Source organism: Nicotiana sylvestris, chromosome 10 (genome assembly GCF_000393655.2).
Source record: "Nicotiana sylvestris chromosome 10, ASM39365v2, whole genome shotgun sequence".
NCBI lineage: Eukaryota > Viridiplantae > Streptophyta > Magnoliopsida > Solanales > Solanaceae > Nicotiana > Nicotiana sylvestris.
In genome coordinates, this window is record NC_091066.1 from 56,971,676 (window position 1) to 57,043,764 (window position 72,089).

The following is a 72,089-nucleotide window of genomic DNA, read 5'->3' on the forward strand; positions in this document are numbered from 1 at the left end:
GATTTCATATGGGACCACATCATATGTCGGTTCGGGATACCTGCCGAAATAATATGTGACAATGGAAAACGGTTCATCGGCAGCAAAGTGACAAAATTCCTCGAGGACCATAAAATCAAAAGGATCCTATCAGCACCTTATCACCCAAGTGCAAATGGGCAGGTCGAGTCCACCAACAAAAAGATTATTCGAAACATGAAGAAATGGCTAGATGATGCCAAGGGGAAATGGAGAGAGGTGTTGCTCGAGGTATTATGGGCTATCGGACAACATCAAAGTCAAGCACGGGGGAGACCCCATTTTCTTTTGTATATGGATCCAACGCTTTGATCCAGTCGAGGTCGGGAAGCCTAGCACAAGGTTTCAACATTCCACTGAAGGCTCAAAACTCACGAAGCGATGAACACTTCTCTCGAGCTACTAGATGAAAAACATAAGGTCGCATTAATACGAACGACCGCGCAATAACAAAGAATCGAAAGGTATTACAACAGAAGGACAAACCTCCAATATTTCAAAGTCGGGGAATTAGTACTGAGGAAAGTCACTCTTAACACTCGAGACCCAAACGAAGGGAAGCTAGGTCCCAATTGGGAAGGACCATATGGTGTCCTCGGAGTCATAGGGAAAGGATCCTACAAACTCAGCACAATTGGAGGTGAACAACTTCCAAATAACTGGAATATATCAATGCTCAAGCGATAATACTGCTGAGCTCGAAGACCTTGGGTTTGAAAGCATGTGTTGCACTCTTTTTCCCTTAGAACGAGTTTTATCCCAAATGGATTTTACCGGCAAGGTTTTTAATTAGGCAACACCTATATGCTGCCTAAGGGTCACTCAACAAGTATTCAAGGCTTCTCTTCAATCAACCTCGAATACTGGGGGGCATCACCCTCGGAGGTTACATTTTTGGTAAAGATATCTCACGCCTAAGAGGGCCTCGGCAGGAGAACTTTGTAATGGGCCAAAGGGTCAAATGAACCGTCTCTATATAGAATAATCGATCCTCGATGGAAAAACATGTACACATGTATTAACTATTTGAAGAAGCATTCTGGTTATATCAAAAAACACTTTGTATCTCATACGAGCTCTAGACTTACAATCCTACGGGAAGCGGCTCAAGGGCCAAAGCACCCTGAAATACCCAGGGACTACCACTGACAGTCAATATAAAATCTCAAAGAGGCACCCTGAAATACTCGAGGACTGTCACTGATAGTCAATATAAGACCTCAAAGAGGCACCCCCTCAAAACGAAGGCCAAGGCCAACTTACTCGGGGACTAACTTTTCGAACAAGTTCGAAAAGTTATCGGGAAACCAGTCCAAGTGACAAACCCGAAGGCTACGGCCATACTAAAAACTATGGTTATATTAGGCTACGGCCAAAAAAGTGCGGCTCGAAGATGTCCAATTTTTGCTATAAAACTAAAGTCCTTCAAACATTGGAAAACCGGTTAAATCAGGCTACCCCCAACAAAAGAAAAACATAAGGGGCATCGATAAATTCGGCACCGAAAAATCTAAGGGCTTCGATAAATTAGCCCTCGAACAATCCAAGGGCTTTGATAACACCATCCTTCGAAAAACTCTTAAGAGGCATTTGATTATGTCCACGCAAACAGAATGACTAATAAGGTTCTGATACATCGAGCCTTCGAAAAACCCAACGGGTACAAAAATACATGCTTAGGCATAACTAAAATTTCATTAAGTCTTTAGCCGAAGTGAGGGAAAACTATATAGCCATTTTAGAGGCCAAAACGACTCAATTTAAAGAACCTAAGGGCCAATCTAATATAGCCTAAGGGCCAATCTAAAAAGAGCGTAAGGGCAGATATACAAGAGCCCAAGGGCTAGCTTAAAAAAGAAATATAGGGTCAAAGGCCTATGGGAGTCTAAGACCCCATTCTCATTTAACTCAGACCAAAGGCCCCTAGCTCTCTTTAATTTGACTTTAAGTTTGGCTCGGGGATCATCTAAAACCCTAAGGGGTACGATTTTGGGCAATAAAAGCCTAAGGGCTTATTGCAAGTCTAAACCAATACTCGAACTTAACATGTGAATCATCAAAAAAATTCATGAATGGAGACAAAATAAAAAGTCAGCACAAATCAGGAACAAAGCAAAAAGCTACTTTATATTCATCCAGGAAATTTACAAAGCATATTACAACAAGGGGCTCTTATACAAAAATAGAAACTTAATCTATTTTCGGGGCCACGTATCCGGGAGTGCTGTCTTCATCTCTGGTGGCTTTACCTTCTGAATCTTTTTCCCCTTTAGAAGAATCTTCTTCACTTTCCTCATCCTCAGAGCCACTCACATGTCCTTATCATTAGAGGAGACAAGAAAGCTAGCATCGGTATCCCGTACCTGTGCTTCGGCTATCTCTTCGGCAAGGTCAAACCCTCGAGCACAGACTTCCTCGAGAGTTGCCCTCCGGGCTTGACACTTAGCCAATTCATTACTCTGTTTTGCCCAGTTGGAGGCCTCCCTCAACTCAAGTTGAATGGTGGCAGCTTCTATCTTGTATATAGCAATGGATTTATTGTCCGCAGCCTTCGTCTTCTCAGCTTTGGCCTTGGCTTATGCAGCTTCAGCCTTAGCATATGCAGCTTCAGTCCAGGCTTTAGCCAGTTCGGGCCCCAACCCCTCGATTTCCCTGGCCTGAGCCAAGCCTTTTGCTTCCGCACCATGGATCTGAGCTTCAGCCGAGGTCATTTGAGCCTTAACAACTTCTTTTTCGGTAGCAAGTCGATCCATGTTCTCTTTCCACTGGTGGCAATCAGCCTGAACTTGATTCACCTCACCCGGAGCTGCCCAATCATGTTAATCTTTTGATGCACCTGAGACATCGAAGTATTAGCCTCCGAAGCAAGTCCAAGAATGTCGAACTTTGTTAAAATCAAAGTGACCTTCTCGTCCATCTCGGACTCGCTTTTTTGAGCTTTGGCCAAAGCAGCTCGGATATCCTTAAGCTCCTCTTCCTTCTGGATATAAAGGAGCCTCAAGGCATTCTCTTCGCCCGAGACTCTCTTGAGCTCAACCTCACATTGTTCCAGCTCGGCCTTGAACTTTGCAAAAGCCTATACACGAAATAAAGACGCATCAGTAGAAGAGGAAAACAAAGGGAGAAAAGCTTGCAATATAAAGGACAGATCCTTACCCGGATAACGAGACGTTGGGCCTCTTCGAAAAGGGAGGATGCATCATCAAAGTCATTGGCATCCTCGATCCTATCATAGCATCCCTGAAAAGGATCATCTCCAATGACCTTATTTGGATCGGTCTTGGGCTTAGCGTTGACTTCTTCTATGGCCCCCTCAAAATAAGTTGCCAACGAAAGGGAATGACATGTTTTCGCGGCCCCGAGCACTTCACTCGGGGCATTCTCAGTAACATTAGGGGACTCAACATTTACCTCCTCTGGTATAGCAGCTGAAGACGGAAGGACAATCTCGACCTCCGGGGATATAGGGGCCTTGCCCGTCTCTTCTATCCGGGCATCCTCACTACGAGGTGGATTTTCTAGTTCGGAAGGCTTGGTGGCCTCGACCGGCTTTCTGGTTCGGGTCACCAATGCTGATTCTTCATCATCATTCTCCTCGCCATCCGGGGAGTCGTGGGCTAAGTCTGTGCCCATTTGAGCAAACTTTTTCCACAACCTTCGAGTGGAGGTTTTCTTATCTTGAGGGCCTTCGGGTTTCGAGACCCTCTTTCTTTTGTTGTCCTTTCGAGCTTTGGATTTGAAGACTTGGTTTTTTCTCCAGGTGGGGTCGGCCTCATCTCCGACGCATCTCCAAGATAGTGGTTCTTGGCCTCCTATTGGCCCTTCGCCAATTCACGCCACTTACGCTTATCATAAAAGAAGGTGGCAGCTAGTTTCCTGACCCAATCCTCGAGGTCGGGCACCGCTAGGGGTGCCCAAGCGTCGGCTGCCAAAAGAAATATGAATAATTTGTGAAGAATGAAAGAGCATGAATAGATACAAAGGAAAATACGAACTCTACTTACGGTTAAAGTTCTACCTCTCGGGGAACGACATTGTTTCCTCGGGGATGATGTCCGAAGTCCTGACTCTAACAAATCGGCTCATCCAGCCTCGATCCTTGGTTTCATCGGTACTGGCGAAGGATTTCGTGGTTCGACGCTACAGCTTGATAAGCACGGAACAACTATGGCCGATACAACCGAACTAGGTGGTTGAGTCTAACCCTCGGCCTTCTCAGAGAAATATCGCAACATGATCACGATATGCCAGAACGAAGGGTGGATTTGGTCGAGGGTGACTTCGTGTATCTTACAGAAGTCGATCACCATTGGATCGAGGGGGCCCAGTGTGAAGGGGTAAGTGTAAACACTCAGAAATCCCTCCTTGTGGGTAGTTATGCTTTCATTAGGCTTCGGGATCTGAATCTTGACCTCGTCCCCCCATCGACAATCCTCCCTTACCTCCTTGATTAATTGCTTGGTTATCATGCTAATATATCGTGATACGTGCTCGCATCGACCCTCGACATCTGGAGGATTCTTGATACCGACGTCCTTCTTGATATGCAATCACCAGGGGTGATCTCTTCAAGTGTCGGCGGCACCACCGGTTTGGCCGGCCGAGAGGCGGAGAAAGATGATGCTTTATCTTTCTTGGGGACCATCTTGGAAGTTTTGGCCATGGTTGTAAGGTAAGGAATGCGGGTGAACATGGGTGTAGAGTTTCCGGCTAGAGCTTGGTATTTTACGGCATTTAAAGAGGCGAAGGGAATAGGTGATTAAAGGAAGAGATGAGGATTGGAAGAGATTGAAGAAAAGTAAAGTTATTTACTAAAGGAAGACGCCCCATATTTATAGACGGGCAACGACGGTTCGAAGGAGTTATTGGCCGACCAACACTGGTGTGCATTTAATATTTTTAGGGGAGTGGGCTGATGGGACGTTTCGATCACTTTGAACGTTGGCTTCACAAGGATGACGTCATCACCAGCAGTTCGAGAAATCAAGGTTTGAATCGTTTCATATCATTTCATTCTAAGAAATGCGGGGACTATCTGTATACGGTCAAAATCGAGGAGTATGATTTTGAAGTATTAAATCGAGCTATATGCCCGAGTCTGGGAGACTCGAAGTGGGTGTCATATCTAGCTAAGGGACATCTACCTCGAGGAAGCTAATCGAATGCCTGGCATGGACTGCGTCGAGGGAAACATTATCTCGAAGTCAATCAAGAAAGAGTGGGAGTTTCTCAAGGACACGTGGACCTGGGCATTAATTATAAGATAAGGGTTGTACGAAATGGTACAGGTCTGTACTAGGCCGTTATACACCTGTATCACTAGAATTCTTTACCTTTATGAGCAAGGTACTATATTGGGGTTTTCTTTTCCTATATAAATGGGACCCCAATCATTTTTTAAAAGCATTAGATCATTCATTGCAATAGAACATTCTTATTCTTCTCTTGTTTAACGTGCTCAACAATTATTTTTCAATTTTATTGTCTTTACTTTATTGTTCATACTTTATTGTTATTAGCTGACCTCGAGGTCCCTGGATAGACAAGCTCCAGGCCCTACTGTTTCAACAATATCAATTTGGTTCATTATTTCTTCTTACTTAAGCTCAATATTACTCATATAATCACTAGTATTAGAATATATCATGTATATTTAAAACCATAAATTATCTTTAATTGTTACTCACATTTTTCGAGGTAAACAAATATAATTGAACTCAGGACCTTTTCTACTTAAGACTCAACAAACCAATAGACTAAGACTATTTCTTGTATGGAAGTATGATAATTAATGTTATTATCCCGATTCTTTTATAAATTTCGATACCACTTACAAAAATTCTTGCATATGCCTATGAGCACCAGGCTGCAAGTCAATCCAAATGTTTCAAAGTCAAAAAATGTTTTGATTGGCGATTTTCAGTGCAGCGATAAATGGATGATGCTTTTAGCTGTCGCAGTAAGTCCTGAATTTGACACAAATTTTTCCCACGTGGTTTTTCCTAGTAAGGTTTTAATGAGGCACATTATCTTTTAATGAACATCCAAGGGGGAGTGTTATAAATATATTATATTATGGATGTTCATTTAGTACTCCGTTGTAAATAAGCTTCCTGAAGAAGCTTATCCATATGGGACTCCACCGTAAATATGTTTATCTATTTAGTACTCTATTGGAAATAAGCTTCCTGAAGAAGCTTATCACTTCGGTACCCGGTTATGGATAAACATTACCCTAGGTAGAAGATTATCCATATCTGGTATAGTAGCAGCTTACACAGCAGCTTGTAGTAGCAGCTTACACAACAACTTGCAGTAGCAGCTTACACAGCAGCTTGTAGTAGCAGCTTACACAGCAACTTATAGTAGCAGCTTACATAACAGCTTGCGTAGCAGCTTACACAGCAGCTTCCTTTCTTCTATAAATAGAAGAGATTTCAGTTCATTATGTACATCAGTTTGAATTCGAATAATATATCAGTTTCTATCTATACTTGTCTTTACTTTATAGTCTTTATTTCATAACACGTTATCAGCACGAGACTCTGCCATATCGAGCAAATATTTTGAAAGTATCTGAGGTAAGAACTTTCTTTTCCAAAATAATGTCAAATCTTTCTAAACTTGAATTTGTAGCCCTGGATATATCGGGCAAAAGCTACATGTCTTGGGTGATTGATGCTAAAATTCATCTTGATGCGATGGGTCTGGCAGACACCATCAAAGACAAAAATCAGGCATCAAACCAAGACCGTGCCAAAGCAATGATATTCCTACGCCATCACCTTGATGAGGGCCTGAAAATGGAATATCTTACTGTTAAAGATCCAGTCATACTGTGGAATAATTTGAAAGATAGATATGACCACCTGAAGATGGTCGTTCTTCCACAGGCACGATATGATTGGACTCATCTAAGGCTACAAGATTTTAAATCTATCAGTGAGTATAATTCTGCTATGTTCAGAATTATTTCCCAATTGAAGTTATGTGGTGATAATATTACTGATCATGATATGTTGGAGAAAACTTTCACCACTTTTCATGCCTCGAATATGCTCCTGCAGCAGCAATATCGAGAGATGGGATTTAAAAAGTATTCTGAACTTATCTCACATCTTCTTATAGCCGAGCAACATAATGGGCTATTAATGAAAAATCATGAAAGCCGACCTACTGGTTCTTGTCCATTCCCTGAAGTGAATGAGACGAACTTCCACCAAGCTAAACGTGGAAAAGGTCGTGGCCCCAGTCGTGATCATGGTCGTGGTCGCGAAAGAAACTCTAATCATGGTAATAATAAAGCACCAAAGAATACTCCTCACCACCAGCAGTGGAAAAGGAAGGAACAAAAGCATGAAGTGGTGCAAGCACCAAATGCAGAAAATGCATGCTATAGATGTGGAGAAAAGGGCACTGGTCACGTACCTGTCGTATGCCAAAGCACCTGGTTGAGCTTTATCAAGCCTCCCTAAAGAAGACAGAGAAAAATGCTGAAGCAAATTTTATTTCTGAAGATAATTTAGACTTCATGCATTTGGATGTAACTGATTACCTTGCACTCCCAGAAGGAGAAACAAGTCATGTAATCGGTGGTGAATCTGTAGAAATGTAAATATTTTAATTTTTGTTATTTGTAATAGATAGTATGGTTATGTAATTGTTGTACATAAAGAAAAATTATGATTTGATAATGATGTTTACTATAATATATCTTGTTTATGTCATTTTGAAGAATATGGATAACATTATTAGATCAACTTAAACTCTAACAGAGTTTGCAAGAAATATACAACCACAAGAAGTGGTTATATTTCGTATATCTCATTGTAATTATATTTTGTTAACTACCAGAAGTGGTATATGTCTATGATCACCAGAAGTAATAATTTAGGCTTTCTATGGTTACAATTGAAGATAAGCTACATAAATATTCTCTATATTAAATGCACGCCTCGATTTGCTCCTGAAGTAGTAAATATTTTAAAAGAGGTTGAGGCATCACAATTTGATGTGATTAATGCGCATTCAGATAATTATGTTCGATTTCCTGAAGGATGAGAACTTTTGATAATATTAATCCATTCCCTGAAGTGAATGTGACAATACTAATAAGTCGGGTAAATATGAACGCGCTCTTGATGTGAATACATTACAATTCACCTCCAGAAGAGTTAATATAATTGAGAGAATATATACTCAATATTTCGTATTTTAAATTTGCTCCTGAAGAAGTAACACAATTGAAATTGCCTCCTGAAGTGGAAAAATATTATGAAGAGGAGTTTTCGTGTGCTTAAACAATTGTTTTACATTGTTTATTTGATTGTGATTTTCTCTCATGACACCAGCAGTGTCTGAGCAATATTTGATAGTACAAAATGTATCAACAACTCCTGAAGAGCTAAATGTTTGCCTAAAGAATACATGACACCAGTAGTGCCAGATAAATATTAGATTGTGGATAATAAATGAAGGCTCTCGAAGAGCTTATATACAAATATGTCATTCATATTATATGATTATGGTCAAAACATATGTTGTAGTAAACCTGAAGTTTACTAATACAAATGGCTATCATATTGAGACTACAAATGATTGGAAGATTGATAATCTTCATGTTTCCACAATCATAGAGGGTAAAATAATTTGTATGTGAGAAGTTACCCGCCTTATTCTTTAATTTGTACTATATCATGTATCACAGTAAACCAGAAGTTTACTAAAGCAAAAGTTTATGCCATAGTAAACCAGAAGTTTACTAAGAGATAGCACATGACATGATAAACTTGAAGTTTTCATTTGCCATTTTTAAATGAGCTATTTGAGAATTCAGATAAGCATATACTAAAGAACTAGAAGATTCTTCAGGAATTCTCATGTGTTGCTTGTTCTCATAATGAATTGATTATACCAGCTAAAGTTGGGACTAAGACCCCTGATTCTGAAATATATAAAAGGTGAATATGGGCCCGTTCACCTATCATGTGAACCACTTATAGGTGCATATATGAGATGGTTACATGTGTAATTATTGTCAACCTGCAGTTTGGCATTTGGAATTGCTTTTCTGGATTAAGAGCATAATTTTCAGATTATGAAATCAAGACAGTTCATCTTGATAATGCTGGTTTATATCCAAGCTGGTTTAGCATTGAATACCTCCTATTAATGGCTAAACCATTGCTTATGAGAACAAAGCTTCATGTGTTGGTCTAAGATTTTCTAAATTGCATATAGCAGCACTTGTATGCATCAGATCAACAATATATGATAAGTCCTCCCTTCACAATTGGTTTAGGATCAGAAACCAAATATTTTTACTATCTTTTGTTGCGTGGTATATGATTAATTTCTCTACCATAATACACAAAGATATGTTTCCCAAAGATGATTGGGGATATATGTTAGTTTTTCTAACATTTGGGGGATGGAATAAACAGTTGAAAAATATGCTATATGAATCGAATTATCATGATCCTCACTTAGAAGATAATTCAAGTCGAATGCCAGAAGCATTTGCTTGATCCAAAATTAAATATCATATTTCAGCTGCAAATGCTCCTATTAAAATTAAAGTCCCTGAAGGATAGAGTTTACTGTACGCATGAAGCGTGGTAGACCAATCGGTTCCAAAGGTAACAATCCTTGAAAAATAGTAGGAGCTAATGATCAAAATGAGGAGGAAATAAGCTCTAGAAGAGCCCACGACATAACATTTCATGAAACTCCCGAAAAAGTTCAGGTACCTGAAAATAAAGAAAGTGATGAGATCTCCACAAGTTATGTCGCTTCGGAACTGACACAAAATGATCGTCGACGATATATTTAATACAATATAGTGCACAATATTGTAAACGATTGTGAGGATCGGACTAGCAGTCCAGACACTTGAAGATGTCATACCATTTAGATACAAGTCTTAACCTATATGACTTATTTGGCTAAATCTATATGAAGATCCTTGAAGGATTGAAAATGCCCGAAGCATATAATTCAAAGTCTTGAGAAATGTACTCGATCAAATTATAAAGATCTTTGTACGGTTTAAAGCAATCTGTGCGCGTGTGGTATAATCGCCTCAGTAAATATTTGCTGAAAGAAAGTTACATAAATTATGTTATTTGTCCATGTATTTTTATAAAGAAAATGTCATCAAAATTTGTTACACTTGCTATTTATGTTGGTGACATAAATCTTATTGGAACTCCGGAAGAGCTCCAAGAGGGTCTTAAAAATACTTTTACATGGACAAAGTGTACCCATTAAGTACACCAATGAATATTCAATCACTTGAAGTAAATAAGGATCCGTTCCAACCTCTAGAAGAGGATGAAGAGCTCCTTGGTCCTGAAATACTCTATCTCTTGATATGGGTTTGTTTTATGCTAACAAAGATAGTGCAGACCTTGTTGGTTATGCAGATGCAGGTTATTTATCTGATCCCCATAAAGCTCGATCTCAAACCGGCTACGTATTTACATATGGAGGTACTATCATATCATGGCGCTCCACAAAGCAATCTATTGTTGCTACTTCTTCAAATCACGCTGAGATAATAGCTATTCATGAAGCAAGTAGGGAATGCGTATGGTTGAGATCAATAATTCATTTTATTCGAGAAAAATGTGGTTTGAAATGTGAGAAAAGACCCACAATTTTATACGAAGACAATGCTGCATGCATAACCCAATTGAAGGGAGGATTTATAAAAGGAGATAGAACGAAGCACATTTCACCAAAATTATTCTACACACACGATCTTCAGAAAAGTGGTGACATTGATGTGCAACAAATCCGTTCAAGTGATAATCCAGCAGATTTATTCACTAAATCTTTGCCAACTTCAACTTTTGAGAAGATGGTATACAAGATTGGAATGCGGAGACTCAAATATTTGAAACAAGGTTTTCATCAGGGGGAGTAAAATACGCGATGCACTCTTTTTCCCTTACTAAGGTTTTTTCCCATGGGGTTTTCCTTATAAGGTTTTTAATGAGGCACCTAGCAATGCGTATTACTAAATATGTGTACTCTTTTTCCTTCACTAGAATTTTTTCCCACGTGGTTTTTCCTAATAAGGTTTTAATGAGACACATTATCTTTTAATGAACATCAAAGGGGGAGTGTTATAAATATATTATATTATGGATGTTCATTTAGTACTCTGTTGTAAATAATCTTCCTGAAGAAGCTTATCCATATGGGACTCCACCGTAAATATGTTTATCTATTTAGTACTCTATTGAAAATAAGCTTCCTGAAGAAGCTTATTACTTCGGTACCTGGTTATGGATAAACATTACCCTAGGTAGAAGATTATCCATATCTGATATAGTAGCAGCTTGCAGTAGCAGCTTACACAACAGCTTGTGATAGCAACTTACACAACAGCTTGTAGTAGCAGCTTACACAACAGCTTGTAGTAGCAGCTTACACAGCAGCTTCCTTTCTTCTATAAATAGAAGAGATTTCAGTTCATTATATACATCAGTTTGAATTCAAATAATATATCAATTTCTGTCTATACTTGTCTTTACTTTATAGTCGTTTATTTCATAACAGACTCAAAATTCTCAGTGCCTTCTAGGAAACTAAAGAGTTTTTACTTGGATTGAGAATAGGGGCAAAGGGGAAACTTTCATGCCTGATTTTAATAAAATTTTTGAGATACAATAAAGTTGGGATTAGCCTTGAAACTCGTTCTGACAAGATAACCTCTAAACGATCATGAAAGATCAAAATCCAACTTTTTTGAATTTATCAAATCGGAGTATGCAGCGCTGGGATTCAATTTAATTACTCTTAGAAATATAATGCATGTTAATTCAAAAAATCATCTTAAAATACAACAAATTCAATATAAGAGTGAAGCTCGGTTGTAAGCTCTCTCTTTCATGATCCTCCTATCTTAGGTTAAGGGAAAATGCACGACAAATTCATATAAGCAGACATAATTTTATATAGGGGTTTCAAACCGAACCGGAAAATCGCACCAAACTGAAAAATCAAACCAAACCGATTAAAAAATCCTACTAGGTTTGGTTTGACTTGGTTTGGTATTGAGTAAAAAAACCCGAACCAAACTGACATATAAATATATAAATTTTATTTATATTTTTAAGACTTTATAGTAATTTTTCTTTAGAAAATGTAAAAATATTTGGGATCCTCTCATGTATTAACCTTGAAAGCATAAATTAACGAAAAACTATTGTTAGATGGCTAAGAAAATAACTTTCATGTGTTACTAAAAAAATTCTCCCATTAGAATATTTTAATAGATCATATGTTTGTCAATTTTTTCCATATTTACTAAACATATATTAACTTATCAAAGCTTTATCTATAATTTTAACAAAGTAAGATTGAAATAATATTCATATAACCCGAAAACCCGAAAAACCCGACAAAACCGAACCGATCCAAACCGATATAGTTGGTTTGGTTTGGTTTTGATAAAAACCGAACCAACCCGGTCCATGTACATCCCTAATTTTATATATTAGCCATACAATTTAAATAGTATAATTCTACCATTCCAAAGTGAGGAACGTTTGCCTGCTGAGACAAGGGCAACCCATGTAGTAGAGTTTGAAAATTTGAAGCAAGGTAGCAAAAGTATGTGGGAGTACCACACGGAGTTTACTTGTCTGTCCAAGTATACGGCTGCATTAAATTCTGACATGAATTATGGGAAGATGGTAGCATTTTCTCAGGCCACAGAGAACCGTAAACTGAAGAATATAATGGAGAGAGAGGGTAACAGAAAGGCCCGGTCTATGGGCAACATGGAAGAGTCACTAGGTGGGGGAAGATTAGTTTTCAGGGGAGGATCATCAGGGCCGTCCTAGTTTGATGCACAGTCTTCAGCTAGTGCACTCCCATCAAGGCCCATCCAGTAGCATTGGAGTCATTTCAGGTCCGGTCAGGGCAACAGGGGATCCCATCAGCAGGGTCGATCAGAAGTGAGGTCTCAGCAGCAATAGAGGTTGGGCGATCAACCAACCCAACCCTAACACTGACTCGGCTCTCCGTGCCCCAGGTGCGCGAACATGCACTCAGGGATTTGCTATTTGGAGTTACCCATATGCTATGGATGTGGGATGAGAGATCATATTCAGAGGCATTATCGTGTATCCCGCCAGGGAGCGGATAGGGGCGCAGCACAGTCATCTAATCCAGTAGCTTCTACATCCTCAGCCCCCTTTCTAGCTCGAGGTACCCCAGCACCCGCAGGGCATGGTGCAGTTAGGGGTGGTGCACAGAGTTCAGGAAGACCCAGCCGGTTCTATGCTATGAGTGGTCGCCAGACCGTAGAGGCTTCTCTAGATGTTGTCACAAGTATTCTGACTGTCCAATCTCATAATGTTTATGCACTTATTGACCCTGGTTCCACTTTGTCCTATGTTACCCCCTTTGTTGCTATGGAATTTGGGATAGAACCGGATCAGCTTCATAAGTTATTTTCAGTGTCTACTCCGGTTGGTGAGCCAGTTACGGTCGCTCGAGTCTATAGAGGTTGTGTTGTCACGGTGCATGGTAGGGATAACATGGCCGATCTTGTTGAATTAGGGATGGTTGATTTCCATGTAATAATGGGAATGTATTTGCTTTATTCATGCTTTGCCAAACATGATTGTCGGACTAGAACTATGAGGCTTGAATTTCCTAATGAGCCCATTGTTGAATGGAAGGGAGATAATGTAGTGCCAAAAAGTCGATTTATTTCTTACCTTAAGGTCGCGAAGATGATCAAAAAGGGGTGTATCTATCATTTAGTTTGGGTTACAGACACCAATGCTGAGGCGCCTAGCCTTGAGTCCGTGCCATTTGCGAATGAATTTCCGAATGTTTTTCCAGATGAGCTCCCTGGGATTCCACCAGACAGGGAGATTGATTTGGGGATCGATGTGATGCCAGGAACGCAGCCTATATCAATTCCACCTTACAGAATGGCACCGGCAGAATTGAAAGAGCTAAAGGAACAATTGAAGGATTTGCTAGATAAGGGTTTCATCCGTCCAAGTGTGTCACCGTGGGGCGCACTGGTCTTGTTTGTAAGGAAGAAAGATGGGTCGTTATGGATATGTATTGACTACCGGCAACTCAACAAAGTCACAATCAAAAATAAATACCCTCTACCAAGGATAAATGACGTGTTTGACCAATTGCAAGGTGCCACGTGTTTCTCAAAAATTGACTTGCGGTCTGGGTATCATCAATTGAAGATAAAGGAGCAGGATATTCCAAAAACAGTTTTCAGGACTCGGTATGGGCACTTTAAATTTATGGTTATATCTTTTGGGCTAACAAATGCCCCGACAACTTTCATGGATCTTATGAATCGGGTCTTTAAGCCTTTTCTAGACTTCTTTGTGATAGTGTTCATTGACGATATTCTTGTGTATTCCGAGGTCGGGAGGACCATGTTGACCATCTAAGGGCAGTTTTGCAGACTCTTCAGCAACATCAACTATATGCAATTCAAAATGTGAATTTTGGCGTGCATCTGTCGCATTCTTGGGTCATGTCAGCTCCAGGGAAGGAATTATGGTTGATCCTCAAAAGATTGCAGCGGTAAAGAATTGGCCTAGACCTACTCCAACAGAGATTCGTAGTTTCTTAGGTTTGGCTGTGTACTACAGGAGATTTGTGGAGGGATTTTTTACTCTTACCTCTCCATTGACTTAATTGACACAAAAAGCAGTTAAATTCCAATGGTTCGATACTTGTGAAAAGAGTTTCCAAGAATTGAAATCAAGATTGACTATGACATCGGTATTAGCCCTGCCAGAGGGTATAAAGGGATTTGTGGTGTGTTGCGATGCTTCAAGGATCGGGCTTGGGTGTGTTAATGCAACACGGCAAGTTTATAGCCTACACTTCTAGGCAACTCAAAAATCATGAAAAGAACTATCCGACCCATGACATAGAGCTTGCGGCAGTAGTGTTTGCGCTAAAGATTTGGTGACACTATTTGTATGGGTCCATGTTGATGTATTTACGGACCACAAGAGCCTTCAATATATTTACAAGTAAAAGGAGTTGAATCTGAGACAAAGAAGATGGCTAGAATTACTCAAGGACTATGACATTGATATTCTCTATCACCCGGGAAAGGCTAATATTGTGGTGGATGCTCTTAGTCGAAAATCTATGGGGAGTTTGGCTCATTTGGAAGCATATCTGAGGCTGTTGGCCAGGGAGGTTTACCAGTTGGCTAGTTTGGGAGTTCGCCTTGTGGATTCTAATGAAGGAGGAGTAATTGTGCAGAATAAGGCTGAATCATCGCTTGTGGCGGAAGTGAAAGAGAAGCAATTCAACAATCCAGTGTTAGCACAACTGAAAGAGGGGATTCATAAACACAAGACCACAACTTTTTCCTTTGGTATGGATGATGGTACCCTACTGTACCAACACCGCCTATGTGTTCCAGATATTGATGGTCTTCGGGAGAGGATCATGGTAGAAGCTCACACTTCCAGGTATTCCGTGCGCCCAGGTTCTACGAAAATGTATCATGATCTCAAGGAAATTTATTGGTAGAACAATATAAAAAGGATGTGGTGAACTTTGTGGCAAAATGTCCGAACTGTCAGCAAGTGAAGACCGAATATCAAAGGTCCGGTGGATTGGCCCAAAGCATAGAAATTCCAATGTGGAAATGGGAGATGATTAACATGGATTTTGTGGTAAGGTTACCGCGCACTCTGCGCAACTTTGACTCAATTGGGTAATCTTGGATCGACTTACGAAATCAGTGCACTTCTTGCCAGTTAAATCTACCGACACAACAGAACAATATGCTCAGTTGTATATTAGGGAAATAGTCAAGTTGCATGGCAATCCAGTCTCAATCATTTCAGATCGAGGGGCTCAGTTCAAAGCCAACTTTTGGAAGAAATTTTAGCAAGGTTTGGGTACGCAGGTAAATCTTAGCACAGCTTTTCATCCTCAAACTGACGGGCAAGCGGAGAGGACTATTCAGACGCTTGAAGATATGTTGCACGCTTGTATTCTTGATTTCAAAGGTAGCTGGGATGACCATTTGCCACTCATAGAGTTTGCTTATAACAACAGCTTCCATGCTAGTATACAACTGGCACCATTTGAGGCGTTGTATGGTAGGAGATGTAGATCTCCCATTGGGTGGTTCGAGGTTGGAGAAGCTGAATTGATAGGGTCGGACCTTGTGTATCAGGCTCTGGAGAAGGTCAAGATTATCAAGGAAAGGTTAAAAACTGCTCAGAATCGCCAATCGTCTTATTCGGACGTTCGTCACAGAGATTTGGAATTCAAAGAAGATGATTGGGTATTTTTGAAGCTTTCCCCCATGAAGGGTATCATGCGGTTTGGAAAGAAAGTAAAATTGAGTCCGAGGTATGTCGGACAGTAAAGAATAATTCAGAGGATTGGTCAGGTGGCGTACAAGCTCGAGCTGCCACTCGAGATATCATTGGTATGCCTAATTTTCCATGTGTCTATGTTGAAGAAGGTAGTAGGAGATCCGACCACTATTGTGTCAGTTGAAACTACTGAGGTTAATGAGGAACTGTCATCTGAAGAAGTTCCAGTTACCATTCTTGACAGGCAAGTCCGGAAGTTGAGAAATAAGGAAATTGCCTCCGTAAAAGTGTAATGGCAAAACTAGCAGGTTGAGTAAGCCACTTGGGAAGCTAAGGAAGAAATGCGAAAGAAGTACCCACATTTGTTTGAATAGTCGTGTAATAGCTTTTATGCATTTGGTCCCTATGAACTCTTATCTTTTGATTTGATCTATGTAAAACTATCCTGTTTTGGTAAAATGTTGCGTACGCAGCCATGGTTAGTGTTGTACAAGTTATGTTATGTCTATAGAATGTGTATATGTTGTTATGATATGTTTCTGGGGCTCTCGGACAGGTGGATAGGTCTAGATACAAATGAAACTCTGGCGAAACTTTTGGAAATTTAGGGAGTTAGCCAAATTTGGGGGTTGTTTATATGATTCATGTTGTGAATATTTTTGAAGGTTTCCCCCATGAAGGGTATCATGAGGTTTGGAAAGAAAGGAAAATTGAGTCTGAGGTATGTCGGACCGTAAAGAATAATTCATAGGTTTGGTCAGGTGGCGTACAAGCTCGAACTGCCACCCGAGATGTCATTGGACACCCAGACTTCCATGTGTCTATGTTGAAGAAGGGAGTGGGAGATCCGACCACTGTTATGCCAGTTGAAACTATTGAGGTTAATGAGGAACTTTCATATGAAGAAGTTCCAGTTGCCATTCTTGACAGGAAAGTTCGAAAGATGAGAAATAAGGAAATTACCTCCGTAAAAGTGTTATGGCTGAACCAGCAGGTTGAGGAAGCCACTTGGGAAGCCGAGGAAGAAATGAGAAAGAAGTACCCTCATTTGTTTGAATAGTCGTGTAATAGCTTTTATGCATTTGGTCCCTACGAACTCTTATCTTTTGATTTGATCTATGTAAAACTGTCTTGTTTTGGTTATATGTTGCATGCGCGGCCATGGTTAGCATTGTACAATTTATGTTATATCTATGAAATGTGTATTTGCTGTTAGGATATGTTTCTGAGACTCTCTGACATGTGGATAGGCCTAGATACAAAGGAAACTCTGGCGAAATATTTGGAAATTTCGGGAGTTATCCAAATTTGGGGTTTGTTGATATGATTCATGTTGTAAATATTTTTTAAGGTTTCCCCCATGAATGGTATCTTGCGGTTTGGAAAGAAAGGAAAATTGAGTCCGAGGTATGTCGGACCGTAAAGAATAATTCAGAGGATTGGTTAGGTGGCGTACAAGCTCGAGTTGCCACCCGAGATGTCATTGGTACACCCAGACTTCCATGTGTCTATGTTAAAGAAGGGAGTGAGAGATCCGACCACTATTTTGCCAGTTGAAACTATTGAGGTTAATGAGGAACTTTCATATGAAGAAGTTCCAGTTGCCATTCTTGACAGGAAAGTCCGGAAGTTGAGAAATAAGGAAATTACCTCCGTAAAAGCGTTATGGCGGAACCAGCAGGTTGAGGAAGCCACTTGGGAAGCCGAGGAAGAAATGAGAAAGAAGTACCCACATTTGTTTGAATAGTCGTGTAATAGCTTTTATGCATTTGGTCCCTATGAACTCTTATCTTTTGATTTGATCTATGTAAAACTGTCTTGTTTTGGTTATATGTTGAATGCGCGGCCATGGTTAGTGTTGTACAATTTATGTTATATCTATGGAATGTGTATTTGCTGTTGGGATATGTTTCTGGGGCTCTCTGACATGTGGATCAACCTAGATACAAAGGAAACTCTAGCGAAATTTTTGGAAATTTAGGGAGTTAGCCAAATTTGGGGGCTGTTGATATGATTCATGTTGTAAAAAAATGAGGTTGCATAAATATTTCTAATGAGTGAACCTTGATCCTCATTCGAGGATGAATGATCTTCGGTGGGGGAGGATGTAAGGCCCCGTGAAATTTCTACTCAAAACCCGAATCTCGTAGTGCCAAGTTAGGTTCGGACCCTTTAGATTGATTTGTGCATTAAAAAGTTCAAGAATAATGTTTTCCAGAAAAGTGCGTTTCTGCGGTCCATTATGCGGTCGCATAAGAGATATGCGGACCGCATAGTCGCCACAGAGCCAGGCAGTTTGATGGTTAATTTGAGGTCAACTATGCAGCCAATTATGCGATCACATAATCAATATGTGGGCCGCATAGTCATTGCAAAATCCCCTTGGAATTTTTGTGAAGGGCAGTTCTGCGGTGCATTTTACGACCGCCGAGTAGGTATGTGGACTGCATTTCTGCCGCATACGTAGGTAGTTTGTTCAGGTTTTGGTACCGTTTTTGCGGTCCATTTCGCGGGCCACATGTCCATTATGGGATCGCTGATTTCGTCGGGGCTCCTATTTTCTAACTTTTAAAACCCGACCCCATCCCATTAAAAATACCCCATTAGAACTATTTTAGGCTATTTCACAGCAAATAGAGTGAGAGAGGAAGTTCTAGAGTGAGAGGGTGATCTTCAACAATTCCCCACTCAATTCTTGCCTAAGCCCCTGAAGATTTTCAAGAAAAGAAGCTAGGCTTTCACCCCAAGAGGTAAGAACTTGAGCTCTAACCTTGGGTTTCGAAATTCACACTAGAATGAGTAATTAGCATGGGGGTTCATGGGCATAAGAATGGATTTCTTGCATGATAAAGGAAAATCGGGTATTGAGAGATTGTGAACTAGAAAGGATAGCAATTGGGGTGTAAAATGATAGAAATCTTTCACAAAAGGGTCCTAAAGTCACAGTGCTCACTTAGTGCTTGATAATTTACTTAAATGAGCTAGAATCTTAATCATGTCTCTAATTCTTGATTCGATTTGTAAATTTCATAAAATAGGTTGAAGTTGCTAAGAAACCCTGAATTTTGTAATAAATTAAGGAAAGCTTTATTGAGGTATGTATGGCAAAAAACCCCCTTTTATTAGAAATTGAGCTCCGGTGGATTTTACGCAAATGTGCTAAGACTAGAATTGGTTGATGTATTGATTGTTATTTCACATGAATTGGTTAGCAGTATATATACATGAAGGGTGTGCCTCAATGTGGGTAATGTACTATTCTTGATATTTAGAGATGTGCAAAGAATACGAATCATGTGTTCAAATGCCTAGGCTATAAGCCAAGATTAAAACTGAGATTGTCATGCTAATTATGTGAAATCTTACATATGCTTGCAACTTGAATTTCTTTTGTATGTGCCTATGATCATAAATTGCAAGGTTGACATTGAAAGTGAAAATGATGTGATAATTGTGGCCCTAAGTACCAATGAATTGATATGGTATATGTGAAATAAAGATTCAAATAAGATGATTAATGAGAAAGGAAACAACACCTAGGTAACGCGACCTAGCCAATCAGGTCGTGATCGGATACCATGTCGCACACATGGTGGTAATGTGCTAATATTGAATTCCGAAAAAGGGAAATGAAACGGTGATTGAGGTATATGTCTCAAATGAGGCAACCTAGCCGATCGGGTCGTGATCGGACTCTTCTCAAGATAGCGGTGGAATTGAGAACAATGTTGAACATATGAAATGCCCCAAACTAAAGTTGTGGAAATTATGTGGAAGTCGTATGATTCTTTAATTGATGACGTGGTGCTCGTTTAAAGCTTTGATTGTCTCTTGTGATTTCTTTGTTCTTGTATGATAGTTCTTTCTAATAAATTGGTATTTAGTTATACATACTAGTACTATTCCATGGTACTAACGTCCCTTTTGTCGAGGGCACTACATTTTCAAATGAATGTAGGTGGCTTCATAGCGGACAATGTCGATCATGCGTAGTGGAGTATCCTCCTCTAATAGTCTTGTTGAGCCCTTTTCCTTCAAGGGGTTATGTTGCACATCTTTTGTTGTAGACTTCCACTTTTGAGGTATAGCCGGGGCCTTGTTGCCGGCATTGTCATAATTGTCTTTTGTATCTTTAGAGGCTCCGTAGACGTTTGTGTGGGTTATGTACGGGTGTTGAATGGGTCTATGAACTAGGTTGTAATCTAAACTCTTGTTTCTCTATATTGTAATTATGTGAGATCTTGGAAACTTAACAACAGTTATGGATCTGATATAAAGTGAACTAACAACGTTGAATGTACAATCTTTCCTATTGATTAAATAAGCGATAGCATTGTTTCCTTAATCGCATTGAGTTGGATAGAAAGTGTTTGATAAGGCTTGCTCAGTTGGGTTCACTCGATTGAGCACCGGTCACACCTCCCGAGGTTGGGGCGTGACATTTACTACATCTAGCTAGGTAATACTATATCATGACTCTTACTTCGATTTATAGTTACTGAGGTCTACGACCAAACTCCAGGTTACTCTTTTGCTGCTTATCATATATGTATAAGTCTAACTCCTTTAATGCTTCCTCAATACTGTTCATCTTAGGAATTATTGCCTATCTCATTTAGTACTTTGTAACGTTTATCCATCCATTATAGATTCACCTCAATTTTTATCTACAATCTTCCATTGATAACTTGAAACTTCTTACGTAATACGTTGCCACTAGGGCTTATGTTGCGTCGAGGAATATTTGATGTGATTTTCCTGATACACTTGGGGGTGATACTGTACTTCAATAATCATATTTTACAGCATCCCAATGTGATTCACCATACGTGGGTATTTTGATTTTATACAATTCGTGAAATCCTCTTCAAATCATTACTCAATGGAAAGCCCGTACGTCATCCTTTATCTACAACAATTACACTCTTATTCTATTATGAAGGTAGCATTCCACCTCTTCTAAATGCTATTTGTCCTTGACTTCTTTGTGTTCATTCAGGCTATATTGAGCTTTGTATAACGTAGAGAAACCATCAGACCTTCTTGTTTTCATAGGCTTAATTCTGAGGACTTATCCATTTCATCACCTTCTCACTTGTCCTTTCTTATCCTTACTCCTGTCTTCCTACAATCTTGTCACTCTACCATACTTTAGCTTGCGACCCACACATATCTATTTATACTTGTTTGCAACCTTCCTTCCTCTTGCTTGCACCATAGATTTCCTTATGTTATTCTAGAACATCAAGCGAGACATCACATCATCTCTAACTCTTCTTTACTCTCTTGACTAGATCTCTCGGTACTTAGAAACCATAGGTTGGAAGGTATGCCATTGATGACGTTGCTATCATTCCTTGATATTAAATCCTAATGCTTCTAGCCTTCTATCCGAAGTATGGACTATTCACGATCTTCGGCACCTGAGTATCTCATACGTTGTTCACTTTTTGCTTATTTACCTTAAAATCTCACATCACATCTTCTATATCTTTCATGACCTCCCTTCCACATAGGTATAATTCACATCCATAACTTGAAGCTCTATTATAATACTTGCACCTCTGGTGTATACACAATCTGATGGAAGCTTCATACTGACTTCTGATGAGGCTGGTACTCTTTCAACTGGCTTTATCGTAGAGCCGTTATAGAATATGGTTGTTGTACTATCTATCTTGTACCTATGATATTAAGAGTGATCCTGCAATATTCTCAATCACGAGGTCTATAATTTTCTGGGTCCAATGATCAGACTCTTGATTTACTTCATTGAGGTAACTCTTTATTTTATTCTTCCTTCTGATCAGTCTTTAAGCTTAAGCTATCTTCCAATCTGCAGCTCATGGTATTAGTTATTACTTTAGCCTTTCATAGATGCTCTGGAATATCCATGATACCATCCTCTAACAACCAAATCCTTTGTCTATGACCTGGGCTTGGTTCTTTCTTTTAACTTATACAGGAATCGTCTACGACTGTATATGCCGCATGTATAAAATTCCAAACTCTTAAGTGTGTCCATAATGTAATAACTCCAGATCATTGATAGAATGATTCCTTTTGCTCCTTATCAGCTTTCTTTAAGAGTAAGCTTTTACTTTTCCTGGTCTTTCTTCCCCTTTTCGTGTGCATACTTATCTTATCTTAATGCCCAAGCATATTGGAATCCCATAGAACTCATATGATCTTGGATATCATTTCTGATTTTACTTTCCATTCATTAGCCACGGTAGGTGTTATTTTCTTATGGAGTGCATACAATATTGTTGTAAGACTATCGTTATAAGACCATTCCCTCATTAGGTCACTAAGCTTGGGTTGAAGCCTTCTTCCTAACTTTCTCAGCTAGTCTTTCATTGTAGTATTTAGGGAGGACCTCTGACTCTTGTAATGCTGTGAGCTTATTAAAGACCTTTTGATGTCCTCCCTTGCCTATAATTATTCATAGTTACTTATTTCCACGCCCTTGTGCTTGTATAGGGTTGCCTCTGAACTAGTATTTTTACTGTCTTCCAAGTGGCACTCTCTTTTATTTCCGTAACATTGATACGGTACCTTTAAATACCCTGAATCCGATTTGAATACATTTCCAGTATTATAATGACATCACTACAAGACTGAATTCTCCATGTTGGGGTTCACTATATTTATCTTGCATGATCTACTGATTTGTCTATAACCTCTTGTCTAGTGAAGAGTAGGTTGTTCCTGAATCAACTATTAACTACTCATTGGCTCTTTCTCATATCCATATTCTGCATAATCTTTCTTGGGTTATTTCCTTTGTTGTACTATCTCCTTATTTATAAAAAACATCTCTGGCAGGAGCCCTTACTTCCTTTTCTTGGCGTCGTGCTTACATAATGTTCTAGAATAATAACATATCTGTAACATTTGAATAAGTACAATCTCACCCCTTTCTCATTTTTATCGCATTATTCCTTTATCATTCCATAATTACTAGATCCACCTAATTCTGACTTAATGCCACACCATTCCATAATCCCTCCTTTAGGGGAGTACTAAGTGTCAGAGCTACGACGACCTGCCTATAGACGTTCTACCTTTTCATCTTTGGCATCCTTTCACGGCATCGATGATCCTTAATCGCCTTGCGGTAATCCTTTCTGTACCAAGGATAACAAAATTTCTTACTCACGAGGGTGACACTTAGTATAACTAGCACATACAGTTCCTTAAGTTGAAATTTGCTCACATTGATTGCTTTAGGGAAGCATCTTCCTGAATGACTAGTCTCTGAATTTCTCATGAATCTTCTTCTGTTGTCCCTTCTATTATTGTCGGAACAAAACCTGAAATTCTCATGATGTCGATCAATCACTCTATCCCTAATTCATGGTTAGTTTATCTTGTTAAACAATTCATACCGGTTTATATTAATCTAGGGTTAAACTTTTTCTTCTGGTAATCACATTAGAGCTGCGAACGTTTTTCTTTAAATGAGGATGTGACTATATGGCCTATACGTTTTTGTTGTCTTTAGGCCCACCACCTTTCGTCTCTTTCTTGTTTTGACTATAGATTCTGTAGCACTCTACCGTTGTCATCCATGAATCATATCTCACTCATAATTCTTCCTTATCTCTCTTCTCACTACTCTGTTAATATTTCTGCCTATCCCTTTCTTGTCAAAACTTCAACATGACATTCTTTCGCTTTTAGCTCTCCTTGATTCATTCACCAGCTCTTCGGGTTGCTCAACGTCCTCGCTCTACTAGGGACGAGAGTCACACTAAGGTAATATTTATCCCTTTCAGGCTTTTAGTGCCTATCTTTGTAGTGCTCATATCTAGCTGTACTATTTTAGAATGCAACATCTAGGTATTTTACGAGGAGATGTATTAGCACATTTGCAATATTCTTCGGAAATGTCAACTGAAGCATGGTTCTCACAAGAAAGATTGAGGTTTGTGTGGATGATGTGATCGTAAAGTCAAAGCAACGGGTAGACCATGTCGGATATTTTAGGAAGTTTTTCCAAAGACTCTGCAAGTACAATCTTAAGCTTAACCCTACCAAGTGTGCATTTGGTGTTCCATCTGGAAAACTATTGGGATTCATAGTTAGTCGTCGAGGCATTGAGTTGGACCTGTCAAAGATTAAAGTTATCCAAGAATTGCCACCTCCAAGGAATAAGACTGAGGTGATGAGTCTCCTCAAGCTTTTAAACTACATCAACAGGTTTATCGCTCACCTCACAATAACTTGCGAGCCCATCTTTATGTTGCTGAAGAATGATGTTGCAGTCAAATGGACTCATGAGTGCCAGGAGGCATTTGATAAGATCAAGGGATACTTGTCAAACCCACTTGTGTTGGTCCCGCCGGAACTCGAGAGGCCTTTAATTCTTTATTTGACAGTCTTGGACAATTCGTTCGGTTGCGTACTGGGTCAACATGACATCATTGGCAGAAATGAGCAAGTCATCTATTATCTCAGCAAGAAGTTCACATCCTATGAGGTTAAGTATATTTCCCTTGAAAGGACATGTTGCACTCTGACTTGGGTGGCACAATAGTTGAAGCATTATTTGGCGTCCTACACTACTTACCTCATTTCTCGTCTGGATCCTCTAAAGTATATCTTTCAAAAGCCTATTCCCATAGGAAGACTTGCAAAAATGGCCGATTTTGCTCACAGAGTTTGACATTATCTATGTGACTCGGACCGCAATGAAAGCCCAAGCATTGGCCGATCATTTGGCCGAGAATCCGATGGATCAAGAGTATGAGCCATTAAGGACTTATTTTCCTGATGAAGAGGTGATGCATATTGACAAATTGGAACAGGATGACAAACCAGGTTGGAAACTTTTCTTTGATGGAGCCGCTAACATGAAAGGTGTCGGAATAGGGGATATGCTCTTTTCTAAAATAAGTCATCACTACCCTGTTACGGCCCAGCTTCGTTTCTATTGTACCAACAACATGGCTGAGTACGAGGCATGCATTTTGGGATTGAGGTTAGCTGTAGATATGGGAGTTCAGGAAGTCTTGGTCTTGGGAGACTCGGATCTTTTAGTGCACCAGATTCAGGGAGAATGAGAGACTCATGATTTAAAGCTCATATCATATCGACAATGTTTGCATGATCTTTGTCAACGGTTTTGTTCAATAGAGTTCAGGAATATACCAAGGCTCCATAATGAGGTTGTCGATGCCTTGGATACTTTGGCGTCAATGTTGCACCATCCGGATAAAGCTTATGTTGACCCTCTGCACATTCAAGTTCGTGATTAGCATGCCTATTGTAATGTGGTTAAGGAAGAACTTGATGGTGAACCATGGTTCCATGATATCAGGGAATACATTAGGATGCGGATATATCCGATACACGCCACATGTGATCAAAAGAGAACAATTCAGCGTTTCGCTAGTGGATTTTTCTTGAGCGGGGGAGTTTTATACAAAAGAACTCCAGATCTTGGGGCCTGGATGTTATTGGACTAATTGATCCTGCAGCATCAAACAGGCACAGGTTCATTCTGGTGGCCATTGATTATTTCACTAAGTGGGTTGAAGCTAAGACTTTCAAATCTGTGACCAAGAAGGCAGTGGTCGATTTTGTCCATTCAAATATCATTTGTCGGTTCGGAATTCCAAAGGTAATCATCACAGATAATGGTGATAATCTTAACAGTCATTTGATAAAAGAGGTATGCCAATAGTTTAAGATTACTCATCGAACTGCCACCCCATATCGCCCCATGGAGAATGGAGCTGTTGAGGCGGCCAACAAGAACATAAAGAAGATACTTCGAAAAATGATGCAAGGTTCCAGGAAATGGCATGAAAAGTTGCCCTTTGCTTTGCTGGGTTATCACACTACTATTCGCACTTCAGTAGGTACAACTCCTTATTTGTTGGTATATGGTACTGAAGTAGTGATACCCGCAGAAGTCAAAATTCCATCTCTTCGAATTGTTACTGAAGCTGAGATTGATGATGATGAGTGGGTCAAAACACGTTTGGAGCAATTAAGTCTGATTGACAAGAAAAGACTGGCAGCAGTGTGTCGTGGCCAGTTGTATCAAAGAGAATGGCAAGAGCATACAACAAGAATGTGCGTCCCCAGAAATTTGAAGTGGGTCAACAGGTATTGAAACGCATCCTTCCAGATTAGGCTGAAGCAAAAGGCAAGTTCGCCCCAAATTGGCAAGGGCTGTTAATTGTAACGAGAGTGTTGTCCAATGATGCTTTGTAATTAAAAGATATAGAAGGCAAATGTGTAGATATGGCTATCAATTCTGATGCGGTAAAAAGATATTATGTATGATTTCTTTGGTTTGTCTAATTGTTGTTTGTACTTAGCATGTTTTGAAGATTGGAATGACGAAGACATTTTATTCTGCTATCTAAACATTTTATCCTTTGTTACCCTTTTCAGCCTTATTTATTTTCTTTCATACCCCTCTTTTGGAATCAGTAGCAAAGATAAGAATCACGGACACAAAAGGCAAATAAAGACGGAAAAAAGGAAAAGAGAAGAGAGAAAGGGAAAGAAAAGAATGGAAAAGAGTGAAAAAAAAGAGAAAAAAGAAAAAAAAAAGTAAAAGAAAAAGAGAAAAGTAACAACAACAAAGCAATTCCTATGACATGAACTACGTTTGATCAACAACAAAGCAATCCCCTCATAACTTCTTGTCTCCTAGAAGAGACTTACACTCTCATCATTAATCTCCTGATCATGCCTCTCATATATAAGGTGCTTATTGTCACACCTCCTTTTTACCACCCGAGAGGTGATATAAGGGAGTTTTCCAATTAAAGTGATATAAATCGAAATGAGATTATTTATTTATTTTTCAGAGTCGCCACTTGGAATCATTTATGGTGTCTCAAGTCACCGGTTTATTTTAAATCCCAAATCGAGGAAAATTCGATTTTCCTTTTGAAGTCTTGCGAACTAGAAATTCTGAATAAGGAATTCTGTTAACTCGAGGGAAGGTGTTAGGCACCCCCGGATTCCGTGGTTCTAGCACGGTCACTTTAAACTATTATAATTGGCCTAATATCTGATTTTAATACATGTTTTAACCTATGGTGTGTTTTTACCTTATTAACTGCTTTTAATCATTTTTAGGAAGATTCACCGTTATTTAAAACATTTCTTGAACCACGCCACATGAAATGCACCCGCGATCCACGACACATTTTATTTAATGTCGTTGAGATTAGGATTTGGGTCACATGAAATACACACCCGAGTTTAAGGAAATTAATTAAAATTACATGCCTAAAACAACTACGCACCTTCAAGTTTGTGAGGATCATGGAAATTTCAACTAAATGGCACACCTCGATTTCTAAAAGGATAAAATTAATTAAGTGAGGGCCATGGGTTATTTAATGAAAATGGCACACCTCAAATTTTCTATAATAGCTAACTAGTTTTGTGAGGGCCATAGACTTGGCATTCTATAATAGCATTCTATAATTCAGAAAGGTGGAGTTGGCATGGTTTTATGTAAAAATAACAAGAGAAAGGTGCCAGCTTTGGTTCATCTCCATACCATCTTTACGCATTTGGTCCCTCAATATTCGAGGTCACACATTTAAATTCCGATTCACTAACTTTACAGACTTGGTCTAGTACAACAAGAAAAGCTAATTCCAGAACTCCATCAATCAGTAACATTTTCATATAAAAGAGATGGAAAAAATGAATAATCCATACTACTTGGTGAAAGCATCATGTGGACGTTGTAAAAATATACGAGCACAATACTAACCAGTTGCTTCAATTCTATACTGTGACTACAGTAATACCCCAACCAACCCTTATTTTGTGATGTTATTCTTAATAACTGAGTTTTCTACTTTACCGTATTGAGTTCCTTTGGTTCTAGGGCTGTACCAGACCTCCCACAAGCCAGTAAAGTAAGGAAGACCCAATTAAAGCCCAAAACAATGCTTATTGCTAGGCCACATAGCTGTAGAGTCCAGCGAACTCCAAATCCATGCGCGAGCTCAAATTAGAGTTCATGGGGTGAAAAATCAGAATAGTCTCAATCACAAATCTTAGCAAAATAATTAAATTACTCCTGTGAGCAAATGAACCATCAACTTTCAATATAAGAGGACTTCACCGAGCCTATACTAGATTCAAACAATGCAACCAAGCCATACATAATTAACCCATTGACATGCTTTCAAAATTAGAAATTAACAGAGGGGGGAATTCTAATTAGTTTATATGATTAAACGCATAGAATCCCAAAATTAGGTAGAAACGTATCAACCCAAATCACATTCACGATTCAGTGAACAAAAATAAGGACAAAGAAACTATATAATCATACCTATTAGCTGGAACCATATTTTGAAGACAAGGAGGTCGAATACATGTTCGAAATTAGTAGCTTGGAGCCTAGCATAAGCAGAACCAACAGCACATAGCTTCAGACCTCGAATTCGAAAAACAACTCGAGCAACCAGAAATTGAGGAGATAATGCAGCGACAATCAACACAGCCTTTCGAATAGAGTATATAGATTATGAATTAGGAAGTGAAGACAGCATATATGAGATATCAGAAAATGAATTCTCAGGATATAAATAATAATATAATAGAAGAATCAGACGAAGATAATTATGACTGAAAAAGATATACAAATTATACAACAAGAAGAACACCAAGATGAACAATCTTCAGAACAAAAAATAATATTTGACATCACCATATTTGAACAAATAAAAGAAAAAGAATTGGATCTAAGCATAGACAAAATACTAGAAGTAGCAATAATAAAGAATTGGTTTAAAAGACAAAAAGAAGAATACTATGTAGTAAGCCAAAGAGAACAGATAATAGACCGTAAATACATTAAAGGTAAAGCAAGAATACCAATTTTAAATAAAAACTATTAAATAAAGAAATACAAGATATAAAAGCAAAAACCCCAATAAAATACGTACATTTAGGAGGAACAGAGATACTAATAAAAGCATGTTTTAGAGAGGGAATAGATACCCCTATAAAAATATACTTGGCAGACGATAGAAGTGTACAACCTATAGAAAAGAGTATAATAAGTGCAGTAAGAGGTAACTTAATATACCAAAAATTTAAATTCATAATAAGTGCCAACTATTCAGTGGCAATAGATGATAAAAATATAGATAAATCATTAGTGCTATACTGGAAAATGTCTGGAATAGAACTAGCACCAGGAAGTAAAATATTCACAACAAGATGTAAAAATCTATATGATAAACAACAAAATATAAGATAACAGCTAAAAATAAAATAAATAAAATTAAAATAGAAAATCCGTTCGAAAGAATAGTATCAGTTATAGACAACAATGATTATAGTTATAAAGAAATGGATATAGAAGAAGACTTAGAAATAGTAAAAGAAAGGTTGAGCACGTCAAAACGGACAAGTAATGAGATACCGGAGACATCATCAAGAATAAGTACATCAAGAAGAATAGATTACATAACTCCAAATTAATAGAACAAAAAATAGAAGAAATAAACCCACATCATTATTATATAACAGGAATAATGGACCAAAGAAAATATTTAATATTAATAAATACAGGACAAGAAGAGAATTATGTTATAAGAGAATTAATACCAGAACAAGAGATAGTAACAATAGAACAGCAAAATTCAGAATTACCAAAAGCATTAAGAAAAAATGAAGAAACAACTGAAAAGGAATTAATTATTGGAGGAATACCAATATTAATAAATTTTAAAGTATATCAAGGAGATAAAAACATTACACTAGGAATAAAATGGTAAGAAAAAGTCAAACCATATAAATTAGAAGATAGGCAATTAACAATAAGTTATGAAAATAAAAAGATAATAATCAAAAGAACCTTAATATAATGCCAAAAATATATATACTTGCCAAAATAATAGTAGAAGGATATTATAATAGATATTATACACCTATGATGGATACAGGAGCAGAAGCTAACATGTGTAAACATAATTGTCTACCAGAAAATAAATGGGAAAAGCTAAAAAACTCCATAGTAGTAACAGGATTTAACAATGAGGGAAGTATGATAACATACAAGCAAGGAATCTAAAAATACAAATATGGGATAAAATATTAACCATAGAAGAAATATATAGTTATGAATTCACAAATAAAGATATATTATTAGGAATGCCATTTTTAGATAAGTTATTCCCACATACTATAACAAAAACACATTGGTGGTTTACTACTCCGTGTAAGCAAAGATTAGGAGCAAAAAGAGTAAATAATAAATTGAGAAAAACAACACCCTGGATTAAGAGAAGTGAAAAAATTACCCAGAAATTAGAAAATATGACACAAAGCAACCATAATATAGAAATAATCATTTTCTCAATAAACAAGATAAAACTACTCCAAGATAAATTAGAACTACTATATAATGATAATCCACTACAAGGTTGGGAAAAACATAAAACAAAAATAAAAATTGAACTAATAGATGAAAATAGTATAATAACACAAAAACCTTTGAAATACAATTTTAATGATCTAACAGAATTTAAAATACACATACAGGAATTATTAGACAATAAGTACATACAAGAAATTAATAGTAAACACACTAGCCCAGCATTTATAGTACATAAGCATAGCGAACAAAAACGAGGAAAAAGTCGTATGGTTGTAGATTATAGAAATTTAAATGCAAAAACAAAAACATATAATTATCCGATACCAAATAAAATACTAAAAATCAGACAATTACAAGGATATAACTATTTTAGTAAATTTGACTGTAAATCAGGATTTTACCATTTAAAACTAGAAGACGAATCTAAAAAGTTAACAGCATTCACAGTACCAAAAGGATTTTACGAATGGAACGTATTACCATTTGGATATAAAAATGCACCAGGTAGATACCAACATTTTATGGATAACTACTTTAACCAATTAGAAAATTGTATAATATATATAGATGATATACTGTTATATTCTAGAACAGAGAACGAACATATAAAACTACTAGAAAAATTCATACACATTGTAGAAATATCAGGAATTAGTTTAAGTAAAAAGAAAGCAGAAGTAATGAAAAATCAAATAGAATTCTTAGGTATACAAATAGATAAAAATGGAATAAAAATGCAAACTCATATAGTACAAAAAATAATTAACTTAAACGAAACACTTGATACGAAAAAGAAGTTACAATCATTTTTAGGATTAGTTAACCAAGTAAGGGAATATATCCTTAAATTAGCAGAAAACTTAAAACCACTACAGAAAAAATTAAAAAAGGATGTAGAATACCATTTTGACGAAAAAGATAAAACACATATAAAGAAGATAAAAAATATGTGTAAAAAATTACCAAAACTATATTTTCCAGATGAAAAAAGACAGTTAACATACATAGTAGAAACTGATTCTAGTGACCACAGCTATGGAGTTCTAAAATATAAATATGATAATGAAAAAAATGAACACCATTGTAGATATTATTCATGATCATAAACGGAACCACAATTAAAATGGGAGATAAATTGGAAAGAATTATTTGGATTATATAAATGTTTGTTAGCATTTGAGCCATATATCGTTTATAACAAGTTTATTGTAAGAACAGATAATACACAAGTAAAATAGTGGATAACACGGAAAGTACAAGATTCAGTAACTACGAAAGAAATAAGAAGGCTTGTATTAAATATACAAAATTTTACATTTACAATTGTAGTAATAAGGACTGACAAAAATGTTATTGCAGACTACCTATCAAGACAAAGGTACCCAAACTGATGAAAGCCAAGAAACAAAAGATTTATTTGCAATCCTTACTACTCTATCTTTACAGATGGATGGTATGGGAAAAAGATTACAACAGCTAGAGAAAAGCCAGCCAAGTCAGCAGCATGACTATAAAGATGCGGAGCTAAGTCGATCGGAAGACTCAAAACTTCCAGAGTTAGAAGGAGACGTTGGGAAACTCCAAAAAAACCATAACAAAGTTTGTTTATATACAGCTGCAGGTACAGGTAAACAAGTTAACAAAAAGCCACATACCAATGTCAATTAAAATAACATATTTGATAAACCAATTACTCCGAAAAGGCCAAAAAAACAATAGTTACGACACCACAAACATCAACCTATGCCAACAGCTTACACCAAAATAAAAAAATATACAACCATATTACCTAGACCTATATTGAAAATATATACAAAATTCAAACATTTCTAAACCTTAACCCCAGAGCAACTACTACAACAGATCCAACACAGGACTATATAACCTAAAAAGTCCAAGGATATAATAGGCTTATTGCACAGCCAAAAACTAGAGCCAATTTAGTAAAAACATGTTACAATTACGGATTACTTAGCACGGTATATACCTATGATGGGGAAGAGATAAGTGGAATATCAGATCTATATAAAGCATTTATTACATTTAAAAGAATTACAAAAGAAAACCTATTTTTTATAAAATTCTATACAACACCAGCTGAGATACTATACGATGAAATAAAACCTATTATACATGTTGTAAAAATAGGATTGACACGAGATATGATAATACCAGAAGAAATAGAACAACAACCAGAAATACCAAAAATCGAGATACCAGGTTTTTACGCCAACAAAAGAATAATTGGAATAACAACTATTATCCAAGAGCTAGCCAACAATTATTTACAAGAAAATGCTATCTGGAGCTACTACTCAAGAGATCAACTAATGATATATGCGAATTCAAGAGAACTACGACAAGGAGATATGGATGAAGTCCAAAAATGGATTTTATCATTACTAAAACCAGAGATACAACCAACTACAAGAGCACTAAAGAAAGGATTTATTTCCAATGAATTATTGACAAGATACTGCAAATTAGTAGGGCACAAATACCCAGATCATATATGTTCAAAATGCAACGGAGAAGATAATCATGTACTAGAAGTACAACTGGAATGAAGATATCAGCTTAAAGACAAAGGAAGAAGACAGTTATTGCAAACAGACAATGTAAAAAGTCATAAAGTAAATAGTACAAGTCATATTCATGAACAGTAAAGGTCGTTCATGAAGAGTCATTTGTGAATAGTAAGAGTCATTCATATAAGTACGAGTCATATTCATGAACAGTAAAGGTCGTTCATGAAAAGATGATTATGAATAGTAAGAGTCATTTAAGTATGTAAAGAGTCGTTTGTAAACAGTAAGAGTCATTTAAAGTTTTCTATATATAGTTTGTAAATCATAGGAAGAGAGGACACCCTCACCTTCTCTCTTATCTTCTCTCTCTTATAAGAAATATCTGAGTTATATACAAGTCTCTTTAACAACTATGGAACATTCAAACGAGTTACAAGATCAGGTAAGTTTATTCATAATTATGTCTAACTAAACTTTTATATTCCTTATAATCTCTTGAATATCATAATTGTTTATCATGTTATAGTAATGTTATAAAGAACATCTTGAGAAAGTTTGCCATGTCTAATAATGTTGAGAGTAGTTAAGCCCAGACTATGCCATCCTAAGGTCGAAACCGGTAGGCATCGAAGCCGTTTAGGGGAGTAGACAGAGTTAGGGCGCTGTTAGGGTAAATGATTGAAGCAAGAAAAACATGGTAGTGACCAGAAAAGATTGTTCAGTATAACTTATTAAAAAATGATAAACTCTATGATAAACAAAGAGGTTAGAGGGAATATGTTTAGTAAACACATGATAAGAATAAGGAAAAATAATAATCTTATGAGCAACCACACTTATTTACTAGATAATAATAATGATTACAAAATACTCATATTATATACCTTGAACCAACTTAATAACGACATTAGGAGAAAAATTTACGATTTTTTAATTTCTTTTGAAATAATTAACATAATGGAATAAGGATATACAGAACTAATTCTATCAGAAGAAATAGATATCTTAGATTTATATGAACTAGACTTATATTCAGATTAATGATCAACTACGAATATATCAAGCACTGGTTACAAACTTTAGAAAATATAAATTTATTGTCTAAATTATTAAAAAAGAAAATATAGAAGAATATCAACTTACAAAGTTAATTCCGCTATTGACAAACTACTTACAAAATTGTTATTATATTATTTTCATCTATTAGTGTGAGAGATGAAGTTCTATAGTGAGAGGGTGATCTTCAACAATTCCCCACTCAATCCTTGCCTAGGCCCTTGAAGATTTTCAATAAAAGCTGCTAGGCTTTCAGCCCAAGAAGTAAGAACTTGAGCCTTAACCTTGGGTTTCGAAATTTACACTAGAATGAGCTTGGGGGTTCATGGGTATAAGAATGGATTTCTTGCATGCATAAAAGATAATAGGGTATTGAGAGATTGTGAACAAGAAAGGATAGTTATTCGGGTGTAAAATGATAGAAATCTTTCACAAAAGGGTCCTAAAGTCACAGTGCACACTTAGTGCTTGATAATTTACTTAAATAAGCTAGAATCTTAATCATGTCTCTAATTCTTGATTCGATTTGTAAATTTCATAAAGTATATTGAAGTTGCTAAGATACCCGGAATTTTGTAAGAAATTAAGGAATGCTTTATTGAGGTATGTATGGCTAAAAATCCCCTTTTATTAAAAATTGAGCTCCGGTGGCGTTTACGCAAATGTGATAAGACTAGAATTGGTTGTTGTATTGATTGTTATTTCACATGAATTGGTTTGCAATTATATATATATATATATACATGAAGGGTGTGCCTCAATATGGGTAATGTACTATTCTTGATATTTAGAGATGTGCGAAGAATACGAATCATGTGTTGAAATACCTAGGCTATAAGCCAAGATTAAAACTTAGATTGTCATGTTAATTATGTGAAATCTTACGTATGATTGCAACTTGAATTGCTTTTGTATGTGCCTATGATCATAAATTGCAAGGTTGACATTGATAGTGAAAATGATGTGATAATTGTGTCTGTAAGTGCCAATGAATTGATATGGTATATGTGAAATAAAGATTCAAATGAGATGATTAATGAGAAAGGAAACAACGCCTAGGTAAGGTGGACTAGCCGATCGGGTCGTGATCGGACACCATGCCGCACACATGGTGGTAATGTGCTAACATTGAATTTTGGAAAAGGGAAATGAAACAGTGATTGAGGTATATGTCTCAAATGAGGCAACCTAGCCGATCGGATCGTGATCGGACTCCGCTCAAGATAGCGGTGGTATTGATAACAATGATGGACATATGAAATGCCCCAAACTAAAGATGTGAAAATTATGTGGAAGTTGTATGATTCTTTATTTGATGATGTGGTGTTCGGTTAAAGCTTTGATTATCTCTTGTGATTTCTTTGTTCTTGAATGATAGCTCTTTCTAATAAAATGGTGTTTAGTTATACATACTAGTACTATTCTATGGTACTAACGTCGCTTTTGCCGGGGGTACTACATTTTTAATGAATGTAAGTGGCTCCATAGCAGACAGTGTCGATCGCGCGTAGCGGAGTATCCTCCTCTCATAGTCTTGGTGAGCTCCATTTCCTTCAAGGGGTTATGTTGCACATAGTTTGTTGAAGACTACCACTTTTGAGGTATAGCCGGTGCCTTGTTGCCGGCATTGTCATATTTGTATCTTTATAGGCTCCGTAGACATTTGTGTGGGTTATGTACGGGTGTTAGATGGGTTTATGAACTAGGTTGTAATCTAAACTCTTGTTTCTCTAGATTGTAATTGTATGAGATCTTGGAAACGTAACAACGGTTAAGGATGTGATATAAAGTGAACTAACAATGTTGAATGTACAATCTTTCGTATTAGCTAAATAAGCGATGGCATGGTTTCCTTAATCGCATTGAGTTTGGTAGAAAGTGTTTGATAAGGCTTTCTCGGTTAGGTTCACTCGATTGAGCACCGGTCGTGCTTCCCGAAGTTGGGGCGTGAGAAACTTGGTATCAGAGCCTAAGGTTTTGGAGTGTCCTAGGATGCTTATAAGTTGGGGGCTACTTGGGCATTTAGGAATAACACCCTTCTTTGTTATTCTGGATTGTGTGCCAAGACTTGTTACGAAACTATCCCCCCTCTAACTAGTGCATTGTTCTATCTTCCAGTAAATGGCACCGAAGAAGAAATCGAGAATTGGCCAAGAAGCCAATGCCACCTTAGGAGTGGCTGATGATTCATTGCTTGATACTGCGGGTGAGGGTAGTCACCCTGCTATCACCCTGCCTGGTTCTTCTATTCCAGAATAGACTACCCCATTTCCTACCCTTGCGGAGGATACCACTATCCCTCCCATTAATACTGATGTTCTGCCTCCGGCCCCAGCTCCCGATTCTACTATCTTTGATGGGGATCTTAGGGGGGCTATTCAGATGTTGACCCAGCTGGTGGCCTCTCAGGCCTAGAGGTCCAATGTTGTGCCCAGTTCATCCAGCCAGCAAGGGGATTCCACCAGTTCCAGAGTGAATAGATTTCTTCAATTAGACCCTCCAGTGTTTACGGGTACCAATCCAGAAGAAGATCCTCAGGATTTTATTGATGAGATGCACAAGACCCTCAGGGTTATGCGTGCAACTGAGACAAAGGGAGTAGAGTTGGCTGCCTATTGTCTGAAAATGGTGGCCTATTCATGGTTTGAGTTATGGGAAGATTCCCGTGAGGAGGGGAGCCCTCCGGCAAGGTGGAGCGAGTTTGCCGATGCCTTTATAGATCATTTCCTGCCTGCTGAGACAAGGGCAACCCATGTAGTAGAGTTTGAAAATTTGAAGCAAGGTAGCAAAAGTATGTGGGAGTACCACACGGAGTTTACTTGTCTGTCCAAGTATACGGCTGCATTAAATTCTGACATGAATTATGGGAAGATGGTAGCATTTTCTCAGGCCACAGAGAACCGTAAACTGAAGAATATAATGGAGAGAGAGGGTAACAGAAAGGCCCGGTCTATGGGCAACATGGAAGAGTCACTAGGTGGGGGAAGATTAGTTTTCAGGGGAGGATCATCAGGGCCGTCCTAGTTTGATGCACAGTCTTCAGCTAGTGCACTCCCATCAAGGCCCATCCAGTAGCATTGGAGTCATTTCAGGTCCGGTCAGGGCAACAGGGGATCCCATCAGCAGGGTCGATCAGAAGTGAGGTCTCAGCAGCAATAGAGGTTGGGCGATCAACCAACCCAACCCTAACACTGACTCGGCTCTCCGTGCCCCAGGTGCGCGAACATGCACTCAGGGATTTGCTATTTGGAGTTACCCATATGCTATGGATGTGGGATGAGAGATCATATTCAGAGGCATTATCGTGTATCCCGCCAGGGAGCGGATAGGGGCGCAGCACAGTCATCTAATCCAGTAGCTTCTACATCCTCAGCCCCCTTTCTAGCTCGAGGTACCCCAGCACCCGCAGGGCATGGTGCAGTTAGGGGTGGTGCACAGAGTTCAGGAAGACCCAGCCGGTTCTATGCTATGAGTGGTCGCCAGACCGTAGAGGCTTCTCTAGATGTTGTCACAAGTATTCTGACTGTCCAATCTCATAATGTTTATGCACTTATTGACCCTGGTTCCACTTTGTCCTATGTTACCCCCTTTGTTGCTATGGAATTTGGGATAGAACCGGATCAGCTTCATAAGTTATTTTCAGTGTCTACTCCGGTTGGTGAGCCAGTTACGGTCGCTCGAGTCTATAGAGGTTGTGTTGTCACGGTGCATGGTAGGGATAACATGGCCGATCTTGTTGAATTAGGGATGGTTGATTTCCATGTAATAATGGGAATGTATTTGCTTTATTCATGCTTTGCCAAACATGATTGTCGGACTAGAACTATGAGGCTTGAATTTCCTAATGAGCCCATTGTTGAATGGAAGGGAGATAATGTAGTGCCAAAAAGTCGATTTATTTCTTACCTTAAGGTCGCGAAGATGATCAAAAAGGGGTGTATCTATCATTTAGTTTGGGTTACAGACACCAATGCTGAGGCGCCTAGCCTTGAGTCCGTGCCATTTGCGAATGAATTTCCGAATGTTTTTCCAGATGAGCTCCCTGGGATTCCACCAGACAGGGAGATTGATTTGGGGATCGATGTGATGCCAGGAACGCAGCCTATATCAATTCCACCTTACAGAATGGCACCGGCAGAATTGAAAGAGCTAAAGGAACAATTGAAGGATTTGCTAGATAAGGGTTTCATCCGTCCAAGTGTGTCACCGTGGGGCGCACTGGTCTTGTTTGTAAGGAAGAAAGATGGGTCGTTATGGATATGTATTGACTACCGGCAACTCAACAAAGTCACAATCAAAAATAAATACCCTCTACCAAGGATAAATGACGTGTTTGACCAATTGCAAGGTGCCACGTGTTTCTCAAAAATTGACTTGCGGTCTGGGTATCATCAATTGAAGATAAAGGAGCAGGATATTCCAAAAACAGTTTTCAGGACTCGGTATGGGCACTTTAAATTTATGGTTATATCTTTTGGGCTAACAAATGCCCCGACAACTTTCATGGATCTTATGAATCGGGTCTTTAAGCCTTTTCTAGACTTCTTTGTGATAGTGTTCATTGACGATATTCTTGTGTATTCCGAGGTCGGGAGGACCATGTTGACCATCTAAGGGCAGTTTTGCAGACTCTTCAGCAACATCAACTATATGCAATTCAAAATGTGAATTTTGGCGTGCATCTGTCGCATTCTTGGGTCATGTCAGCTCCAGGGAAGGAATTATGGTTGATCCTCAAAAGATTGCAGCGGTAAAGAATTGGCCTAGACCTACTCCAACAGAGATTCGTAGTTTCTTAGGTTTGGCTGTGTACTACAGGAGATTTGTGGAGGGATTTTTTACTCTTACCTCTCCATTGACTTAATTGACACAAAAAGCAGTTAAATTCCAATGGTTCGATACTTGTGAAAAGAGTTTCCAAGAATTGAAATCAAGATTGACTATGACATCGGTATTAGCCCTGCCAGAGGGTATAAAGGGATTTGTGGTGTGTTGCGATGCTTCAAGGATCGGGCTTGGGTGTGTTAATGCAACACGGCAAGTTTATAGCCTACGCTTCTAGGCAACTCAAAAATCATGAAAAGAACTATCCGACCCATGACATAGAGCTTGCGGCAGTAGTGTTTGCGCTAAAGATTTGGTGACACTATTTGTATGGGTCCATGTTGATGTATTTACGGACCACAAGAGCCTTCAATATATTTACAAGTAAAAGGAGTTGAATCTGAGACAAAGAAGATGGCTAGAATTACTCAAGGACTATGACATTGATATTCTCTATCACCCGGGAAAGGCTAATATTGTGGTGGATGCTCTTAGTCGAAAATCTATGGGGAGTTTGGCTCATTTGGAAGCATATCTGAGGCTGTTGGCCAGGGAGGTTTACCAGTTGGCTAGTTTGGGAGTTCGCCTTGTGGATTCTAATGAAGGAGGAGTAATTGTGCAGAATAAGGCTGAATCATCGCTTGTGGCGGAAGTGAAAGAGAAGCAATTCAACAATCCAGTGTTAGCACAACTGAAAGAGGGGATTCATAAACACAAGACCACAACTTTTTCCTTTGGTATGGATGATGGTACCCTACTGTACCAACACCGCCTATGTGTTCCAGATATTGATGGTCTTCGGGAGAGGATCATGGTAGAAGCTCACACTTCCAGGTATTCCGTGCGCCCAGGTTCTACGAAAATGTATCATGATCTCAAGGAAATTTATTGGTAGAACAATATAAAAAGGATGTGGTGAACTTTGTGGCAAAATGTCCGAACTGTCAGCAAGTGAAGACCGAATATCAAAGGTCCGGTGGATTGGCCCAAAGCATAGAAATTCCAATGTGGAAATGGGAGATGATTAACATGGATTTTGTGGTAAGGTTACCGCGCACTCTGCGCAACTTTGACTCAATTTGGGTAATCTTGGATCGACTTACGAAATCAGTGCACTTCTTGCCAGTTAAATCTACCGACACAACAGAACAATATGCTCAGTTGTATATTAGGGAAATAGTCAAGTTGCATGGCAATCCAGTCTCAATCATTTCAGATCGAGGGGCTCAGTTCAAAGCCAACTTTTGGAAGAAATTTTAGCAAGGTTTGGGTACGCAGGTAAATCTTAGCACAGCTTTTCATCCTCAAACTGACGGGCAAGCGGAGAGGACTATTCAGACGCTTGAAGATATGTTGCACGCTTGTATTCTTGATTTCAAAGGTAGCTGGGATGACCATTTGCCACTCATAGAGTTTGCTTATAACAACAGCTTCCATGCTAGTATACAACTGGCACCATTTGAGGCGTTGTATGGTAGGAGATGTAGATCTCCCATTGGGTGGTTCGAGGTTGGAGAAGCTGAATTGATAGGGTCGGACCTTGTGTATCAGGCTCTGGAGAAGGTCAAGATTATCAAGGAAAGGTTAAAAACTGCTCAGAATCGCCAATCGTCTTATTCGGACGTTCGTCACAGAGATTTGGAATTCAAAGAAGATGATTGGGTATTTTTGAAGCTTTCCCCCATGAAGGGTATCATGCGGTTTGGAAAGAAAGTAAAATTGAGTCCGAGGTATGTCGGACAGTAAAGAATAATTCAGAGGATTGGTCAGGTGGCGTACAAGCTCGAGCTGCCACTCGAGATATCATTGGTATGCCTAATTTTCCATGTGTCTATGTTGAAGAAGGTAGTAGGAGATCCGACCACTATTGTGTCAGTTGAAACTACTGAGGTTAATGAGGAACTGTCATCTGAAGAAGTTCCAGTTACCATTCTTGACAGGCAAGTCCGGAAGTTGAGAAATAAGGAAATTGCCTCCGTAAAAGTGTAATGGCAAAACTAGCAGGTTGAGTAAGCCACTTGGGAAGCTAAGGAAGAAATGCGAAAGAAGTACCCACATTTGTTTGAATAGTCGTGTAATAGCTTTTATGCATTTGGTCCCTATGAACTCTTATCTTTTGATTTGATCTATGTAAAACTATCCTGTTTTGGTAAAATGTTGCGTACGCAGCCATGGTTAGTGTTGTACAAGTTATGTTATGTCTATAGAATGTGTATATGTTGTTATGATATGTTTCTGGGGCTCTCGGACAGGTGGATAGGTCTAGATACAAATGAAACTCTGGCGAAACTTTTGGAAATTTAGGGAGTTAGCCAAATTTGGGGGTTGTTTATATGATTCATGTTGTGAATATTTTTGAAGGTTTCCCCCATGAAGGGTATCATGAGGTTTGGAAAGAAAGGAAAATTGAGTCTGAGGTATGTCGGACCGTAAAGAATAATTCATAGGTTTGGTCAGGTGGCGTACAAGCTCGAACTGCCACCCGAGATGTCATTGGACACCCAGACTTCCATGTGTCTATGTTGAAGAAGGGAGTGGGAGATCCGACCACTGTTATGCCAGTTGAAACTATTGAGGTTAATGAGGAACTTTCATATGAAGAAGTTCCAGTTGCCATTCTTGACAGGAAAGTTCGAAAGATGAGAAATAAGGAAATTACCTCCGTAAAAGTGTTATGGCTGAACCAGCAGGTTGAGGAAGCCACTTGGGAAGCCGAGGAAGAAATGAGAAAGAAGTACCCTCATTTGTTTGAATAGTCGTGTAATAGCTTTTATGCATTTGGTCCCTACGAACTCTTATCTTTTGATTTGATCTATGTAAAACTGTCTTGTTTTGGTTATATGTTGCATGCGCGGCCATGGTTAGCATTGTACAATTTATGTTATATCTATGAAATGTGTATTTGCTGTTAGGATATGTTTCTGAGACTCTCTGACATGTGGATAGGCCTAGATACAAAGGAAACTCTGGCGAAATATTTGGAAATTTCGGGAGTTATCCAAATTTGGGGTTTGTTGATATGATTCATGTTGTAAATATTTTTTATGGTTTCCCCCATGAATGGTATCTTGCGGTTTGGAAAGAAAGGAAAATTGAGTCCGAGGTATGTCGGACCGTAAAGAATAATTCAGAGGATTGGTTAGGTGGCGTACAAGCTCGAGTTGCCACCCGAGATGTCATTGGTACACCCAGACTTCCATGTGTCTATGTTAAAGAAGGGAGTGATAGATCCGACCACTATTTTGCCAGTTGAAACTATTGAGGTTAATGAGGAACTTTCATATGAAGAAGTTCCAGTTGCCATTCTTGACAGGAAAGTCCGGAAGTTGAGAAATAAGGAAATTACCTCCGTAAAAGCGTTATGGCGGAACCAGCAGGTTGAGGAAGCCACTTGGGAAGCCGAGGAAGAAATGAGAAAGAAGTACCCACATTTGTTTGAATAGTCGTGTAATAGCTTTTATGCATTTGGTCCCTATGAACTCTTATCTTTTGATTTGATCTATGTAAAACTGTCTTGTTTTGGTTATATGTTGAATGCGCGGCCATGGTTAGTGTTGTACAATTTATGTTATATCTATGGAATGTGTATTTGCTGTTGGGATACGTTTCTGGGGCTCTCTGACATGTGGATCGGCCTAGATACAAAGGAAACTCTAGCGAAATTTTTGGAAATTTAGGGAGTTAGCCAAATTTGGGGGCTGTTGATATGATTCATGTTGTAAAAAAATGAGGTTGCATAAATATTTCTAATGAGTGAACCTTGATCCTCATTCGAGGATGAATGATCTTCGGTGGGGGAGGATGTAAGGCCCCGTGAAATTTCTACTCAAAACCCGAATCTCGTAGTGCCAAGTTAGGTTCGGACCCTTTAGATTGATTTGTGCATTAAAAAGTTCAAGAATAATGTTTTCCAGAAAAGTGCGTTTCTGCGGTCCATTATGCGGTCGCATAAGAGATATGCGGACCGCATAGTCGCCACAGAGCCAGGCAGTTTGATGGTTAATTTGAGGTCAACTATGCAGCCAATTATGCGATCACATAATCAATATGTGGGCCGCATAGTCATTGCAAAATCCCCTTGGAATTTTTGTGAAGGGCAGTTCTGCGGTGCATTTTACGACCGCCGAGTAGGTATGTGGACTGCATTTCTGCCGCATACGTAGGTAGTTTGTTCAGGTTTTGGTACCGTTTTTGCGGTCCATTTCGCGGGCCACATGTCCATTATGGGATCGCTGATTTCGTCGGGGCTCCTATTTTCTAACTTTTAAAACCCGACCCCATCCCATTAAAAATACCCCATTAGAACTATTTTAGGCTATTTCACAGCAAATAGAGTGAGAGAGGAAGTTCTAGAGTGAGAGGGTGATCTTCAACAATTCCCCACTCAATTCTTGCCTAAGCCCCTGAAGATTTTCAAGAAAAGAAGCTAGGCTTTCACCCCAAGAGGTAAGAACTTGAGCTCTAACCTTGGGTTTCGAAATTCACACTAGAATGAGTAATTAGCATGGGGGTTCATGGGCATAAGAATGGATTTCTTGCATGATAAAGGAAAATCGGGTATTGAGAGATTGTGAACTAGAAAGGATAGCAATTGGGGTGTAAAATGATAGAAATCTTTCACAAAAGGGTCCTAAAGTCACAGTGCTCACTTAGTGCTTGATAATTTACTTAAATGAGCTAGAATCTTAATCATGTCTCTAATTCTTGATTCGATTTGTAAATTTCATAAAATAGGTTGAAGTTGCTAAGAAACCCTGAATTTTGTAATAAATTAAGGAAAGCTTTATTGAGGTATGTATGGCAAAAAACCCCCTTTTATTAGAAATTGAGCTCCGGTGGATTTTACGCAAATGTGCTAAGACTAGAATTGGTTGATGTATTGATTGTTATTTCACATGAATTGGTTAGCAGTATATATACATGAAGGGTGTGCCTCAATGTGGGTAATGTACTATTCTTGATATTTAGAGATGTGCAAAGAATACGAATCATGTGTTCAAATGCCTAGGCTATAAGCCAAGATTAAAACTGAGATTGTCATGCTAATTATGTGAAATCTTACATATGCTTGCAACTTGAATTTCTTTTGTATGTGCCTATGATCATAAATTGCAAGGTTGACATTGAAAGTGAAAATGATGTGATAATTGTGGCCCTAAGTACCAATGAATTGATATGGTATATGTGAAATAAAGATTCAAATAAGATGATTAATGAGAAAGGAAACAACACCTAGGTAACGCGACCTAGCCAATCAGGTCGTGATCGGATACCATGTCGCACACATGGTGGTAATGTGCTAATATTGAATTCCGAAAAAGGGAAATGAAACGGTGATTGAGGTATATGTCTCAAATGAGGCAACCTAGCCGATCGGGTCGTGATCGGACTCTTCTCAAGATAGCGGTGGAATTGAGAACAATGTTGAACATATGAAATGCCCCAAACTAAAGTTGTGGAAATTATGTGGAAGTCGTATGATTCTTTAATTGATGACGTGGTGCTCGTTTAAAGCTTTGATTGTCTCTTGTGATTTCTTTGTTCTTGTATGATAGTTCTTTCTAATAAATTGGTATTTAGTTATACATACTAGTACTATTCCATGGTACTAACGTCCCTTTTGTCGAGGGCACTACATTTTCAAATGAATGTAGGTGGCTTCATAGCGGACAATGTCGATCATGCGTAGTGGAGTATCCTCCTCTAATAGTCTTGTTGAGCCCTTTTCCTTCAAGGGGTTATGTTGCACATCTTTTGTTGTAGACTTCCACTTTTGAGGTATAGCCGGGGCCTTGTTGCCGGCATTGTCATAATTGTCTTTTGTATCTTTAGAGGCTCCGTAGACGTTTGTGTGGGTTATGTACGGGTGTTGAATGGGTCTATGAACTAGGTTGTAATCTAAACTCTTGTTTCTCTATATTGTAATTATGTGAGATCTTGGAAACTTAACAACAGTTATGGATCTGATATAAAGTGAACTAACAACGTTGAATGTACAATCTTTCCTATTGATTAAATAAGCGATAGCATTGTTTCCTTAATCGCATTGAGTTGGATAGAAAGTGTTTGATAAGGCTTGCTCAGTTGGGTTCACTCGATTGAGCACCGGTCACACCTCCCGAGGTTGGGGCGTGACATTTACTACATCTAGCTAGGTAATACTATATCATGACTCTTACTTCGATTTATAGTTACTGAGGTCTACGACCAAACTCCAGGTTACTCTTTTGCTGCTTATCATATATGTATAAGTCTAACTCCTTTAATGCTTCCTCAATACTGTTCATCTTAGGAATTATTGCCTATCTCATTTAGTACTTTGTAACGTTTATCCATCCATTATAGATTCACCTCAATTTTTATCTACAATCTTCCATTGATAACTTGAAACTTCTTACGTAATACGTTGCCACTAGGGCTTATGTTGCGTCGAGGAATATTTGATGTGATTTTCCTGATACACTTGGGGGTGATACTGTACTTCAATAATCATATTTTACAGCATCCCAATGTGATTCACCATACGTGGGTATTTTGATTTTATACAATTCGTGAAATCCTCTTCAAATCATTACTCAATGGAAAGCCCGTACGTCATCCTTTATCTACAACAATTACACTCTTATTCTATTATGAAGGTAGCATTCCACCTCTTCTAAATGCTATTTGTCCTTGACTTCTTTGTGTTCATTCAGGCTATATTGAGCTTTGTATAACGTAGAGAAACCATCAGACCTTCTTGTTTTCATAGGCTTAATTCTGAGGACTTATCCATTTCATCACCTTCTCACTTGTCCTTTCTTATCCTTACTCCTGTCTTCCTACAATCTTGTCACTCTACCATACTTTAGCTTGCGACCCACACATATCTATTTATACTTGTTTGCAACCTTCCTTCCTCTTGCTTGCACCATAGATTTCCTTATGTTATTCTAGAACATCAAGCGAGACATCACATCATCTCTAACTCTTCTTTACTCTCTTGACTAGATCTCTCGGTACTTAGAAACCATAGGTTGGAAGGTATGCCATTGATGACGTTGCTATCATTCCTTGATATTAAATCCTAATGCTTCTAGCCTTCTATCCGAAGTATGGACTATTCACGATCTTCGGCACCTGAGTATCTCATACGTTGTTCACTTTTTGCTTATTTACCTTAAAATCTCACATCACATCTTCTATATCTTTCATGACCTCCCTTCCACATAGGTATAATTCACATCCATAACTTGAAGCTCTATTATAATACTTGCACCTCTGGTGTATACACAATCTGATGGAAGCTTCATACTGACTTCTGATGAGGCTGGTACTCTTTCAACTGGCTTTATCGTAGAGCCGTTATAGAATATGGTTGTTGTACTATCTATCTTGTACCTATGATATTAAGAGTGATCCTGCAATATTCTCAATCACGAGGTCTATAATTTTCTGGGTCCAATGATCAGACTCTTGATTTACTTCATTGAGGTAACTCTTTATTTTATTCTTCCTTCTGATCAGTCTTTAGGCTTAAGCTATCTTCCAATCTGCAGCTCATGGTATTAGTTATTACTTTAGCCTTTCATGGATGCTCTGGAATATCCATGATACCATCCTCTAACAACCAAATCCTTTGTCTATGACCTGGGCTTGGTTCTTTCTTTTAACTTATACAGGAATCGTCTACGACTGTATATGCCGCATGTATAAAATTCCAAACTCTTAAGTGTGTCCATAATGTAATAACTCCAGATCATTGATAGAATGATTCCTTTTGCTCCTTATAAGCTTTCTTTAAGAGTAAGCTTTTACTTTTCCTGGTCTTTCTTCCCCTTTTCGTGTGCATACTTATCTTATCTTAATGCCCAAGCATATTGGAATCCCATAGAACTCATATGATCTTGGATATCATTTCTGATTTTACTTTCCATTCATTAGCCACGGTAGGTGTTATTTTCTTATGGAGTGCATACAATATTGTTGTAAGACTATCGTTATAAGACCATTCCCTCATTAGGTCACTAAGCTTGGGTTGAAGCCTTCTTCCTAACTTTCTCAGCTAGTCTTTCATTATAGTATTTAGGGAGGACCTCTGACTCTTGTAATGCTGTGAGCTTATTAAAGACCTTTTGATGTCCTCCCTTGCCTATAATTATTCATAGTTACTTATTTCCACGCCCTTGTGCTTGTATAGGGTTGCCTCTGAACTAGTATTTTTACTGTCTTCCAAGTGGCACTCTCTTTTATTTCCGTAACATTGATACGGTACCTTTAAATACCCTGAATCCGATTTGAATACATTTCCAGTATTATAATGACATCACTACAAGACTGAATTCTCCATGTTGGGGTTCACTATATTTATCTTGCATGATCTACTGATTTGTCTATAACCTCTTGTCTAGTGAAGAGTAGGTTGTTCCTGAATCAACTATTAACTACTCATTGGCTCTTTCTCATATCCATATTCTGCATAATCTTTCTTAGGTTATTTCCTTTGTTGTACTATCTCCTTATTTATAAAAAACATCTCTGGCAGGAGCCCTTACTTCCTTTTCTTGGCGTCGTGCTTACATAATGTTCTAGAATAATAACATATCTGTAACATTTGAATAAGTACAATCTCACCCCTTTCTCATTTTTATCGCATTATTCCTTTATCATTCCATAATTACTAGATCCACCTAATTCTGACTTAATGCCACACCATTCCATAATCCCTCCTTTAGGGGAGTACTAAGTGTCAGAGCTACGACGACCTGCCTATAGACGTTCTACCTTTTCATCTTTGGCATCCTTTCACGTCATCGATGATCCTTAATCGCCTTGCGGTAATCCTTTCTGTACCAAGGATAACAAAATTTCTTACTCACGAGGGTGACACTTAGTATAACTAGCACATACAGTTCCTTAAGTTGAAATTTGCTCACATTGATTGCTTTAGGGAAGCATCTTCCTGAATGACTAGTCTCTGAATTTCTCATGAATCTTCTTCTGTTGTCCCTTCTATTATTGTCGGAACAAAACCTGAAATTCTCATGATGTCGATCAATCACTCTATCCCTAATTCATGGTTAGTTTATCTTGTTAAACAATTCATACCGGTTTATATTAATCTAGGGTTAAACTTTTTCTTCTGGTAATCACATTAGAGCTGCGAACGTTTTTCTTTAAATGAGGATGTGACTATATGGCCTATACGTTTTTGTTGTCTTTAGGCCCACCACCTTTCGTCTCTTTCTTGTTTTGACTATAGATTCTGTAGCACTCTACCGTTGTCATCCATGAATCATATCTCACTCATAATTCTTCCTTATCTCTCTTCTCACTACTCTGTTAATATTTCTGCCTATCCCTTTCTTGTCAAAACTTCAACATGACATTCTTTCGCTTTTAGCTCTCCTTGATTCATTCACCAGCTCTTCGGGTTGCTCAACGTCCTCGCTCTACTAGGGACGAGAGTCACACTAAGGTAATATTTATCCCTTTCAGGCTTTTAGTGCCTATCTTTGTAGTGCTCATATCTAGCTGTACTATTTTAGAATGCAACATCTAGGTATTTTACGAGGAGATGTATTAGCACATTTGCAATATTCTTCGGAAATGTCAACTGAAGCATGGTTCTCACAAGAAAGATTGAGGTTTGTGTGGATGATGTGATCGTAAAGTCAAAGCAACGGGTAGACCATGTCGGATATTTTAGGAAGTTTTTCCAAAGACTCTGCAAGTACAATCTTAAGCTTAACCCTACCAAGTGTGCATTTGGTGTTCCATCTGGAAAACTATTGGGATTCATAGTTAGTCGTCGAGGCATTGAGTTGGACCTGTCAAAGATTAAAGTTATCCAAGAATTGCCACCTCCAAGGAATAAGACTGAGGTGATGAGTCTCCTCAAGCTTTTAAACTACATCAACAGGTTTATCGCTCACCTCACAATAACTTGCGAGCCCATCTTTATGTTGCTGAAGAATGATGTTGCAGTCAAATGGACTCATGAGTGCCAGGAGGCATTTGATAAGATCAAGGGATACTTGTCAAACCCACTTGTGTTGGTCCCGCCGGAACTCGAGAGGCCTTTAATTCTTTATTTGACAGTCTTGGACAATTCGTTCGGTTGCGTACTGGGTCAACATGACATCATTGGCAGAAATGAGCAAGTCATCTATTATCTCAGCAAGAAGTTCACATCCTATGAGGTTAAGTATATTTCCCTTGAAAGGACATGTTGCACTCTGACTTGGGTGGCACAATAGTTGAAGCATTATTTGGCGTCCTACACTACTTACCTCATTTCTCGTCTGGATCCTCTAAAGTATATCTTTCAAAAGCCTATTCCCATAGGAAGACTTGCAAAAATGGCCGATTTTGCTCACAGAGTTTGACATTATCTATGTGACTCGGACCGCAATGAAAGCCCAAGCATTGGCCGATCATTTGGCCGAGAATCCGATGGATCAAGAGTATGAGCCATTAAGGACTTATTTTCCTGATGAAGAGGTGATGCATATTGACAAATTGGAACAGGATGACAAACCAGGTTGGAAACTTTTCTTTGATGGAGCCGCTAACATGAAAGGTGTCGGAATAGGGGATATGCTCTTTTCTAAAATAAGTCATCACTACCCTGTTACGGCCCAGCTTCGTTTCTATTGTACCAACAACATGGCTGAGTACGAGGCATGCATTTTGGGATTGAGGTTAGCTGTAGATATGGGAGTTCAGGAAGTCTTGGTCTTGGGAGACTCGGATCTTTTAGTGCACCAGATTCAGGGAGAATGAGAGACTCATGATTTAAAGCTCATATCATATCGACAATGTTTGCATGATCTTTGTCAACGGTTTTGTTCAATAGAGTTCAGGAATATACCAAGGCTCCATAATGAGGTTGTCGATGCCTTGGATACTTTGGCGTCAATGTTGCACCATCCGGATAAAGCTTATGTTGACCCTCTGCACATTCAAGTTCGTGATTAGCATGCCTATTGTAATGTGGTTAAGGAAGAACTTGATGGTGAACCATGGTTCCATGATATCAGGGAATACATTAGGATGCGGATATATCCGATACACGCCACATGTGATCAAAAGAGAACAATTCAGCGTTTCGCTAGTGGATTTTTCTTGAGCGGGGGAGTTTTATACAAAAGAACTCCAGATCTTGGGGCCTGGATGTTATTGGACTAATTGATCCTGCAGCATCAAACAGGCACAGGTTCATTCTGGTGGCCATTGATTATTTCACTAAGTGGGTTGAAGCTAAGACTTTCAAATCTGTGACCAAGAAGGCAGTGGTCGATTTTGTCCATTCAAATATCATTTGTCGGTTCGGAATTCCAAAGGTAATCATCACAGATAATGGTGATAATCTTAACAGTCATTTGATAAAAGAGGTATGCCAATAGTTTAAGATTACTCATCGAACTGCCACCCCATATCGCCCCATGGAGAATGGAGCTGTTGAGGCGGCCAACAAGAACATAAAGAAGATACTTCGAAAAATGATGCAAGGTTCCAGGAAATGGCATGAAAAGTTGCCCTTTGCTTTGCTGGGTTATCACACTACTATTCGCACTTCAGTAGGTACAACTCCTTATTTGTTGGTATATGGTACTGAAGTAGTGATACCCGCAGAAGTCAAAATTCCATCTCTTCGAATTGTTACTGAAGCTGAGATTGATGATGATGAGTGGGTCAAAACACGTTTGGAGCAATTAAGTCTGATTGACAAGAAAAGACTGGCAGCAGTGTGTCGTGGCCAGTTGTATCAAAGAGAATGGCAAGAGCATACAACAAGAATGTGCGTCCCCAGAAATTTGAAGTGGGTCAACAGGTATTGAAACGCATCCTTCCAGATTAGGCTGAAGCAAAAGGCAAGTTCGCCCCAAATTGGCAAGGGCTGTTAATTGTAACGAGAGTGTTGTCCAATGATGCTTTGTAATTAAAAGATATAGAAGGCAAATGTGTAGATATGGCTATCAATTCTGATGCGGTAAAAAGATATTATGTATGATTTCTTTGGTTTGTCTAATTGTTGTTTGTACTTAGCATGTTTTGAAGATTGGAATGACGAAGACATTTTATTCTGCTATCTAAACATTTTATCCTTTGTTACCCTTTTCAGCCTTATTTATTTTCTTTCATACCCCTCTTTTGGAATCAGTAGCAAAGATAAGAATCACGGACACAAAAGGCAAATAAAGACGGAAAAAAGGAAAAGAGAAGAGAGAAAGGGAAAGAAAAGAATGGAAAAGAGTGGAAAAAAAAGAGAAAAAAGAAAAAAAAAAAGTAAAAGAAAAAGAGAAAAGTAACAACAACAAAGCAATTCCTATGACATGAACTACGTTTGATCAACAACAAAGCAATCCCCTCATAACTTCTTGTCTCCTAGAAGAGACTTACACTCTCATCATTAATCTCCTGATCATGCCTCTCATATATAAGGTGCTTATTGTCACACCTCCTTTTTACCACCCGAGAGGTGATATAAGGGAGTTTTCCAATTAAAGTGATATAAATCGAAATGAGATTATTTACTTATTTTTCAGAGTCGCCACTTGGAATCATTTATGGTGTCTCAAGTCAACGGTTTATTTTAAATCCCAAATCGAGGAAAATTCGATTTTCCTTTTGAAGTCTTGCGAACTAGAAATTCTGAATAAGGAATTCTGTTAACTCGAGGGAAGGTGTTAGGCACCCCCGGATTCCGTGGTTCTAGCACGGTCACTTTAAACTATTATAATTGGCCTAATATCTGATTTTAATACATGTTTTAACCTATGGTGTGTTTTTACCTTATTAACTGCTTTTAATCATTTTTAGGAAGATTCACCGTTATTTAAAACATTTCTTGAACCACGCCACATGAAATGCACCCGCGATCCACGACACATTTTATTTAATGTCGTTGAGATTAGGATTTGGGTCACATGAAATACACACCCGAGTTTAAGGAAATTAATTAAAATTACATGCCTAAAACAACTACGCACCTTCAAGTTTGTGAGGATCATGGAAATTTCAACTAAATGGCACACCTCGATTTCTAAAAGGATAAAATTAATTAAGTGAGGGCCATGGGTTATTTAATGAAAATGGCACACCTCAAATTTTCTATAATAGCTAACTAGTTTTGTGAGGGCCATAGACTTGGCATTCTATAATAGCATTCTATAATTCAGAAAGGTGGAGTTGGCATGGTTTTATGTAAAAATAACAAGAGAAAGGTGCCAGCTTTGGTTCATCTCCATACCATCTTTACGCATTTGGTCCCTCAATATTCGAGGTCACACATTTAAATTCCGATTCACTAACTTTACAGACTTGGTCTAGTACAACAAGAAAAGCTAATTCCAGAACTCCATCAATCAGTAACATTTTCATATAAAAGAGATGGAAAAAATGAATAATCCATACTACTTGGTGAAAGCATCATGTGGACGTTGTAAAAATATACGAGCACAATACTAACCAGTTGCTTCAATTCTATGCTGTGACTACAGTAATACCCCAACCAACCCTTATTTTGTGATGTTATTCTTAATAACTGAGTTTTCTACTTTACCGTATTGAGTTCCTTTGGTTCTAGGGCTGTACCAGACCTCCCACAAGCCAGTAAAGTAAGGAAGACCCAATTAAAGCCCAAAACAATGCTTATTGCTAGGCCACATAGCTGTAGAGTCCAGCGAACTCCAAATCCATGCGCGAGCTCAAATTAGAGTTCATGGGGTGAAAAATCAGAATAGTCTCAATCACAAATCTTAGCAAAATAATTAAATTACTCCTGTGAGCAAATGAACCATCAACTTTCAATATAAGAGGACTTCACCGAGCCTATACTAGATTCAAACAATGCAACCAAGCCATACATAATTAACCCATTGACATGCTTTCAAAATTAGAAATTAACAGAGGGGGGAATTCTAATTAGTTTATATGATTAAACGCATAGAATCCCAAAATTAGGTAGAAACGTATCAACCCAAATCACATTCACGATTCAGTGAACAAAAATAAGGACAAAGAAACTATATAATCATACCTATTAGCTGGAACCATATTTTGAAGACAAGGAGGTCGAATACATGTTCGAAATTAGTAGCTTGGAGCCTAGCATAAGCAGAACCAACAGCACATAGCTTCAGACCTCGAATTCGAAAAACAACTCGAGCAACCAGAAATTGAGGAGATAATGCAGCGACAATCAACACAGCCTTTCGAAACTCGCTATTCTCCGATTTTTCTTCCTCTTTTTTTTTTGAAATCTCTTTTATTATTTTTAGCTTTCCAAACTTTTGAAACTTCAAATTTTCTTCTTGCTTTTCGTTTGCCGCTGAATGCGTTTGTGTGTGTGTGTTGTTCAGAGAAAAATAAAGGGAGTCTTGGTTTTGATTCTTGAAGAAGATGAACAGGGGAGGGGGCTCGTGCATTCCAGCGGCGGATTGCTCTAGGGTCTAGAGGTCTGTTGTGTTTTCCATGGAGAAATGAAGAAGAATAGAAGAAGCAGCCAAAGGTAGGGCGTTGCTTGTGTTCAATTTTGGAAGGGAGCTAATTCTCTATTGAAGAAGAAGTCAGAAGCGCCGTTTTTTGGTGAAAGGGTAGGGGTCTAAATTGTATGGAAAAATCTGATCCCTTATGTCTAGGTCTTGCTCTTTTATAAAAAAGAGTTTGGGCCAAGAGGGTATTGGGTATGATATTGGACCGATTTTGACTTGGGCTGGAAAAATTTGTTTGGACTGATTTTGGCTTTAAAATGGCGCAAGTTCCGAATTTTAACCCAATTAATTAAACTCCTTATTTTCTTTTCTTTTCTTTAATTAAAAATCCTAGATTATCTAAAAATGTGAAATTAAACTAATTAACTAATTATAAAAATTGTAAATATTAATTAATTCTAAATTAAAAGAGGAAAATAAATAAGCCAAAAATTAAAAGAAAAAAAATGTGGATTTTCAAATTTTTATAAAGCAAATAATTACTAATTAATTCTAAAAGTGTAAAAATAAATCCTAAATGCAATGCATGATATTTTGGTATTTTTTCATGATTTTAATAAGAATTAAACGTGCACAAAAATGCAAATAATTAATAAAAATCCTACAAAATCCTATAAAATGGCAAATAATTGGAAAAAATCTATTTTCTTTGATTTTATAGGAGTAATTCATATAGGGAAAAAATCACGTACTCACAGCTGCCCCTTTTTGCTCGAAAACATGAAGAGTTTACGGGCAAAGATAAAGTGAGCAACTACGAGCAATTTTTCCCGTTTGAAACTCCATGAGAAGCATTTTTTGAAAAATATGACCGAACCTTGCTTCGGAGGTTGCCTACATATCATTGGCTACAAAGAAATCAGGTCAGTGTAGTTCTGGAAGTTTTGATAGCTGGGACTACCGAGAAGCTGTGATTTTGCTACTGTTGCTGCTATTTCTGCTTGCTGAGCTCCTTATTACACCCAAATGGAAAATAAAAAGCTAAACTAGCTAACCATATCAACTACGAGTTACAAGATTCTATCTATGAGTCTTTTGTAGCTTAATCTTATGTCTTGGTTAGTTCTTCATGCGGACTCTGATCTGAATCTTGATACTTGTTAGCTGCAGGTGTTGGTTCAATCTTCTTCCAACTTCTCGGATCAAGGCGGGCATGCAAATCTTGTGACTTCAATTACGTCTTGAGCAGTTCACATCTTTTCTCCGCTTCTGCACTTTGAGTTCACTTCTTTTTCTTTTCTTCTTTTTTCTTTTATTTTGGATTGAGACCACTTCTTTTGGTCATCTCGAACCCTGTGCCTCGAGGTAAAACCTGCTCAGATACCAAAACAAAAAAACGAACGAAATTTTTCTGCCCCAGTTTTCGCTAGGATAATTTCATGAGTTATTGTAACAAAATTCTAAACTACTTCTTTATTGAAAGCAATAAAATCAGGATTGTGTATCCTTGGGAAAAGAGATTAAGGAATGGAGCTCTATATCTATAATGAAATCAACTAGGGATTAGAGACCCTATGTTGGAAAAGCGACTAGGGAGTGGAGACGTTATGTCTAAAATAAAATCAACTAGGGAGTGGAGTCCCTACGTTGGAAAAGCAGATTAGGGAATTGTGTACCTATGCTAAAATGAACCAAGAAGGTTTTTTTTGGAAGGAAATGATTTTATTTCGTGTTTGAGAAAATCATTCGTTTAAACAAATTGCTCAAACGGTTTTTTTCAAAGGCATGAACAAATGACTTTTTTTTTCGAGACATCATCTTTTCTTTTTCAAGTTATGCTAGGAGAAAATTCGTCAGACTAGGTTTTCTATCTTAGGAGAAAGATTCATCAGACTAAGATTTCTATCCTAGGAGAAAATTCATCATACTAGGTTTCCTATCTTAGGAGAAAGATTCATCAAACTAAGATTTTGATCCTAGGAGAAAGTTCATCAGACTAGGTCTCTTTTCTTATCTTAGGAGAAAAATTCATCAGACTAAGATTTCTATCCTAGGAGAAAATTTATCGGACTAGGTTTTCTATCCTAGGAGAAAATTCATCAGACTAGGTTTCCTATCTTAGGAGAAAGATTTATCAGACTAAGATTTTGATCCTAGGAGAAAGTTCATCAAACTAGGTTTTCTATCTTAGGAGAAAGATTCATCAGACTAAGATGTATATTGGGAGGAAATTCCATCAGACTAGGACTTTTATCCTAGGAGGAAAAATGTGAAGATCAATGGCAAGATTTTATGCACAATAGCATGACAAATAAAGGCAAAGATTTGAGAAACTTCCCTTTGTCGGCTCCCTCGTCTTTCCTTTTTATTCTCTTTTTTCTTTTTTTTTCTTTTTCATTTTTTTCTCTTTTTGAATCACTTTTCTTGCACCGCTTTGTTCCTATTTCATACAAAGAAAAATTTGTCAGTTTTGAAAATAGTGGTCGGTTTGTGGCCTTGAGTCTTGGGCAACCTGGCTTCTGCTCAATCAGCTTGAGTAGGCTTCAAAAGACTTTTGCTCTGAATCAACCCTAATTGTTTCACACCCGATACCATTATATTTCTGGCTCAATCAGCATTATCCCAACTGGAGATCTTTTCTTAGATGACCTTTTCTGATATCTTGAATGACTTCCTACTTTTGAGAAATTTGTCTGTCAGAGAGAATCACAAGTTATCTTTGTTTGCGCCAAGCAGGCTGACAAGAGTCTTTTGGGGGAGCCTTTGTATGAATCCTCAAGGCATGTGGACATTAACAACTAAGTTTGCTGGCAAAATTTACTTTGTACAACTGAAAAGCTGGTAGCAGATTTTTAAATCTTTTCTTGTTTGTTTTGAGAAGGACTAACTCAGGGTGAAGGACACAATGACGCAAAGAAACAAATATTGACAAGAAATGCCCCTGTCGGAAGGACAGAAGGAAGAATTTTTTTTCTTTTTTTTTTCAATAACTAGCCTTAATGATCATGACATACATTTTGGACTCAACGACCTGATCTATCAAAGTAATCCAATCCTCCCTTTTACCATTCTTATGATCTTTGAAGTCGGGCCTATCCGTGCCAATCCTTTGCATCAGCTTCACGACTCACTTTCGACTAATGGTGCACCGAGGAATTTTCACCAACAAGTCTCTCTCATTTATCTATCTCCACTTACTGTCGTCTTACAGTGCCTGTTTAGGGTTTTCACTAGTAAGACTCATTTTTCTTTTACTTTTTCTTACTTTTTATGAGTAACTTGACAGTGTTATATGTCGTGTGACAACCGTTGCTCATTGCATGCTCCTCTTGTCATTTTTGAAGGCATATCGAGAGGTCTTTATTTGGAAGGATTTTGGATAGGGTTGGAAAGAAAGGACGTCATGAAGGCTCAAAATAAACTCAAAGTAAAGGAGGTTGTGGACTTACAACTCTTGGAATCGACTCTTTCAAAAGTGAAATAAAATCTCTGCCCCATTTTCAGATGTTGGGGATTTTTGGATTTTTCTATTTTTTTTTCTTCTAAATTCTTATTTGGTTGGACCGAACCGTGAGGCTACCTACGTATCCTTTTTTAAAGGAATCAGGTCTAACGTAGTTCAAACATCTGACCTAACTATTTTTTCATATTTCATTTTTTTCTGTCTTTTTTTATCTTTTATCTCTTTCTTTTGGTTTTCAAAATAGGTTGCCCCAGCTTCTATTTTCTAAGGGCGTGGACCTTTGCCAGTTCTTTTCTTCTTCATTTTTTTTCACTTGAAAATTGCCCCAATTTGTACTCTTGGGAGTTAAACTTTTCTATTTTTTTTATTTTTTTATTTTTTTTTCTTTTTGACTCTTGACTCTAAACTTGATTCCAAAAAAGAGTAGTCAAAGAAAAATAACACAGGCTCAAAAGCGGTAGCAAATGATATAAAGTGTTTGGATAGCAGAAAAAGGGCCCCCCAACCTCAAGAACATCAAACATGGTATCTTTTCACGATCACAGCATTGACGAACATGTCTGTCTTCTTGGTGTGCCGTGGTCACAAGACATTTTTTCATCCCTTAGTGGCAAACTTTCTAACAAACTTCAATTGATTAAACATCCTTAAGCCCGATCTTCACAATGATTTGAAGGTCAATTTTACTCGACCTTAGTTCCAAAGTATTCCAACTCTTTATTACTCCTCAAAAGTATTTTTTTTAGTTATCGAATTCCAGATTAAATCAGTTCCTAAGATCTGGCCAAAATTTCCGCATGCATGTCATGTCATTAGAACTAGCGAGAAAATAACTAGGAATAGAATGACACAAAAGGACAAACTGTATTTTATTGACAAAAAGAATGAAAGGGTTTTACAACTAAACAAGCAACCTAAAACATAAGTTACAATCCTAAAATAACCCGAATAATGAAAATAGCAACTGAACAGACAGACAAGACTCACACAAATAGAATGGAGGGATAGAAGGGTTTGACTCAATAAAACAAATAAAATCTGGATCACAACCCTGAAATAACCCAGATAATAGAAAAAACATCAAAACAAGCTACCAAGGTTCCTTCCTACTGAGGAGGGAATGACTTTTCAATTGCTAGGCTTGGCATTTAGCCACAAATTTGCTCATCAGAATCAACAGAGCCTTCTCCAATTTCAACATCATTAACTTCAGTTAGCAAGTTCCCGAGAGGATTCTCATACTCCATGTCACCAGGCATCATCTCCACAAAGTGTGCATCATGATGTGCAGGTAAAGGATTCTGCGCGATATTCTGGATGTCACTGTCTTGGATCACAATCAGGTTTTCCTGGATCATCCATTCTATTTCTCTTTTCAAATCCCGACAACTTTCAACATCGTGCCCCTGGGCATTGGAATGGTATTCACACCTTTTAAAAGGGTCAAAGATTCTTGCACGGGGGTCCACATGATTTGGAGGAATAGGTGCAATCATGTCATACTATATTAATTTCTCAAACAAGCTTGCATAGGACTCTCCTATTGGTGTAAAATTATCTTTCAGCCTTTGTTCCCTTCTATACCCCTAGCTTGGATGTGGGTAATAGGGCCTTTGAAAATTTTGTGGAGGCTGGTGGAGATTTTGCGGTGCTGGTGCTCGCCTTCTGGGGTATCTTGGTGCCCGGGCAATATACTGAGGTGCAACAACAGAATATTGAGGGTTCTGAAGTGGATAATAGTATTCAAGGGAATCATGGGAAACCTGATGAGGTTGCTCATACCTTCGAGATTCTCTCCTAGGACCTCTTCTCGACCCTGATGTCATCATGATTTCTTCGTGCTTCTCATTCGTGTCACTAAAATTATCAGATTCAACCCGGACAGCCTGAGTTGCGGTTTAAAAACTGCTTGACTTATAATTTTGCCTGTCTTAAGACCATTCTCTACCATTTCTCCCATTTTGATTACTTCCGAGAAGGATTTGCCAACTGCGGACATCATGTTTTGAAAGTAATCTGGCACTTCCGCTTGAAGAAAGACAGTGATTAGCTCGTGGTCATCCATGGGTGTCTTAACTCGAGTTGCTTGCTCTCTCCATTTAATGACATATTTCCTGAAACTTTTACTTGGTTTCTTCTTCAGGTTTGAAAGGGAATTGCGGTCTGGGCAATGTCAATGTTGTATTGGAACTATTTGACAAAGGCTTATGCCATGTCATCCCAGGCATACCAGCGAGATGTATCTTGATCCAAAAACCATTCGGATGCTACTCCCGTAAGGCTTTCCCCAAAATAAGCCATCAGCAATTCTTCGTTTCTTCCCGCACCTCTCAGTTGATTGCAATACCTTTTCAGGTGGGCTATGGGATCTCCATGTCCATCATACTTTTCAAATTTGGTAGTCTTGAAACCAGACGGCAAGTGGACATCGGGGAACATACATAGATCTTTGAAGGCAACACTCTTTTGACCTGCCAACCCTAGCATGTTTTTCAACCGTTGTTCTAAGCTTTTCACTCTTTGGGTCATTTCTTCCTGTACCATCTTTCGGGAAGTCTTCTCAACGTTTGCAGGAAGATCAAACGAGTACGAGTGGTACTGCTCTTGCTGTGTAGCAAATTGTGACTCATGACGAGGCTGTCCTTGACCACTGGCCCATGCTTGACACATTTCGGTCATTTGCTGTTTCAACATTCTATTTTTCTCAAACACGGTAGACTCTTGTTGAACCCTCTAACCCTGAGTCTCTTGAGCACTTGTAACAGCTTCGATGTCAGTTATCATTTTTCCTTGGATCTTGTGTTTCCAGCTTACCACAAACCGAACACCTCAACTTTCTTCACAATTCAAAACAAAACATATTAGAATGAACTTAGTCGGTCCTTATTATTATCAATATTTTTCATTTCTTCATTTTTTTTTCATTTCTTTTTAATGGTGATCGAACCTGATGTGGGTTGCCTACGTATCATGTGGGAACATGAATCAGATCTTGCGTAGTTCGGGAAGATCATGAATAAAGGAAATAAACTAACTTTTTTTTTTGAATTTTGAATTTTTTTCATTTTATTTTTTTGCAAGAAAGACTTATAAAGAAGAAAGAGAATATTTTTGGGATTTTGATTCTTCTTCAAAATTTTTGCAAAGAAAAACTTCTAAAGAAGAGAGATATTTTTTTTGAATATTGACCTTTTTTTTTTGGAATTTCGAAGAAAACTTCAAAAAAAAAAGAAAATATTTTTGAATTTTTGGACTTTTATTTTTAAAATTGTGAAAGAAAGACTTCTAAAGAAATTATTTTTGAATCTTGAATTTTCATTTCAATTTTTGAAAGAAGAATGAAAATATTTTTGGATTTTTTTAAAAAAAAACAAATTGGGGTCTTAAAGAAAGACTTTTTTAAAGAAGGAAGTAAATGAAATTATTTTTGGATTGTTTTTTTTTTTTTAAATGGTGGGCTGGAACCGATGAGGTTTGCCTACGTATCTCACATCCGGTGAGAATCAGACCCACGTAGTTCGCCCGTTTTGACATAATTGGAAAAACATGATATTGAAATACATTTTCCTTTTTTTTCAAACAATTTGGGCAGAGTTTCGAGGCATTTTTGAATACGGGATTTTCAGAACCAGGTGAATTCTCTATCCTACCTCACTCTTGGTTTTGTTATGTTGTTTTTCTTGTTGTTTTTCTTTCCTTAGTCGGTCAGCATGCAAGCCGAAACAAATAAATGTTCACATAGCACATAAAATGCATCAGGATGGTCTGTTATTTTGGGCACACCTGTCCTAGACGGACCCAACCCCTGCGTTGAGTCCCCTAAGTCAAATGCACATGATGCAAACAAATGTTCCTACTAGGGATCCGGAATGAAGCTGTGTTTTTCTAGGTTTAAATCCTGGGGTTTTGGTCTGGACTTGGGTACCCGAGCGGACAACTAGAACCGAAGAGGGGCAGCGTACCGGGAATACAGAAGCTTCAGCGGCTTTGCAACTTGTCCGAACCTCGTTCTAAAATTGGATAAGACTCTAGACAGAAGAGAAGTCACATGAAGTGCATGCTCCGTAGATGATTTAGAATTCTCATAGAGAAGAAGGGTTTTATAGCAGTTTATATACAGTTCACAGAATATCAAAGCGGTAAAAGCGACATTTAGCATATTAGGCTCAAACATGTACAAAAATCAGATAATAAATAAAGACAATCATAACAGTTATCCTAAGCTCGAATTGTTGAACCCAGAACCGGAGTTCTGGGTTCGGATCCCCAGCAGAGTCGCCAGAGTTGTCACACCTCCTTTTTACCACCCGAGAGGTGATATAAGAGAATTTTTTCAAATTAAAGTGACATAAATCGAAATGGGATTATTTATTTATTTTTCAGAGTCGCCACTTGGAATAATTTATGGTTTCCCAAGTCACCGGTTTATTTTAAATCCCAAATCGAGGAAAATTCGACTTTCCTTTTGAAGTCTTGCGAACCAGAAATTCTGAATAAGGAATTCTGTTAACCCGAGGGAATGTGTTAGGCACCTCTGGAATCCGTGGTTCTAGCACGGTTGCTTTAAACTATTATAATTGGCTTAATATCTGATTTTAATACATGTTTTAACCTATGGTGTGTTTTTACCTTATTAACCGCTTTTAATCATTTTTAGGAAGATTCAACGTTATTTAAAATATGTCTTGAACCACGCCACATGAAATGCACCCGCGATCCACAACACATTTTATTTAACGTCGTTGAGATTTGGATTTGGGTCACATAAAATGCACACCCGAGTTTAAGGAAATTAATTAAAATTACACGCCTAAAGCAACTACGCACCTTCAAGTTTGCGAGGGCCATGGAAATTTCAACTAAATGGCACACCTCGATTTCTAAAAGGTTAAAATTAATTAAGTGAGGGCCATGGGTTATTTAATGAAAATGGCACACCTCAAATTTTCTATAAAAGCTAACTAGTTTTGTGAGGGTCATGGGCTTAGGGGTTTTATTTGGCATGGCACGCCTTAAATTACTTCCCTTAAAAAAATGATTTCTTTATTTAGTCTTTGAGGGCCATGGATTATGGAGGTCAATTGTGGATGGAATGTTATAAATTAATAAGTACAGAAGGCATAAAAAAATGGGTTAGCTACGTGTATATTATTGGAGTCTTTTGTTATTGCATTCTATAATTCAGAAAGATGGAGTTGGCATGGTTTTATGTAAAAATAACAAGAGAAAGATGCCAGCTTTGGTTCATCTCCATACCATCTTTACGCATTTGGTCCCTCAATATTCGAGGTCACACATTTAAATTCCGATTCACTAACTTTACAGACTTGGTCTAGTACAACAAGAAAAGCTAATTCCAGAACTCCATCAATCAGTAACATTCTCATATAAAAGAGATATGGAAAAAATGAATAATCCATACTACTTGGTGAAAGCATCATGTGGACGTTGTAAAAATATACGAGCACAATACTAACCAGTTGCTTCAATTCTATGCTGTGACTACAGTAATACCCCAACCAACCCTTATTTTGTGATGTTATTCTTAATAACTGAGTTTTCTACTTTACCGTATTGAGTTTGTTTGGTTATAGGGCTGTACCAGACCTCCCACAAGTCCAGTAAAGCAAGGATGACCCAATTAAAGCCCAAAACAATGCCTACTGCTAAGCCACATAGCTGTAGAGTCCAGCGAACTCCAAATCCATACACGAGCTCAAATTGGAGTTCATGGGGTGAAAAATCAGAATAGTCTCAATCACAAATCTTAGCAAAATAGTTAAATTACTCATGTGAGCAAATGAACCATCAACTTTCAATATAAGAGGACATCACCGAGCCTATACTAGATTCAAACAATGCAACCAAGCCATACTTAATTAACCTGTTGACATGCTTTCAAAATTAGAAATTAACAGAGGGAGGAATTCTAATTAGTTTATATGATTAAACGCATAGAATCCCAAAATTAGGTAGAAACGTATCAACTCAAATCCCATTCACGATTCAGTGAACAAAAAAAAAGGACAAAGAAACTGTATAATCATACCTATTAGCTGGAACCATTTTTAGAAGACAAGGAGGTCGAATACATGTTCGAAATTAGTAGCTTGGAGCCCAGCATAAGCAGAACCAACAACACATAGCTTTAGATCTCGAATCCGAAATATAACTCGAGCAACCAGAAATTGAGGAGATAATGCAGTAGCAATCAACACAGCCTTTCGAACCTCGCTATTCTCTGATTTTTCTTCCTCTTTTGTTTTTTGAAATCTCTTTTATTATTTTTAGCTTTCCAAACTTTTGAAACTTCAAATTTTCTTCTTGCTTTTGGTTTGCCGCTGAATGCGTTTGTGTGTGTGTGTTGCTCAGAGAAAATTCAAAGGAGTCTTGGTTTTGATTCTTGAAGAAGATGAACAGGGGAGGGGGCTCGTGCGTTCCAGCGGCGGACTGCTCTAGGGTCTAGGGGTCTGTTGTGTTTTCCATGGAGAAATGAATAAGAATAGAAGAAGCAGCCAAAGGTAGGGCGTTGCTTGTGTTCAATTTTGGAAGGGAGCTGATTCTCTGTTGAAGAAGAAGCCATGAGCGCTGTTTTTTGGTGAAAGGGTAAAGGTCTAAATTGTATGGAAAAATCTGATCCCTTAAGTCTAGGTCTTGCCATAGTGAGATATAAATGTACATCATTCTCCTGATTTTGGGTTCAATTCTGCTATATTGCAAAAATAGATTGAAATTGCTAGTTCCGGAACATCTTAAAGTTTTAAGAGATCAATTGAGGTATGTATGACTAAACCATCTTCTTCTTAGAATCAAATCCCTAGTGTTCGGGTAATTGGTGTAAGTTCCTAAATTAATCATACTAGAATTGACTGCCCTAATGTGTTATGTTGAAAGATTCTTGTTAAATAATTGTTCTAAATGTTTACCATGTCATCTTGTTATTTGAGAATGTGTTTAAAATGTGGAATATGTATTGAGAAAGGTCAAGAATTCATGTCAAGAATCAAATAAAGATTGCTATGCTAGTTTATATGAACAGCCTTCGTGTGATTAGGATTTTCCAATCTTTTCCTTTATGTGTGAAATGCCTTATATTATAGGCATTATTTATGTTGATGATAATCTTATTTGAATGTATAAAAGGGGAAACTTGGATTGTAAGATTCGGCCAAGTGCCAAGAATGACTTAATAAATGAGGCCACTCGTGCCATGTATTGAAAGATGCGAAGGAAATGTAAATTGAGATGAATGATTGAAAGGATGATGTCTCAAGTAAGATGGCCTAGCAGATCAGGCCGTGATCGGACACCATGCTGCACACATGGTGGTAACTGTACTGGATTGATTGATTGAAATTGTGGATATGTTTGATGTCTCAAATAAGATGACCTAGCCGATCGGGTAGAGATCGGACTCCGTGTAGGAACACTGTGGTATTATGGATTCTGGCACATGGCACTAAGTTTATCAACCTAATAAGATGGAAATTGAACTGAGAACTATGTGATCCTTACTTGATGTTTTTGTATTTGTTTGAAGCTCTTATTGTACAATATGACCGCTTCCTCTTTGTTTCATTGTTCATTCTATTAAGATTGGTGTTGAGCGTTACATACTAGTACTATTCAATAGTACTAACGTCCCTTTTTGCGAGGGATGTTGCATCTTTAAATGGATGTAGGTGGTTCCATAACAGACAATGTTGATCGTAGCTAGTGGTACATCATAAACACCTTCCCATCAGTCTTGGTGAGCCCCATTCTTTTCAGGGTTGTGCATCTTTTATCCTATATCTATTGTATTTAAGGTACATCTGGGGCCTTGTCACCAGCACTTTTGTAGTACTCTTTTGTACCTATTTAGACGCTCCGTGGACACTATGTGGGTTGTATACGGGTGTTAGAATTGGCACCGAATTATGTTATGCTAAGACCCTTGTTCCACTAGATTGTAAGTGTACGTGGTTTGGAAACTTAATAATGATGTAGTAAAGTTAAGTGAATTAGTAATGTTGTAAATATTTTATCCTCCACTCAGTTGAGTACCGGCCGCGCTCCCCGAGGTTGGGGCGTGACAAACTTGGTATCAGAGCCTATGGTTTTAAAGTGTCCTAGGATGTCTCGGAGCCATTTCTGTTAGATCCCTTCTTATCAGTGTATTGTCGACCACATCTATAATTACAGGGCTCCTTTGACATTTAGGAATAATACCCTTCTTTGTTGATCTATATCATGCGATAGAGCTGAATGTGAGGTTGTTCTCCTCTAACCTGTGCATTGTTCTGACTTTCAGTAAATGTCACCTAAGAAGAAAGCAAGAATTGGCCAAGAAGCCAATGCCTCCCCAGGATTGGCTGTTGATTCTCTATTTGATGATATGGGTGAGGATAATTCCCCGACTATTACACTACCTAATTATTCTATACTGAAACAGACTGCACCAGCTCCTACATCTACTAAGGGTAAAACAATCCCTTCCACCAATATTCCTGTTCCACCACCAGCGTCAGCTTCCAATTCTGGTATTTCTGATAGGGATCATAGGGGAGCTATCCAGATGCTGACACACTTAGTGGCTTCTCAAGCACAAAGGTCGAATATTGCACCCACATCTTCAAGCCAACAAAGGGATTCTCCAGGTTCTAGGGTGAACAGGTTCCTCCAGTTAGATCTTCCAGTGTTCACATGTACTGATCCCGAGGTGGACCCTCAAGATTTCATTGATGAAATGCATAAGACTCTCTGGGTTATGCGCGCTACCAAGATGGAAGGAGTGGAGTTGGCCGCCTATTGCCTAAAAGGGGTGGCATATTCATGGTTTGAGATGTGGGAGGATTCTTATGATGAGGGGAGCCCTCCGGCGAGGTGGAGTAAGTTTGCAGATGATTTCATGGACCATTTCTTGCCTGCCAAGACTAAGGCAGTCGGTGCCATAGAGATGAGAACTTTAAACAGAGTAGTATGAGTGTGTGAGAGTATCACATGGAGTTCGTACGCCTGTCAAAATATGCCATTCACATGATGCCTACCGTGGAGGCCATATTCCATAAATTTGTGCAGGGCCTTAGCCCTTTGGGTATTAATGAGGCTGCCACAACTGCTATAAATTCTGATATGAGCTATGTAAAGATGGTGGCATTTGCTCAAGCCACAGAGACCCGAAAATTAAAGAATAGGATGGAGAGAAAGGGTAGCAGCAAGGCCCAATCCGCAGGCCATCCTGCAGATTCATTTGGTTAGGGCAGGTTAGTCATTAGGGGAGGATGGTCAAGGCCATCTTAGTCCTATGCTCAGTGTTCAGCTAGTGCACTGCCAGCTGGAGCTAGTTAGCATCAAGCTAGTCGTTTCAGGCCCAATCGGGGTAACAAGGGACCTCACTAGCAGGGCCGATCAGGAAGGAGATTCCAGCAACAGCGGAGGCCCCCATGCCCAAAGTATGGGAGGATGCATTTAGGGATTCCAATATGTTATGGGTGTGGGATGAGAGGCCATATTCAGAGGGAGTATGGTGTATCCTGCCAGGGTGCGGGCAGGGGCACAACACAACCATCTAGTTTTGCAGCTGCTACATCTTCAGCATCCCCTCCAGCTCGAGGCACTCCAGCTCCAATAAGACATGGTGCAGCTAGGGGTGGTGCGCAGAGTTCAGGAGGACCCAGCCATTTCTATGGTATGAGTGGTCGCTAGAGTGCAGAGGCTTCTCAAGATATTGTCACAGGTATATTGACTGTACAATCTTATAATGTGTATGCCCTTACTGATCCCAGTTCCACCTTGTCCTATGTTACTCCTTATGTTGCTATGGAATTCGGGATAGAACTGGAGTAGTTTTATGAGTCGTTCTCTGTATCTACTCCGCATGGTGAGTCAATTACGGCCGTGCGGGTTTATAGAAATTATGTTGTCACGGAACATAGTCAGGACACCATGGTTGATCTTATTAAATTGAGAATGGTTCACTTGTATGTAATTATGGGGATGGATTATCTTTACTCATATATCGCCAAGCTCGATTGCCAAACTAGAACTATAAGGATTGAATTTCCAAACGAACCAGTGGTTGAATGGAAGGGGGATAATGTGGTGCCAAAAGGTAGGTTTATTTCTTACCTTAAGGCTACGTAGATGATTAACAAGGGATGTGTCGATCATTTGGTCTGGTTTACGGACATCGATGTTGAGGCACCTACACTTGAGTCTGTGCCAGTTGTGAATGAATTCCCGAATATGTTTCCAGATGAGCTCCCTGGATCCCACCAGACTGGAAGATTGATTTTGGGATCGATGTGATGCCAGGTACGCAACATATATTTGTTCCAGCATATAGAATGGCACCAGTGAAATTAAAGGAGTTAATAGAGAAACTGAAGGATTTGTTATAGAAGGGCTTCATCCAACCAAGTGTGTCGCCTTGGGGTGCACTAGTTCTCTTTGTAAGAAAGAAAGACGCGTCGGTACGGATGTGTATTGACTACAAGCAACTCAACAAAGTGTCAATTAAAAATAAGTACCCTCTATCAAGAATAGACGATTTGTTTGATCTGTTACAATGTGCTAAGTACTTCTCCAAAATTGATTTACAGTCTGTGTATCCCCAATTGAAGATAAGGGAGTAGGATATTTGGAAAATAGCTTTTAGGACCCGATATAGGCACTTTCAGTTTCCAGTAACGTCTCTTGGGCTAACAAATGCCCAGGCAGCTTTTATGGATCTTATGAATCGAGTCTTCAAGCCTTTTATTGACTCATTTGTGATAGTTTTCATTAACGATATTCTTGTATATTCACGAAGTAGAGAGGAACATGCCGATCATCTTAGGGCAGTTCTATAGACTCTTTATGAGCACCAATTGTATGTGAAGTTCTCGAAATGTGAATTTTGGCTTGAATTTGTTACATTCTTGGGTCATGTCATCTCCAGATAAGGAATAAAGGTTGATCCTCAAAAGATTGCAGCGGTAAAGAATTGGCCTATACCTACAACTCCACTAGAGATTCGTAGTTTCTTGGGCTTAGCTGGGTATTATATAAAGTTTGTGAAAGGGTTCTCTACTCTTTCCTCTTCGTTGACGAAATTGACGTATAAAGAGGTTAAGTTCCAATGGTCTGATGCTTGTGAAAGGAGCTTTCGGGAGGTGAAATCAAGATTGACTACGACGCCAGTGTTGACTCTACCAAAGGGTACATATGGGTTCGTGGTATATTATGATGCTTCAAAGATCGGGCTTGGGTGTGTGTTGAGGCAACATGGAAAGGTTATAGCCTATGCTTCTAGACAACTCAAGAATCATGAAAAGAACTATCCAACATATGACTTAGAGCTTGTGGTGGTGGTTTTTGCATTGAAGATTTGGCGTCATACTTGTATGGGGTCCATGTTGATGTATTTATGGACCACAAGAGCCTTCAATATATTTTCAAATAGAAGGAATTGAATTTGAGGTAGAGAAGATGGCTTGAGCCATTCAAAGACTACAACATCAATATACTATATCATCCGGGAAAAGCCAACATTATGGTGGATGCTCTTAGCCGGATATCTATGGATAGTTTGGCTCACCTGAAGGCATGTCAAAGGCTGTTGGCCAGGGAATTTCACCAGTTTGCTAGTTTGGGAGTTCGTCTTGTGGACTCTAATGACGTAGGGGTGATTGTGCAAAATAGGGCTGAATAGTCGCTTGTGGTGGAGGTGAAGAAGAAGCAATACAATGATCCATTGTTGGTACTGTTGAAGGAGGGGATTCATAGACAAAAGACTACATTTTTTTCTCTTGGCATGGATGATGGTACATCATGGTAAGAAGGGCGACTATGTGTTCCAGATATTGATGGTCTTTGGGATAGAATCATGGTAGAAACTCACACTTCTAGGTATTCGGTGCACCAGGTTCTACAAAAACGTATCATGACCTCAAGGAAATCTATTGGTGGAATGACATGATAAGAAATGTGGCAGACTCTATGGCAAAATGTCCGAATTGTCTGTCCGTGAAGGCCGAACATCAACGCCCTTATGGGTTAGCACACAACATAGAAATTTAAATGTGTAAATAGAAGATGATTAATATGGATTTTGTGGTAGCGTTACTGCACACTTCGAGCAAGTTTGACACAATTTGGGTTATTATGGACCTACTCACGAAGTCAGCACACTTCTTTCTAGTTAAATCTATAGACACAGCGGAATAGTATGGTCAATTGTATATCAAGGAAATAGTCAGGCTTCATGGCACTCCAATTTCCATCATTTTCAATCGAGTGGCGCAATTTACAGCTAATGTTTTGAAGAAATTTCAGCATGGTTTGGGTACGCAAGTAAATATTAGCATAGACTTCTATCCACAGATCGACGGGAAAGTAGAACGGACTATTCAGATGCTTGAGGACATGTTGCGTGCTTGTGTTATTGATTTCAATGGTAGCTGGGATGATCATTTGCCGCTCATAAAGTTCTCTTATAACAACAACTTTCAAGCTAGTATACAGATGGCACCATTTGAGGCACTATACGGGAGGAGGTGTAGATCTCCTATTGGGTGGTTCAAAGTTGGAGAAGCTGAATTGATAGGACTAGACCTCGTGTATCAAGCTATGGAAAACATTAAGATCATAAAGGAACAGTTGAAAACTGCTCAGAGTCATCAAAAATCCTATACGGATGTTTGTCGCAGAGACTTAAAGCTCAAAGAAGATGATTGAGTATTCTTTAGGGTTTCCCCCATGAAGAGTATTATGCGGTTTGGAGAGAAAGGAAAATTGAGTTCAAGGTGTGTCGGGACATATAGAATCATTCAAAGGATCGGTCAGGTTACATACAAGCTCGAGCTACCACCTGAGATATCATTGGCACACTCGATATTCCATGTATAAGGCCCCAAAAAATTTCGCTAAGTAATTTATGATTTCGTGGTGCTAGGTAGACTAATTATAATATTTTATGTGCTATTAACATGATGGATATTAATTGTATTTGGTAAATAAATTTATAATTCATATAATAAGTAATGTGGGGTCTCATGGGAGGCCTAAGTCTAAGTCAAGTAAGAAAATTTCATAATGGGCTAAAATTCCAAATGAGTTCACACAAGTCCACATTTTGGACGCGCATATCGAAATATATATAAGGTTTTATGTGATTAATAACCTATCAAATGAAACATCTTTGTGTCTAGTTTCCAACGCTTTAAACCATTCGTCATTTGGACATTCCTACACAAAGTTATGATCAAATTACCAAAGGCTGTAAAAATGCGATCTTGTGGAAGTTCTGCGATCGCAAATTTGGTTGCAAAATAGACTAGAGTTAGCCCAGTTTTGTGCACCAATTCCGCGATGCATTTTGCAACCCACATTCCTGTTTCGCGGTCCATTATGAGACTGTAGACCCGATTTCGGAGGCTTATTTTGCCTATTTTTATAACCCGACTCCATTTTGATAAATAGGCTTAGGGGCTTCATTTGGGGTCATTTTTCTACTGATTTTAGAGAGAGTTGAGAGCATATAGAGAGAGAAAGAAGGATCCTAGCTTCATAAACACCCAAATATTGCTAAAATTTTCAAGAATCAAGGAAGATAACCACTTGATTGTTCTCCATCCCGGTAAGTCCTTCTTTCAAGATTTCATGTAAGAGGTTAAGGGTTCAAATATGTTGTGGGGATTAGAAATAGGCCATGCATGTAGGACTAAGCTGTAGTATGTGATATTAAAGAACTAATTTGGATAGTTCCTATCAAAATTTGCTGGGGGAAGAAGGAATTTCCATTTTCAGACCTTGTAGACTACTTCACATGTTATATGTTTGATGAAATTCCCATGAGAGTTACATCATGGGTAATCTTCCTAACTATTAATCAATTCCTGCTATCTCCTTATAGATTGTTATTGCTAGAGGTGTTGGTGGATTGTAGAAACTTAAGAAAAAGCTCTTTGAGGTATGTATGCTAAAAACCCCTCTTCTTAGAAATTGAGCTCCCATGGTGTCCATGCAAATATTGTAAGTCCGAAATTTGATTGATGTAGTACTTGTTATTTCAAAGGAATTGGTGTTGCAAGAATATATGTGAAAGGTATATCTCAATGTATTCAATATGCTATTGTTGGTAAATTGAGGATATGTGAAGAATGTGAACTATGTGCTAAAATGCCTAGATTTCATGTCAAGTTTAAATTGAGATTGTTATGCCAAACTATGTGAAATCCTCTATGTATAAAGATGTTTGAAATAAATTAAATGAATTGGGAAAGTGTGGCCAACGTGCCGAGAACATGAGTTATAATTGTGCCTGGTGATGCCTATGACATGAGAAAATACGAAATATATTATGAAATGAGCCTTGACTTTACTTTCCATAAATGACTTCAATAATAAAGTATCCTAAAGGCTTTGTACACAATTTATGCCCATAAGTGGCTGTTCGAGATAATTGTAAGTACATCCAATGTGATCCGAGTTGTTACATGCTCCGATGTTGAAATTGTATATTGTCGTGATTGGAAAAGAGTAATTCAAGAATAATTGATGTAGTTGCTTTTTTATGACTTTGATGTGTGTTTCTATTGTAGTTTGGTGTTTCCCCTCCTTTTGGAAGAATCCTTTGTGTTTAAAGCTCCATTGCTAATGAGCTTGAGGTGTATGATTTCTAAAATATTGTATATGCCCATGATTCATGATTCCTCTCATGTGTACTTGACATCTTGGATTTAGTGGCTTGTTGTTGAAATTGATATTGATGTGAAATATGGGGGAAAAGAGCTCGAATTATGAAATGTGGCCTAGTGCCAAGTATGATGTGATAATTATGGCCCCAAGTGCCGATGAACTGATATATATGAAGTAAAGATTGAAATGAGATGATATATGGAAAAGGGTAACATCTTGGTAAGACGGCCTAGACGATCGGGCCGTGATCGGACGTCATGCTACACACATGGTGGTATTGTGTTGACATTGAAACCGGAAAGTAAGAATGAAATAGTACTTGAGGTATATGACTCAAATGAGGCAGCTTAGTTGATCAGGTCGTGATCGGACACAATGCAAGAAAGCGGTGGT

The 72,089-nt window shown here is 38.3% G+C and overlaps 1 long non-coding RNA gene across 1 annotated transcript; it reads right to left on the bottom strand.

Moving 5' to 3' along the window:
• Window positions 1-32,019: 32,019 nt before the first annotated feature.
• On the bottom strand, window positions 32,020-53,763 carry LOC104219210 (uncharacterized). Its single transcript, XR_011403078.1, has 2 exons — window positions 53,179-53,763; window positions 32,020-32,362 (listed from the first exon to the last, which is right to left on the bottom strand). It is a non-coding gene; the product is annotated as an uncharacterized lncRNA (long non-coding RNA).
• Between the last annotated feature and the right edge of the window lie 18,326 nt (window positions 53,764-72,089).